Consider the following 72,089-nt stretch of genomic DNA (forward strand, 5'->3'; position numbering starts at 1 on the left):
TGAAATTCAAAAAACAAATGACCAAATATAACAAAACTGAAACAGAGTCATAGATGCAGAGAACAAGCAGGTTGCCAGAGGGGAAGGTGTCGGGGGAGGAGAGAAATAGGTGAGGGAGATTAAGTGCACACACTTCAAGTTACAAAATAGATGAATCACCCATATGAAATGTACAGTGTGGTGAGCCTAGTCAGTAATTAAGTGATATCTTTGTATGGTGACAGATGGTAAGCAGACTTACTGTAGTGATCATTTTCAAATTATAGAGATATAAAATCACTATGTTATGTATCAGGAACTAACATAGTTTTGTAGGTCAACTATAGTTCAAAACAAATGAACAAACAAGGTCAGAGGAAAAGAAATCAGATTTGTAGTTACCAGAGGCAGGGGTGGGGTCGGGTGTGTTCAGTTCAGTTGCTCAGTCATGTCCTACTCTTAGCGACACCATGGATTGCAGCACACCAGGCCTCCCTGTCCATCACCAATTCTTGGAGCTTACTCATACTCATGTCCATCGAGTCGGTGATGCCATCCAACCATCTCATCCTCTGTCGTCCCCTTCTCCTCCCGCCTTCAATCTTTCCTAGCCTAGCATCAGGGTCTTTTCCAATGAGTCATTTCTTCGCATCAGGTGGCCAAAGTATTGGAGTTTCAGCTTCAGTATCAGTCCTTCCAATGAATATCCAGGAAATATGATTTCCTTTAGGATGGACTGGTTGGATCTCCTTGCAGTCCAAGGGACTCTCAATACTCTTCTCCAACACCACAGTTCGAAAGCATCAATTCTTCGGCTCTCAGCTTTCTTTATGGTCCAACTCTCACATCCATACATGACTATTGGATAAACCATAGCTTTGACTAGACGGACCTTTGTTGACAAAGTAATGTCTCTGCTTTTTAATATGCTGTCTATATTAAAAAGGTTGGTCTTAACTTTTCTTCCAAGGAGCAAACGTCTTTTAATTTCATGGCTGCAGTCACCATCTGCAGTGATTTTGGAGCCCAAAATAAATAAAGTGGGTTGGGTAGAGGAGAGAAAATTAGATGAAGCCAGTCAAGAGGTACAGACTTCTAATTATAAGATAAACAAGTACTTTAGGGATGTGGTGTACAACATGATAAATATAATTAACACTTTGGTGTGTTATATATGAAAATTAACAGGGTAAATCCTAAGCCTTCTCATCACAAGAAAAAAAACGTTTTTTTAATTTCTTTTATTTTGTATCTATATGAGATAATGAATGCCCACTAAACCTATTGTGGTAATTATTTCATGATTTATATAAGTCAAAGCTTATTATTGACATAATATCAGATCTTTCTAAGTTAATACAATCATTGATGCATTTTCCATAATGAGTCTATAATTTTCCTATACAAATAGAATTGTATACTTTTGTAAGGAGAAAAACATTTAAATATTAGAATTATCGAAATACTTGAAAGTTTCAGTTCAGTTCAGTTCAGTCGCTCAGTCGTGTCTGACTCTTTGCAACCCCATGAATCACAGCACGCCAAGCTTCCCTGTCCATCACCAACTCCCAGAGTTTACCCAAACTCATGTCCATCGAGTCGGTGATGCCATCCAGCCATCTTATCCTCTGTCGTCCCCTTCTCCTCCTGCCCCCAATCCCTCCCAGCATCAGAGTCTTTTCCAATGAGTCAACTCTTCACAGGAGGTGGCCCAAGTACTGGAGTTTCAGCTTTAGCATCATTCCTTCCAAAGAACACCCAGGACTGATCTCCTTTAGGATGGACTGGTTGGATCTCCTTGCAGTCCAAGGGACTCTCAAGAGTCTTCTCCAACACCACAGTTCAAAACCATCAATTATTTGGTGCTCAGCTTTCTTCACAGTCCAACTCTCACATCCATACATGACCACTGGAAAAACCATAGCCTTGACTAGATGGACTTTTGTTGCCAAAGTAATGTCTCTGCTTTTGAATATGCTCTCTAGGTTGGTCATAACTTTCCTTCCAAGGAGTAAGTGTCTTTAAATTTCATGGCTGCAATCACCATCTGCAGTGATTTTGGAGCCCAAAAAAATAAAGTCTGACACTGTTTCCACTGTTTCTCCATCTATTTCCCATGAAGTGATGGGACCGGATGCCATGATGTTCATTTTCTGAATGTTGAGCTTTAAGCCAACTTATTCACTCTCCTCTTTTACTTTCATCAAGAGGCTTTTTAGTTCCTCTTCACTTTCTGCCATAAGAGTGGTGTCATCTGCATATCTGAGGTTATTGATATTTCTCCCGGCAATCTTGATTCCAGCTTGTGCTTCTTCCAGCCCAGCGTTTCTCATGGTGTACTCTGCATAGAAGTTAAATAAGCAGGGTGACAATATACAGCCTTGACATACTCCTTTTCCTATTTGGAACCAGTCTATTGTTCCATGTCCAGTTCTAACTGTTGCTTCCTGACCTGCATATAGGTTTCTCAAGAGGCAGGTCAGGTGGTCTGGTATTCCATCTCTTTCAGAATTTTCCACAGTTTATTGTGATCCACACAGTCAATGGCTTTGGCATAGTCAATAAAGCAGAAATAGATGTTTTTCTGGAACTCTCTTGCTTTTTTGATGATCCAGCGGATGTTGGCAATTTGATCTCTGGTTACTCTGCCTTTTCTAAAACCAGCTTGTCAATACTTAATCATATGTCCCATGCAAATGAATGGATAAAGAAGTTGTGGTGTATATATACAGTGGAACATTGCTCAGTCACAAAAAGGAACAAATTTGAGTCAATTCTAGTAAGGTGGATGAACCTAGAGCCTGCTACATAGACTGAAATAAGTCAAAAAAGAAATATCATATATTAACACATATATACGGAATCTAGAAAAGTCATGCTGATGAACCTATTGGCAGGGCAGGAGTAGACACTCAGACGTTGAGAACAGACTTAGGGACAGTGGGCAAAAGGAGAGGGTGGGACAAATTGAGAGTAGCATTGAAATATATACATTAGCATATGTAAAATATTAATAGATAGCTAGTGGGAATTTGCTTTATGACGCAGGGAGCTCAGCCTGCTGCTCTGTGACAGCCTAGAAGGGTAGAATGGGGTGGGATATAGGAAAGAATTTCAAGAGGGAGGGGACGGATGTATACCTATGGCTGATTCATGTTGATGTATGGCAGAAACTAACACAAAATTGTAAAGCAATTTTTCTCCAGTTAAAAATAAATAAACGTGTATATTGTCATATGTGAAATAGATCGCCAGTCCAGGTTTTGTGCATGAGGCAGGGCGCTCAGGGCTGGTGCACTGGGATGACTCTGAGGGATGGGATGGGGAGGGAGGTGGGAGAGGGGTACAGGATGGGGAACACATGTACACCCATGGCTGATTCATGTGAATGTATGGCAAAAACCATCAAAATATTGTAAAGTAATTAGCCTCCAATTAAATAAATAAATAAATAAATGGAAAAAAAATCTTTTAAAAATCCCAAGAAAACCATACATCCCATGACTTGACAGAATGGATGCTTATAGAAAAATAATATGGAGAAAATTTGCTTTATAGAAAATCAGGGGTAAATAAGGACTGAATTTTAGTAACTATATTTCAAACAAAGGATCTTCCTTAAATAATACATTTTGCTTTAGAAGCAGATCATCTGTGACCGCTGATGAATGAAACAGTTTCATCTCACATATGTATTAGTCATCTTTGCTAGAGCAATACGCAGCCCATAATCTCAGGGGCTTATAACAAGGAGCCTTCATTTCTCACTCGGATTACACGTCAGCAGCTGCAAGGTGACCGCTATTGCTCTTCTCTATTATCTTCTCACGTGAGGGGCCCAGGCTGGAAAAAAAAGTCCCTCTTCAGAGAACACCATTATCCTGGAAGCAGGAACCAAGAGTCTAACAGGGGATTGCACTACCTTCAGGTTGAATTAACAAAGGTCCCAGCCACTCACATCCATTGTCCAAAGCAGGCCACAAGCCCAACATCAGGGGGTCGCAGATAAATAGTCCTTCCACTGTGAGTGTGAACACTGGGAGTCACATGGCAACAAGAGCAGATGTGTAAAACTCTCCAAGGAAGGGGGGAGTGGAGGTGGGTAGGATAGCTAGGAGCAATAACAGAACCTCAGTAAATACTCACTGTCAGAGGGAAGTCAGTTTCTAGCCTGGTAAACAATCTTCTCTCATTCAGTCCTTCCTCTGCCTCTGTCCCTCACCTTTTCATTAAAGAACAATTTACCCTGAAAGAATCGCTTTACTGAGCTATGTGGGTTTTTTTTTTTTTTTTTTTTTTTTTTTTTTAACAACTTGAACGCTGCAGACATTTATTTATGTCAAAGATTTATCAGATTCAGTATATATGTACTGAGGGTAAAACACTCAAGGGGCATCATGGAAAATAGCAAATATTTTTTCATCTGCCCCCCCCTTTTTTTTTGAGGTGGACCATATTTAAAGTCTTTATGGAATTTTTTACAGTGTTGCTTCTATTGTCTTAATGTTTTGGTTTTTTGGCCTTGAAGCATGTGGGATCTTAACTACCAGACCAAGGATCGAACCCGCCACCCTGCATTAGAAGGTGAAATCTTAACCACTGGACCACCAGGGAAGTCCCCCATCTTCTGCTCATTTCAAGCCAACTGACTGGAATATAAAAGCAGTCATACATACACAAAGGATTACATAGATAATCACTGTGTTCCTTAGGGTCACGAAAACATTTTTTTTTCCCTAAAAACTGAATAGAGGAAAAGTAATATAGATTGAATAAAAAAAAAAAGACATAGGCAACAATACTAAGTAAGAGGAATGTTAAAAGATATTTTTCAGCTAAGGAAACATTATTGACCTTGGTTTTTTTCAAGTACCTATAGTTAAAGGAAATTGAGATGAACATTGATGAACCGGTGAGCTAGTCATTGAATCTTTAAGAAAATGGAATTGGCAAAGATATGTAATATGCTTTTAAAAAGACAAGACTCGGATGACTTCAGGGTTCATGGCTTGGGTAACTGCCCAAGTAATTCTTCTAGAAACTGGTTCTTTGACCTTGGCTATGTCTCTTTCCCTCTTTTGTCTCACTTTCCACATTTTTAAGATCAGCAAGTTGAATGTTCTTTAAGATTTCTCCCAGCTCTCTTTTCTTTACTTCTAAATCTTCTCTTTAGATAATTAAAGTTTTTTTCTGCCTCCAGTGGCTTCTGTCGTTCAACCTGCCTGTTCTGTTGGCCCTGAGCCCAGACACTTGCCACACTGCGGTCAATGTGACGTTGCTATCAGCTGAGCTCTGACCCCTTCCAGCTTGTTGGTGACACAGGAAATAATGAGCTGAGAGTGTTTCCATAATCAGACTCATTTGAAAGCAATTAAATCTAAGTTAAATGATAAGGCTTTGTATTACTTCTGTCAGGGTTGGAGGCAGTGGGTGAACATATCGTGTTCAGTTGACACAAAGAATAAAAAACTGTAAGGGAAATGTTAACTGGGAATAGACTATCTCAACTATGTGAGTTGGAATAAAAGTGGCAGTAAACACATAATCAAACTGAAGAGCGGAGTTTTCACAGGGATCACGCCCCCGTATGGAGGGCCAACTGTTTCATATAAGATACCTGAGCATTTATAGATCTTGGTGTCGTGGGGAGGTCCTGGAACCAATCCTCTGGGGTACAAAGGGAGGATTGTATTAGAGCAACAACTTGGAGAATTCTAGGGAATTGTGCAGAGTGTAAAAAAGCCGATCTCAAAGGTCACAAACTACATGACTCCATTTATATAACCTTCTTAAAATGAAAACGATATAAAAATGCATGGCGTATTAGTGTTCACCAGAGGTCAGGGATGAGGAGAGGCAGACAAAAAGGTGACAGAGGCCACAAACAGCAGCACAAAGGCCTTTTCAAAAGCCCCTCTCCCACTCCCAGTTGCCTGGTGAAAATAAAGCAGAACACAGAAGAGACATCTTTATGTACACTGGGGTGACAGACATTTCTGATAACATATGCAACCCTTCTCCCTTATTTCCATTTATATGATTTCCTGTAAAGTCACTGCAGATTGGAGACACTAACGAGAGAAAACACGAGTGCCTAAAACATGGGCTGTCCCCTAGAGGAGGTTACTCCATGGAAGATAAAGAAGGACTTTGTTGATTTATACACTTAGACCCAATAGCATGAATTGCCGTTCTGAAATTTCAACAATTGCCCAAAAGGGCATTGTTTGACAGAATAAGAGAGGTGAAGGAGTTTGCTCACAGTCACATAGCTGGAAAATACTGAAATTGTAATTTGAACCCAGAGATAAATAGAGAGACCAAGCCTTTACTCACTGAGGATTTTACTCTTGTTCTCTTATTAACTGAGCAATGTCACTCATCGCATCTCTATTTCATTATCCTTGGGATGGACATAAAACCCCTACCTCAGGACTTCCCTGGTGGTCCAGTGGTTAAGAATCTGCCTACCAGTGCAAAGAACACGGGTTTGATCCCTGGTCTGGGAAGATCCCACATGCTGTGGGGCAAGTAAGTCCACTAGCAGCCACCACTGAGCCCACTTGCTCCAGGGCCTGTGCTCCACAGCGAAAGAAGCCGCCACAAGGAGCAGCTTAAGCACCACAGCCAGAGAGCGGTCCCTGCTTGCCATCACTAGAGAAAGGCCTACATAAAAACGGAGACCCAGCACAGAATTAAAAGACAAAAGCAAAACCCTGCCTCTTAAGGACTTTGTGAGTTTTCAATGAGACAGTGTAGTTAGAGACTGCGTGCATTTTAACATTGTCTATAAACATTAGGAAGTGAGTCTCTTTTATCTAGAACAAAATGTATGACAGCAGTATTTAATAAAATCTGCAATAGACTGAAGTCAAGCTAACCAGTTCCCTTCGTTTAGCAAGATGGTATGCTTCTAATTTGCAGAGAAAGAGGAAAATCAAGAGAAAATGAGCTGACATCCAGCACTTTTTAAAAAAAGTCTAAGAAAAAATACACTTGGGCAATATTAATTCAATTGCATTCGAAGTATCTTTTTATTTCTTCCTGAACTTGATAATGAGGGTGGTCATTTACAATCTACGGGACCAAAATTTGTTTAAAAAAATGTGTGTTTGTATGCTGGTTGGGGGTAGTTTGTTGGATCAAATGGATCACGTCATGCCTGAGAACTTATTCAGGACATTTATTCAGATAATGCATTTCACATGCTGCTTGAGCTCTAGTTGAAGTTGGAATTTCTGTCATTTGAGAGAAAAGAAAAATATTCACATCTACAGAAGTCATTTGCAATTCTCTAGATCAGAAGAAATCATGAGATTTTTGAATTGGATACTATCTTGCCATCTCACTTTTCTCTGGATCTCAATTTCCTAATTGCAAAACAGATTTGGTTCTATCACTTTTGGGCTTCTCTGATAGATCGGTAAGTAAAGAATCCGTCTGCAATGCAGGAGACCCCGGTTCAAGTCCTGGGTTGGGAAGATGCCCTGGAGAAGGGAATGGCTACCCACTCCAGTATTCTGGCCTGGAGAATTCCATGGACTGTATAGTCCATAAGGTAAAGATTCCGATACGACTGAACGACTTTGACTTCACTTCTATCACGTTTAAGGTATCTCCATGTCTCATGCTGTATGCAGTGCTGAGTTGAATGCTAATGGACTTGTTAACTGTCACACAGATGGAAAATGCCTCCTCACCACCCACCTGGACTTTCCCAGAGTCTTCTTGGTTCATCCTTGAGAATTGAACTTTAAATTTAGCTGAGAACCAGTAGAGAGATTCATAGCGAAAGGGAAACTGCAAATGGCTCCCCAATTATCCTCTTTTCTGCAGAAGTTCATGAGAACCCTGCGTTGGCTATACATCCTCTTCCCTTCACAGTAAGGAAGATAGTTCCATGAAAAATTCATTGGTGCTTTGGAGTCTCAGTGCTCAGGTCTCCCGCCTCAGAGGGTTCATAACTTTCCTGAAAAAAGTGGATTTAATCTGCACAGAAGACTATATCTGAATACTCAGTCTTGCCAAGACAGGAGGTAATATATTCGTTTGCCTCTTTGTGACATACTGCATAGTATTACCTGTCACCTTCCCTGTGTTTGCAGCAGTAAGAACATGGAAGGGTTATTAACAGATGGAGCAAAATGTGTGTTGATTTGAATTATATGGCAACATCCGCAGAATGGAATTTAAAGTCTTGTGCTTATGTTTTCATGCACAGCAATAATTTGATGGCTTATAGCCCTAGTGCATTTAAAAGCAAGAAAAAAAAATTCCTCCTTTATGTAACAGGCTTGATGGAAACCCCCACTATACTTTCTTAATGAAGTCATGCCTCATACTTTTCAAAAAACACATTTCATTTGACTCAATTCCTCAAGCAGTATTGAGCCCCGTGTTAGATGCTGGGAATATAAACATTAAAAAGACATGATTCCTATTCTCATGAAGCTCAAAATTTGATAGTGGAAAGAGGCAAGGAAACACAGATTTAGAGCCTAGCATAGCAAGTGCAATGAAATGGCCATTTGAAAGTATACAGGGATTGTACAGAAGAAATTTTGGACTGTGTAGCAGGAGGTGTTGGAAGATGCAATATCTGGGAGGGATTTAGAAAAAGGAGGTAGAACAAATGAATCAAGCAAGGCTGTTGTTGTACTCCAGGGAGAAAGAACAACATATGCACAGGGACAGAGGCATGAAATAGGTTAGTATAACATTTTGCTGATGAGAACTGTAGCCACTATGGCCGCAGGGACTATGTCAAGACAGAGCCACGGCTGGAGAAGATGCTGAAAAGATTCAAGTTGGACAGGAGGAAAAATGGGAGTGCACCCTAACGCAGTAGTTCAGATAAAGACCAAAACTACAGCAGCGATCGTAGGTATGGAAACTGGGGGTCTGGGAAATTTTAGGAGGAAGGACAGGAAGGATAGGGTGGCTACAGTCTTTGGGAAGGTCGAGGTGATGGAGTAGGTGGAATCAAGGATGCCCGTAGGTCTGTCTCTGAGTGTGTTCAGGTACAGCCACACACGTACCTGTTTTTCTTGACCACACGTTTCCGTGGGCTTTTGGCTCCTCAGCAAACTTAGCACTGAGCTTCTTTCCTGAAAAAAGTGGCCCATGGTTTCATAGCTTCAGGAACAAAGTTTAACTTTTAGGGAAAGTATTTAGAAACCTTCTTAATGTCACATCTAAACCAAATTTTCTAATCTTATCACTATAGGTGAAACGTTCATCTGCCTGACTCCTGTATCTTTATGTCATTTTACTAAGAAGGAGAAGAGTATCATTCTAAGCACATTCAAACACCAAAATACAAGTTCAGTTTTTCTTTTTCAACCATACTCATCTTTCTCCTCCTTAATTTACTTGGAGAATGAGTACATTATTCATCTCTTTAGTGCTGCTGCGTTTTCCTCACATATACACACCTATTTCTATGGCAATTCATTCTCCAGGCTTCTGACTTGGCAGAGGGTGTAACTTCATACCGCATCCCTGAGTAGACCCTGCTCTCTAATGAGCCATTTGCCTGAGGTTTTCTACCGTTATGTCTTTTGATTGGAGTATTTAGTCTATTTACATTTAAAATAATTCTTGATGGGAATGTACTTACGGCCATTTTGTTACTGGCTTGGGGATTGCTTTTGTAGTTCCTTTTTGTTCCTTCTTTTGTTTGCTTCCCTTGTGATTTGATAACTGCAGTTTGCTTAGCTCTTTCCTGAGGCTTTTGTCTCAGTCCTTCATTTGGAATGTATTTCTCTGCTGCCTCATTTTACCTAATTCTGTGTTTTTATTTCTACATATTAGATGTGCACATGCATGCTCAGTCATTCAATCATGTCTGACTCTTTGCAACACTAGGGAATATAGCTGGCCAGGCTCCTCTGTCCATGGGATTCTCCAGGCAAGAATACTACAGTGGGCTGCCATTTCCTTCTCCAGAGGATCTTCCCAACCCAGGGATCAAACTCACATCTCTAGCATCTCTTGCATTGGCAGGCAGATTCGTCACCACTGAGCCACCTGGGAAGTACCACATATTACGTAAGAGGGGCTTCCCTTGTGGCTCAGCTGGTAAAGAATCCACCTGCAATGAGGGAGACCTGGGTTCGATCCTTGGGTTGGGAAGATCCCCTGGAGAAGGGAAAGGCTACCCACTCCGGTAGTCCATAATGTTGCAAAGAGCTGGACACGACTGAGCGACTTTCAGTATTCACGATTCTGTTTCCTCATCATGGAGAAGTGCCTTTATTAGGACACATCCAATGGGGCCCAGCAACACACTCCCCTCTGGTCACTAGAGCTGTATGCTCTAGGGGTGGCCCCATGTGGCTGCACAGCTCCTTCTCTTGTGGTGAGGCTGACCACTGTGGGGTCCGTCTCATACAAAGGCTGCTGGCCCACTGGTGTTTTGAGCCAGTGCCCAGGGCAGCTGGCAGCAGGCCTTTGTGGAGTGGGAGGGGTTCCTGCAGCTGGTGTTGGTGGGTTGGTGGGTGGGGTCAGGTCCTAGGCTCAGGGCTGGATACTGCTTGGTTCCTAAGTCTGCTTTCCCTGGTGCCAATCAGCAAATGGGGCAAGGTAAGCCCTTAGTGCCAGTAGGCTAGAAGGAGAACTCCAAAACGGAGCTTGCTAACACTGGTGTCCTTACGGTAGAATGAGTTCCGAAAAACTGCTGCTAGCATCCCTGTCCCAAAGGGAGTCCCGGTCGTCCTCTGCTTCTCCAGAAGGCTCTCCAAGATCAGAAAGAACTTCTGATCCAGGCTTTTTCCAGATTAGCCCTAGTGTGTCAGGTCTTGGAGCATGTGAGAGTTAAGAGTAAAGTACCTGTTCCCTACAGCCCTCTGGCTCTCTTGTGAGTAAGCCCTACTGGCTTTTGAAGCTAAATTGTCTAGGGGCTTGTGCAGGATTCCCAGGCTGGGAAACATGTAGGGCTCAGACCCCTTTGTTCCTAGGGCTTAACTTGTGCAATTGTGATTATCCTCGCACTTGTGGGTCACCTACCCAGGGTCTGGGTCTTGACTACACTGGGCCTCCGCCTTTCCATTCCATCTAGATGTGGTTCTTTCTCTCTCTCTCTCTCTTTTTAATTTACTCCACAACTCAGCACAAGTGATATTATTTCTTTCTTTCTTTTTGTTTTGTGTTTTGGCCTTGCCACGTGGCATGTGGGATCTTAGTTCCCCGACCAGGAATCGAACCCGAGCTCCCTGAATTGGAAATGCCAAGTCTTAACCATTGGACTGCTAGAGAAGTCCCCTGTGGGTCTTTCTACCCCTTTAATTGCAGGAAACCTTTTCTGCTAGTGTTCAGGTTGTTCTTAGTGATAGTGACTCTGTAGATAGTTGTCATTTTGATGACACTGTCTGAGGAGAGGAGCTTAGGTCATCCTATTGCACCATCTTGATCACTCCACTCAAAACAACTCTTAAAAAAATTTTTTTTAATTAAAAAAAATATGCAGCTCTAGGCTATTCTGGCAAATGGTCCAGAGATCCTTGCCAACAGAATTCTATCAATTTAGGTTTATTTTCCTATTTCTTACTCTGTGTACTTAAGTCATACAATTCAGAAATTTTATTATTACACATTGATTTTTACCCAGTGCCCAAGGCTGAGGGATTAAGTGAGTATTTATGAAGTTTATAATATGTACCTTATTCTTAAAGTACATTATTTAATTCAGTTTCTTCATACATCTTTTAAGGTAAGCAAACCAAGGTTCTCAGAGGTTGAGTTGCCTGATGTAACACAACTAAAAAGTCTTATAGCAGCAACTTGAAATCAGGACCCCAAAACTCATGTCCTTTAAAATCTTAAAATACTGACCCCAATACAATTTTTTCTAGTTTAAAATCTGGGGACTTCTATGGTGGTCCAGTGGTCCAGTGTTGTCTCCAAAGCAAGGGGCACCGATTTGATTCCTGATCGGTGAACTAAGATCCCTTGTGTCCTGCCATGCGGCCAAAACAAACAAACAAAAAAAATCAAAATCTGAAATGTGCAACAATAACATCGCTGTTGTCACTTGTGTGCTTTCTGAAATTAAAGGTGGATTTAATGGAAAGCTTTTTTACAGAAGAAATCTGCACACTGAAGAAATGTAAAAGGAGTCAAATCACATTTAGTTATAATTACAAGTTTTAAAAAGTGTCCATTTCATAGCTGAGAAAATGGCATATTTTTAGACAATTCAGGAAAAACACTTATTTTGTATCCAAAAAGAGGAATCATTCTCTTATAATGGATTGCTTTATGGACATTGAGGTACATCAGTGTACCTCAAAAATAATGTGCACAGTATTTTATGTACGTCTGCTCTGGGAAAGAGAATCTAATTGTTGTATTTTGGCCAATAATGATTATGAAATGCTGTAGCAGTGTTCTATTTCAATAGGATAAATGATCCCCTTGAACATGTATGCTGCTCTTCGTTTCACAAAATGCTTTCATTAATGGAAGTCTGTTTGATTTATTTGATCCTCACAACAATGCTAGCAGAATTAACAACCCAGTTTTAGCAAGAGCAAAACTGAGAGTCCCATGGTCAAACAGTTGAATGCAATGTCGGAGCCACACAGGAAGCTTATAAGTGGTGAAGCTGGGAACGGTGGCCAGGATTTGAACTCCCGGGTTCTCCTCATTATCACCCATTGCTTGCAGAAAATTAGCGTACCTAATACATTGGATTTTTAAAGAGCATTTGGATTCTACTAGATTATTTGTTTTTCAAATTCTTTGTCCATTTAAAAAATGGGGTCACGTGTCTATTATTGAGTTGTAAGTGATCCTCATATATTCTAGATACGGTATGTCCCCTATCTGCACATAAGACATATACCTTATCAGATATATAATTTGTCAATATTTTCTAACTCTAGGTTGTCTTTTTGCTTTTTTAAATTCATGTGTGTATGTATGCAAGTGCTCAGTTTTGTCCAACTCTGAAATCCCATGGACTGTAGCATGCCTGGCTCCTCTGTCCATGGGAATTCCCAAACAAGCATACTGGACTGGGTTGCCATTTCCTTCTGCAGGGGATCTTCCTGACCTAGGGATCAAACCCAGGTCTCCTGCTTGGCAGATGGATTCTTTACCACTAAACCACCTGGGAAGCCCATATCATACTTATACTTTTATCCAGTATTTAAAATAGTCAGGGGACTCGCTTGGTGGTCCAGTGTCTAAGACTCCACCCTTTCAAAGCAGGAGGGTTGGTCCGATCCCAGGGAACTAGATCCCACATGCAACAGCTAAGAAGTTTGCAAGATCCTGTGTGCCACAACTAAGACCTGGTTCAGCCAAATAAGTAAATAAATATTTTTTTAATAAAATAGTCAAAATCATAAAAGCAAAGACATTGGTTGATAAGGGGCTGGGAGGAGGAGGAAATGAAGAGTTGTTCAAAAGGCATGAGGTTTCAGTTATGCAAGATGAATGAGTTCCAGACATCTGCTGTACAGCACTGTGCTAGAGTTAACACTGCATTGTACACTGAATCATTTAAGAGGGTAGCGTTATCCAGTTTAGGACTAGAGATGAGGATGGTTAAGGGCAGGGAGGGAAGGGAGTGTCTCTCGTCCCTGACTTCCTTCCAGGGTATTAATTTTTTTTCTCATTTATTTCTCACATAAGTTTTGTAAAAATATTTTCTGTTTTCAAGATTTTATTTTGATGTGGATCATTTTTAAGTCTTTATTGAATTTTTTTTACAATACTGTTTCTGTTCTTTGTTTTGGTTTTTTGGCCGTAAGGCATGTGGGAATCTTAGCTCCCCCACCAGGGATCGAACCCACAGCTGCTGCATTGGAAGGTGAAGTTGTAACCACTGGACCACCAAGAAAGTCCCATAAAATAGCTTTCTAATTCCCATTTCAGAGTCAGTCACTAACATTAACAAAGTTCATCAGTGGCTGGTCTGGGGTTTAACTACTAAGGTCAGATTCCATAAAATAATCTTTTCAATATTGCCTCTTCTTCAGTAAACTGTTTTTGAATTATTTTATTTTACTGTATTTTGTCTCTCCAACTAGATGGTAAATATTTGAGGTAAAATCATTTCTTTTCCAGAAATTTCCCACAATATTTATCTTTATGGTGAATACATGTTAAGTAGACATGTAATTTTTATCATTGTGAATTTAAGGATAAGTTAAAATGTGATTATAGTAATTTCCACAGTTTAATCTGTCTAATTCTGGATTAGAAGGAGGTTTAAAAATAAACAAATATGATTCTTATTTCCAGAATATCATCCTTTGGTGGTAGGATCATTTCTCAAACATAAAATGCATTTATTTTCATTACCCTATTTGATTTTAAAAATTATGTAGATACTATTATTCCCATTTGACAGACAAAGAAACTGAGACTCAGAGAAGTTAACTGGCCTAATGAGACCCTACAGAATAATGGAAAACAATTTTCAGGCAGAAATAGTATTTGCTTTGTTACTGCTGTTCTCTAAAGTGTAGAATCATGCAGAATGGCATTTTTAAGGGAAAAAAGTCAACTGCAATAAAATAGAATTTAGAGTTTAGCTGTGATTTATATAACCCTGGAGCTTTACATCAAGCTTTTCTCAAAAGGAACTCAGTTATATGCTTTAACAAATCAGTTTCTAAAGTACAAGCAGATTTTGTTTACTAAGCACTTACTAACAAATCTACTGGTGATTGATTTTTTGCTTTTAAGACAATAAATTAGTAGAAAATAAAAATAACTTTTCATATAGTCCTAGTGCTTAGAAATCCCACATAGTGATATACTTCATCAAAATTTCAGCTCAGATTATCAAATAAAATGCAGAAATTATATGCATGACAGTAAAGAACAAATCTTATCACTTATCAGACATTTGTGTTTGCACTTCGGGAAAATGGACATAAATGTCATCAAGGAAAATAGAAAAGACAAATATAAATGAGTGTGGAAGAATTTATGTTTTCATTTCTACAGGTAAGGGGCTTGAAAATTGCCACTCTGTTCCAATAATTAAAAAGCTAAAGCATGATTCCTATTATATGAGATTCCAGAAAGGGAAATGCTATGAAAAGAGTGAAAAGATTGGTGGTTGCCAGGGGTTGGGAGGAGGGATGAATAGTCACAGAACAGAAAGATTTTACAGCAGTGAAAATATTTTATAATTCCATAGTGATGGAAACATGTCATTATATGTTTGTCCAAAACCACAGAATGTACAGCACCAAGGTTGAAACCTAGTTGTAAGTGATAGACTTGGGTTAATTGCGATGTGTCTGTGTAGGTTTATCAGTGGTAAAACATGCACCACTGCGGTGAGGAACATTGATAATGAGGAAAGCTATGTATATGTGGGGGGTGGGGGCAAAGGGTATATGGGAAATTTCCATACCTTTCCCTCAATGGTGCTATGAACATAAAAATGCTGCAAATTATAATATCTTTTAAAAGCAAGCAGAGAAGTGTTTAGAGAAGAGCTAAAAGATGACATTACAGAGATCTAAGTTAATGATGTCAAAACCCACCCTCCGAAGTGGATCAGAGTCTAAGAGAGAGGACCCTGGTAGCTGAGAGGGACCATGGAAAGTGCAAGTGAAAGTCACTCAGTGGTGTCTGACTCTTTGTAACCCCATGGACTGTACATTTCATGGAACTCTCCAGGCCAGAATACTGGAGTGGGTAGCCTTCCAACCAAGGGATGGAAGCCAGGTCTCCCACATTGCAGGAAGATTCTTTACCAGCTGAGCCAACAGGGAAGCCCAAATAGGAGAGGAGGGTGCCCCTGGGTGGGCAGAATCCCAGGCATGGAAAATGACCAGTCTCCAAGGACCCCAAAGCCCTCATGGTCATGCCCCTTTGCTCTGTGCAAGTCATGACTTTTCCCAGCTCTCTTTTGACCTTGCCCTAGCAAAGACATTTGTCATCAGAAATCAGGATGCTGTTATTGGCAGAATACCAGCACCATCCAGCTGGGGGAAATACGATTCCAAGCATCAGTAGCTCACACTTGACCAAGGAACTATTCCCTTGGTCATGGCCTTGGTCTTTCCCAGGGCTACCCCCTTACTGCCTAGTATCTTAGATCATGGTATCTTATACTTGAGAACAGTTCCTTGTAAGTAAATCCAAAGACACTCAACACTGCCACATACATGTCTCATCTTACCAAGTAAGAATCTCCTCCCAATTTCTCCTTGGAAGAAAAATCAAGGACTACCTACTCTGGGAACATGGGAGGTTTCCTCGGTTTAACTTCAGAGCAGATCTTGGTCTCTGTTGGTCTGTAACCACACCTATCTCATCCTCATGGGTACTCTGATACTATATCTGTGAAGGTTGGGATTAGTCTGATGTACTTGTGAAGAATTAATTTTGAGTCCCTAGAAGTGCATTACCTACCATTAATTGCTGGAAGAAAATCAGGTTCTTAAAAAGGGAAAGTTCAGTTCAGTTCAGTCGCTCAGTTGTGTCCGATTCTTTGTGACCCCACGGACTGCAGCATGCCAGGCTTCCCTGTCCATCACCAACTCCCAGAGCTTGCTCAAACTCATGTCCATCAAGTCAGTGATGCCATCCAATCATCTCATCCTCTGTTATCCCCTTCTCCTCCCACCTTCAATCTTCCAGTATCAGGGTCTTTTCCAATGAGTCAGTTCTTTGCATCAGGTGGCCAAAGTATTGGAGTTTCAGCTTCAGCATCAGTCCTTCCAGTGAATATTCAGGACTGATTTAACCAGAACTCAGAAGACAAATCTTAGCAATAGGGGAAATGGGACTTCCATTTTGGAAGTGTTTTCCTGGATAAAGATAACTGGTGTTTTTCCTCTGCCGGCAGTCTGGGAGCAAAGAAATAAAAGTATCCAAGAATATCCAAGCTTCACTTGGTTTCCTGTTTATTATCTTACTATTATCTGCCGTAACAGACATAATAAACATTTAGTCTGCTTGCTAGATTTTTGTCTCAGCCCAGCTTCAAAGCATAATATTGAAGGATAAAGCTAGTAATAAGCATTAAAATCACCCTTTCTCTCTCTCCCTACTCTTTAAATCCAGAGATTAAAATAGTTGTGACGGCAACCATCAGTAAGAGATTACCACAAGAGTTATAAAGTGAATAGGTACCTCTCCCCATTGAAAAATTTTCTTTTGGCACTAATCCTGAAAGATCTGACTTTTCTATTTCTTGAGATATATTCAATTTTCTGTTCACTTGATTAACTTAAACTTAATTAAATTACTAAATTACAAAAATACTTTGAAGCACTGAAGCTTCTTGATGGTTATTTACTGTTTCAGTATAGATCTAAAATGCTTATCAGTCTTTACAGAATAATAAAGACTTTAAAAACAAACAAAAAACTTAAAAACACAAATTTTTATTTAGACCTTAATCATAGTAATGCCGAATTTTAAAAGCTGTCCAGAGGAAGCAAGAATTTATATTGGCTCATGCTGAGGTTTTTTTGTATGCTTACATAAGTTTTTCATAATTGAAACTATTGCACAGATTCAATTTTGCATTCTTGCTTTCAACATTAAGAGTCTCTTTGTCAGCACATGGCTTCTACCATATTCCTTTTAAAGTCTGACTGTTAACCACCACCCTCCTTGCTCAGTTTACAATAAATAGACACACAGATTGGGCATCCATGGTGGCTTAGTGGTAAAGAATCCGCCTGTCAGTGTAGGAGACGCCCGTTTGATCCCTGGGTCTGGAAGATCCCCTGGAGAAGGAATTGGCAACCCAGTTCTGTATTCTTGTCTGGGAAATCCCATGAACAGAGGAGCCCAGTGGGCTACAGTCCATGGGGTCGCAAAAGAGTCGGACAAGACTGACGACTGAGCGCACAGCACACACACACACACGTGTCCATCCCAGCCTCCCAAACTAGCCCTTCCCCTCATCCTTCCCCTGGCAACCGCAAGTTCATTCTCTAAGCCGATGAGTCTTCTTCTGCCCTGTAAGTAAGTTCATCTATGTATCATTTCTTTCTAGATTCCATATATAAGGCATGTCATATGATATTTTTCCTTCTCTGAGGTGACTGATATTTTTAAAGTGCTAAAATAAAAATAAAATTATCATCCTAGAATTCTATAATCAGATACAACATCCCTCAAAACTAAAGGCTAAATAAAATATTTACAGTAAAAGGCTTAAAGAATTTATCACCAGCAGACCTTCACTGAAAGAAACATTAACAGAAGTTTTTCAAGCTGAAGGAAAATAAAATTAGATGAAAAATCAAATCTTCCACAGGAATTAAAAGCACTGGAAGTGGTAAATATGTGGGTAAAAATAAATGGAGAAGGGATTGATTGTTACTTATTTAGCAAAAAATTTGAAATTCCACATTCATTTTTAATGATGATAACATCAGATTTGGTTATTTTTTAGTGACAAAATTATGTCTCAAGAAGTTTACAACCTACTACTTGTCAACTATTTGTGGGTGTTATGTATTTGCAATATTGCCTGCAAATTCTTTCTTTAATCAGAAATATGGATTTCTGATGGAAACATTTTACTGAAGATACATCCAATTGTTGAGTTCTTTTCTTAGTTCTCATATAATTTTCTCTGCAATTAGGACAAATAAGCATCATAACTCCATGACAGAAATAAGAAATTAGGCTCAGGGAGTTTAAGCCACGTTTCCAAGTGACATAGCTGATAGGTTTGTCATTTGGTATTTGAATTACAGGTTCATAAAACTCTAAAGGCTTAGTCGGTTTTTATGCAAATGCTGTATTACAAGATGCTCTAAAAATCCAGGTGAGAAAGGATGCTCCAAGAGAAAATAGCATCTCCTAAGTGAGCAAGTGATTGCACTTCTCTGGTTTTCTGTTTTTTTTTGTGTGTGTGTGTGTATAATGTGGGAAGAAAGGACTGGGATAAAATCATATCTATTTTTCCCTCCCAGGCTTCCCTGGTGACTCAATGGTAAAGAATCCAGCTGCTAATACCGGAGACATGGGTTTAAGCGCTGGGTCAGGAAGATCCCCTGGAGAAGGAAATAGCAACCCACTCCAATATTCTTGCCAGGGCAATCCCATGGACAGTGGAGCCTGGCAGGCTACATACAGTCCATGGGGTCGCAAAAGAGTTGGACACGACTTAGCGACTAAACAAATTTTCCCTCGCATCTTCATCATCTGTCACTTTAAGCCCAAAAAACTTCCCAGCGGTACCACCATTCGTCCACTTGTCCCCACCAAAAATTGGGCTTCATTCCTGACTTCTATCTGAGCATCAACCCATAATCGGTCACTGAGTCTCATTGATTGCAGTCCCTATATTTCTCAGATTCATCCATTGCTTTCTAAGGTCATTGCTTTTGTCCTATGCCAGGGCACTAGCATCTCTTCCTAATTAGTTCCCCTATATTCAGTCCATGCACCAGATAATGTTGAAATTTTTTTAGTCCTTTCAGAGAACATGAAGTATTTCCAACATGTAGAAAAATCAGAAAGTAATACAAAATGTACATAGTTACATTGGGAATTAACAAATGTGAATTTTGTCATTTGCTTCAGATACTTTTAATGAAAAAATAAGATTATATATAAAGCCTCTAAGTAAAACATTAAATCTAAAGTTTCAGTTTGTATATATCACAGTTTTTATTTCTTTTCTTTCTCTCACAGAAGTTAACACTACCCGATAGATGCTGTGCAGCTATCGGAGGTACTATTTTCAATATTGGAACCATGAGAAAATTCACATTTTGTGGGACCTAAAGCTTATGCAATTAGGGCAAAGTCTATATAGAAAAAATTACAATATTAAAAATTCAAAATGAAGCACAAAAGTTTATATTTATTAAAAAAATAAAACATTGCAATTGAGAAAAACTAAGCTGACAAATGTGACATAAATCATAAAATCTAGAAGAATAACACATTTTATTAACTAAAGGCTTGACTCATCTCTGTATTACTTCTTGCTTATTGTTTTGGCTGCATATTCTTTGATTATCACTTCAAATTGGAATGCTTTTGTAATATCATTTTCTATAGAGAGACTAAAAAGATAATTCAATCTTTTCTCCCACACAGTGGATTATAACTTGGTTCTTTATTATTGATATGTAGAATAATTTGCTTAAGCTTTACTTCGTCTTGGTAATGCCTTGTAAACTTGGGGGATTGTTGTCTAATTTGGAGAAAATTTAAGTTTTCTTTGTATCTGAGCTGTAATATTTCAAGGTAAATCAGGTTTTCTTGTGCAGTGCTTAATCTTAATTGCCCTTTGAGTTGATGACATTGATTAACCCACCCATGTCCTCTGGTGTTGAATACCTTTCGGACACATTCATGTTCAGCTCTGATCTCTGGCCCTACGCCTGAATGTGCCAAGGTTAGGTGATTCAGCAGAGAGGAGCGCCACTGTCCATGGGGTCGCAGAGTCAGAACTTAGCAACTGAACACCAACAGAGGTAGGAGTGTTCCCAGAATCCATACCTACTTGGGGATATGTATGTAGGTAAGTGACTGAACTACAAAAGCATATTCCCCAGAAGAAATATACTTTCCCTCAGTAGCTTCTAAAACTTCTCATGACCATTCCAGTCACTAGTCCAGGGAAAATGTGAAGGGCAAAGTACAGTGGAAAGACTTGGTCTGAACTGATTACTGATAAAATTTCTGAATTTTGCAAAATTTGCAAAAACATATGACCATGGGACCAGCATGCTAGGATGCCTCCCGAGAAATGGCCCGTAAAGAAGAAGGCTGGTCAGAAGGGAGAAGTTAGAATTTATCCCCTGCTCATTCTTCCAGTGGGCTTCCCAGGTGGCGCAGTGGTAAAGAATCCACTTACCAGTGCAGGAGATGCAAGAGATGTGAGTTCAATCCCTGGGTAGGGAAGATCTCCTAGAGTAGGAAATGGCAACCCACCCCAGTATTCTTGCCTAGAAAACTCCATGGACAGAGGAACCTGGCAGGCTACAGTCCATGGGGTCACAAATAGTTGTACATAATTGAGCACCTATGCAACCAGGATGCATGTTAGATTTTAGAGAAATACTCATGATAATTTGAATAGGTACATGGATAGAAATAATTCTGTCATTTGGAATTGACAGCTTGGAATACTGTATTCTATTGTTTGAGTATTTCAAATTATATTTGTCATTTCCTCACACTACTTAACATTAAAGTTCTTTTTTTCTTTTATAAATAAGGCAGCAATACAAATCTTTGATGTGTTTCCTTGTGTTTATGAAAGTTTTCAGTCTATTTAATTGGAAGTGGGATAGCTGGGTTGTAGCGTTAGGTGCATATTTAATTTTACTAGATATTTCCAAATTCTTCTCCAATATATTTGGAACTATTTATATTTCTTCCAGTATCAAATGATTTCCTGACTCCATACTGTTTAAAAAATTATTTTTGTAGATTTATATTTTTACCAATTTAAGAGGCGCAAATTTTTATTTAATTTTGTCATAAAGTATGTTTTCTGTGAATACAAGAAAAATTGAAGAATTTAAAAAATATTCATCAATATTCTAATTTCTTTTGTTCTAAGTTGAATATTTGTATGTTTTTTTCATTTCTTCAATTGAGTTTCTTTAAAAAAACTAAATTGGCAGCATTAAAAAATATTATATGAACTCTAGTATTTCGAGGATATATGGGTTGCAAATAAATTCTCCCATTCTCTGATTGTCTTTCAATTCTGATATAGTGAATTTTTTGCACAGAGCATTTTTATTTTAATGTAGTTATATTTATTATTTTATTTATGATTTTCATTTTAAACATTTTTAAGGCATTCATTTCTTATCCCAGATTATTAACAATAATCTATTTTATCTAAATTATCTAGAATAGATTATTATACTTAAAAGTTTTTAACATTTTAATGGTAATCTTTGATCCATCAAATTTTTTTTTCCTGTGAGGTAGGAATCTATTCATGCTTATTTTTACATGGAAGTATCCAGTTTTTCTTCAATATCTTTTATTGAATTCCTTATCTTTCATCTCTGACCTGCAACACCAACTTTGCCACATGTCGAGTTTCCTTCCCTGAGTGGGATGTTTCTGAGTTGATCCACATGTCAGCTTGCACATTCCTATAATATACTGAATATTTTCATGTCAATTTCTTTAAAATATCTCTGATTAGTCCTTCACTCTCCTCCTTCTTGTTTTCCTTTTCCATCTGCAAAATTGCTTGACTCTTAATGGCTCCTAACTTTTCCAAATACATGATAGAATCAGCTATTTAAGTTACACCCAATAACACAACATATTGAATCTCTTGTGCTTTTGTTTAAGATTTCATTATGTTTATTGATTACCTTGGTATATAAAGACATCTTTATGATAGCTTATTCTTCCTATAAACACAGTCTATACCTCTATTAATTTGGTCCTTGGACCAAAGTCATACCAGAAGCATTTGGGGATAGATTAGCCTAGGAGTGGAGTCATTAGTCTATAAGTGGAAACATTCTGGAGGCAGAATGACTTTTAAGTGATGTCTGGGCATTGAATCAGCTTTCTTTGCCTAGAATTGGACTGTAGCCTGGAGAGTTTAATGTTTGTAAACATTTAGCACAGTGCAGAAATTGTTAGTAGAGGTTGTAATTCTAATACTCATAAGACGAAGAGTGCAGAAATGCAAACGGATACCATTTGACCCTCTTTCTCAAGTCCAGCTGGACTTTCCCCACATGGAGCGAGCCATCCACATTGTGTATGCTGTAGGTAAGCAAGAGCCAAGGGAAAAACTGAATTCAGAGCCACCTCAATTCCATCAAGCTCTGAATCTTAGCTAAATGTAGTTAGAACTAGAGATAATGGCATCCATGTCCACCATTGCATTGATGGCCTGCAGTTGCACAGAAATTCATTGTTTTAATCTTCTTCAGAACTCAGTGAACTCCTTACATGTAAGGACTCATGTGTGGAGATTCTCAGGCATTACATCTTTAAATATTGTCTCTTTCCTATTCTTTCATTTATTTGACCTAGAACTCCTTTTAGATATGTTTGGATCTCCTCAATCTATTCTTCACAGTATCTTTATATCTTTGTAATAACTTTCCCTTCTTTACTTCTCTGAGCTATTTTCTGCATGATATCTTGAGATTCCCACTTGAAGAATCCTGAGGACTCTGAGATTTAACATTTTTTTTCTTTTGCAATGAAGTTAATGTCACAATTTTATTCACACAGGAGTAAGAAAACAGAAGACCTAGGGGTCAGAGAAAGATGGCTTGCTATTTACAGCAAAAGCAACAACCAGAGTTACATTGTAGCTTTGGTGTCACAGTGAAGGCCAAGTATTAATAATACCTGCATACATAGCAGTGATATGTTATAGAAGAGAAACCCTGAGTTGGGTAGACTCATATTACCATAAAAAGTGCTGATCAACCTGCCTTACTTCTTCTCCAGAGAAAGACATGAGTTTTATCACGTTGGCAGGAAAGCAACCGTCTCTAGAGAAGAAGGGAAATATCTGTAGGTTTATTACCCTGAAATATCTCCAGGGAGAGATATCTCAAAATCTCTCCAGAAAGAGTCACTGTCTTTACCTTTACTTATCCAAAATATTAATACATTCTGTGTAGAAGGAGCTTCTCTATCTTTTTGGGGCTGCCTGCTCATATAAAACATTCCTGAAAAGATAGTCCTGGAACACATGGATTGCTCATTCCTGGATGTGCAAAAATGTGATCAATTCACAGACAGAATTATCACCTCTAATAGATTATCTTCCCTACATAAATTCTATCTTGAAACGTTCTAATCTATTTTTAAACTCATGGACTAAATATTTAATTTTTTATGTAATTCTCATTTTTAAAATGTCATTTGTTTTCAAAATTTTAAAATATCTTCTGTTCTTAAATTTAAATTATTTTTAAAAATTCTTGTTTAAATATCATTTTAAAATCCCTTTCAAATGGTCCTGTTATTCCTAATTCTTGCTTTGCTACTTTCCTTTTGCATTGGGTTAGGCGACTTAATCCTGCTATTTGTGATTTGATTTTATCGTGTGTTTTATTGTTTTTGTTTATTTGTTTGTTTTGGTGAAAGAAACATGTGCTTCGAGTTATAGAGGTTCCTCAGTTGTCTCACATTGGCATCTGTCAGAACTGTAGGGCTTTTCTAATTTTAGATCAATTATTCCCCAGAATGTTTTGGTTTGGGATATTCACATCAAAAGACAAGGAGTAATTTAAACCATCCATTTGTATCTACAGTTCCAGCTACATAGTCTAAGTTCTGCTGGCTTTTTAGTACCTACCACAGAGCAACTGAAATACATTGAGCATTCATTATATGCAAGGTACTGTCGAAGTGCTTTATATGTATTACCTTACTTTACTCTTGCTGCAACCTTGAAATGTATACAATTATGAATCCTATCTGATGGATGGCAAAGTGAGGCTTGTCAAGATTAAATTGTTTTCCCATAATTACAAAGCTATTAGTGTTAGAACTAAGATTCAAACACAAAGCCATGTGGACCTGATGCTCCTACTCATTAAAAAAAAAAAAAATATATATATATATATATATACATACCACAATTTATTTATCCACTCCACGTAGCTCACCTAACCACATAACAACAATAGCTTATCATTTTTATATAGCTCAACACACATTTGTTGAGCATTTGTTTTGATAAACATTTGTGGTTGTTAGAAACAAAGCTGCTAGGCATGTTCTAATACAAGGCTTCCAATACATAGATGTAGCATTTTCTCTTAAGAGTAGAATTAGAGTTGCTAAAGTTCATGCATGTGTAGAGCCCCTACTCTTAACTGCTATATTAAGCATTCTTCAAAGAGAACAATAGAATACGTGCTAACTGAATGAACGATCTAGTAAAAATTCTTGAATAAAAACTGCTAGTGTGCCTTCTCCCCATAACCTCCCAAGTCCTTCTTCCAAGGTCAGCATCAGGATGTCACAGTTCCATCAACTCAATCATAGCAACTGTGATGATAAAAATAAAACAACCCCCTTCCCCCTAAAAAAAACCCCAAACCTTAGAGAATAGTCAGAACTATAGCTCTCCTCTCCGAAGAGACTTGAGGGCTTTTCCGCGTCTTCCCACGGGCGTGTCGAATGCTACTAAAAGGCTGTGCTGAGGAGCTCTGCAGAGGCGGGTGTGCTCAGTCTTAAGAGCTGCCATCACTCCGAGATCTGCAGCCTTTATTTGTCTGGTGACGTGCGGCACTTTTGAACAGGTCTGGGCGTTCAGGAAATGACACGCCTTGAATGAGGAGAAACATGAAATAGGCCATAGTTTGAGAGCCATTATCGAGTGGGTAAAAGGCGGCAGAATGACAGTTCATAAAAGGCAGCCAAGTGCCCCAGCTCTGCAAATGCCATGCAGCAGCATCTTAGCTGTGAAATCAAATTCAGCCCTTTGTGGATTTATAGAGACCATCTTCTAAATTAGGAACCCGTCAGGATGGAAGACTAATTCTCACATTTGCAGTACAGGACGTGGGCAAGGGTATATGCAATTGGTTCTTTTTCAGAGTGGCAAGGGACTACACAAGTGAACTAGGCATTGTCAGGATAGATGAAAACATTTCTGATGGTCTTATACCTATGAATAAATAATCAATAAAAAAATTTTTTTGGCCATGCCATGGGGCCCACCAGGGACTGAACCTGTGCCCCCTGCAGTAGAAACCCAGAGCCCTAACCATTGGGACACCAGGGAAGTCCCTAAATAATCATTTTTAAATGTACTTTATTAGATTTTTTTAAAGTTCAAGGGTAGTACATGATTGTGGTAATGTACCAAAGCCCTCAGATCTATTTACCTGAAAGAATTTTACTTTGATTTGTCTTCTTCCATACTTTTCTTTCTGCTTCTAAAGCATTGAACATGGATTACAGAAAACAAGATGCTTTAAGGAAGAAACTTTACCTCATTTGTTCTCTGTTCTACCTTGAATGGCTGGTATACGTGGCCTATAATAGGCATTTAAAGTTTATTTGTTCACAGAATATGTCATATTCCATTGATTCTAAGATGCACTGTTTAAACATTTGAACATCACTGCGATTGGAATGCATCTGATGCTTTGAGTTAGCTCACTATTTTAGGAAGCAGTACACGCTGTTCTTTCTTGGTGGTGTAAGTTAATAGCGTGTCACAATGGATTGATGGATTGTGCACTGCGTTTGCTGAAATACTATATCCAATAGCCACAGAGACTTCTTCCTTCTCTTTTCCCTTTTAAAGATAGAGGTGTGGTTGCTAAGTTGCTTCAGTCTTGTCTGATTCTTTGAGACCCTATGGACTGCAGCCCTCCAGACTTCTCAGTCCATGGGATTCTCCAGGCAAGGATACTGGAGTGGATTGCCATTTTCTTCTCCAGGGGATCTTCCTGATCGAGGGGCCGAACCTGTGTCTCTTATGTCTCCTGCATTGGTAGGTGGGTTCTTTACCACTAGTGCCACCTGGGAAGCCCCCAAATAGAGGCATTACAGAGGAGCCCAGTGGGCTGCCGTCTATCAGGTTGCACAGAGTTGGACACGACTGAAGCAACTTAACAGCGGCAGCAGCAGCATACATAAATTACTCTGAGACTTGTTTATTTGCTTAACAGTGTTTCCTGGACATCCTCCCATGTGAATGTGTATAAATACAACTCACTTAAAAAAATAGATATACTATTTGATAGAGTATGTATATACTCTATATATGCATGTATATGACAGTATATGCATATATATATATGCATATACTATTTGATAGATGCAACATAACTTGTTTATGCATTCTCTGAGTGAACATTCAAATTTTTCTAGTTGGGTTTTTCATTTTAAACAATATTGTAGTAATTGTCTATGTATTTATTTTTTGTATTGTAGTTTTATATCTATAAGAAAGGTCATTCAATGTCTCTGATGAATTATTTTGCTTTGAGGTAATTAATTGTTTTCTTAGCTTCATTAACTTGTATATTCATTTCCATTCCAGGTTTGGGAAGTTCTCAGCTATTATTCTTTAAATAAACTTGCTGCTCCCTTTTCTGTCTTATCGTTCTGGAACACCCATCACCACAGTGTTACCGTTTCTAAGAGTCAGATAGCTTTCATAAAATTTCCTACTTTTAAGAAATATCTTATTTATCTTTCTTCTGCTGCTTGTACCATTCCTAAATTTCTATCTTCAAGCTTTCTAATTCTCTCTTCCACATGGTCTGCTGTTTCCAATGCATTCATTGTCGCATCAGCTGAGTTATTCAGCTCCAGATTTTTTCTGTTTGGTTCTTTTGTAGAGTTTCAATCTGTTTGGTAAAGTGTTTCTTTCTGTTCATTAATTGTATTCCTGAGCTCATTGAACTGAGTTTTCATGTATCTCATTGAGTTTATGCATGAGTTCTTTATCAGATAGAGGGCAACGTTCTTTCATTTTCGGTTTGGTTTGTAGAGAATTGCTGTTTTGTTTTTGTGTTCCAGTGTTACTGAGCTTCTTCCGGCTCTGCCCGGGCATTTGAAGTAGTGACAGGTTAGAGCTAGAGGTTTTTCTTATTTTCCAACAGGTGGCGCTATAGCACACCTTTCTTTTTCTTTTCTTTCGTTTGTCTTACTTGAACTGACTCCAGTTACGTGAGTCTGCATTTTTCAGCCTCTGCTACCTCTGAGGTGTGGCTCTGTGCCTTTTATCGCTTTCTATGCCTCCAGAGTCGCTGGTGCCTTGCTTCTGCAAGTGTTGCACCTGGTGAATCAGAATGAGTCACAGGCTCTACCATTGCCGGGGGAGGGGAGGTTGAAGAGAAGTGTGCGAGTCCTGCCGGGGACAGCCATGCGCGCTGTCGTAAGGCCTGTGGGCTTTGCTGCCGTTGTGAGGGCATGGGGACTGCAGTCGGGGCGCCCCAGTGACTGGAGGAATGAGGCCTCAGGCTCCACTGATTCCGTTGCCCAGCTGAGTGTGGCTGTGGGCTCCATCACTGCGGTCAGAAGACTGGCATGGCAAGCCCTGTCTGTTTCCCTTTGGTTCTACGCCTCCTCTGTGTGTTCAAGTACACCTGCCTTTAAATGCACAAATGTGTGGAATTGTCCAGCAGCCTAGTGTACTGGGCAGAGGCAGCTTTGTTGCCCTGTGGATGTTTTACTGATTGTGGGTTGAAGGGGAGAGACAAAGGTAGCTTTTCACTCTGCTGTGTTGCTGACGTCACCCCTTTCTTATAATCTGATCTTTTTATTGGCTCATAGTTTTCTCTTTTCCAGACATAGTGTTGAAATCATGCAGCATTTAGTCTTTTCAAGCTGGCTTTTTTTCACTAGCAATATGCATTTGAGATTTCTTCATGTCATTACATGACTTGATAGCTCATTTTTTTTTAGTGCTGAAAGCTATCCTAGTGTCTGGATATACCATAATTTATCCATCCATTTACCTGCTTCTGAAGGTCATCGAAGGTGATTGCAGCCATGAAATTAAAAGATGCTTACTCCTTGGAAGGAAAGTTATGACCAACCTAGATAGCATATTCAAAAGCAGAGACATTACTTTGCCAACAAAGGTCCGTCTAGTCAAGGCTATGGTTTTTCCAGTAGTCATGTATGGATGTGAGAGTTGGACTGTGAAGAAAGCTGAGTGCCAAAGAATTGATGCTTTTGAACTGTGGTGTTGGAGAAGACCCTTTGAGCATCTCTTGGACTGCAAGGAGATCCAAACAGTCCATTCTAAAGGAGATCAGTCCTGGGTGTGCTTTGGAAGGAATGATGCTAAAGCTGAAACTACAGTACTTTGGCCACCTAATGCGAAGAGTTAACTCATTGGAAAAGACTGATGCTGGGAGGGATTGGGGGGAGGAGGAGAAGGGGATGACAGAGGATGAGATGGCTGGATGGCATCCCCGACTCGATGGATGTGAGTTTGAGTGAATTGCGGGAGTTGGTGATGGACAGGGAGGCCTGGCGTGCTGCAATTCATGGGGTTGCAAAGAGTCGGACACGACTGAGCGACTGAACTGAGCTCAAGGTCATCTTGCTTGTTTCCAAGTTTTGATAATTAAGAACAAATCTGCTATAAATATCTATGTGCAAAATTTGTGTAGACATGAGTTTTCACTCTTTTTAGTAAGTACCAAGAAAGGTGATTGCTGACTCAAATGGTCACAGGGTGCTCAGTTTTGTATGAGACAGACAAACTTTTCCAAAGTGGCTGTACCATTTTGTTCTCCTACTAGCAGTGGGAACTGGGAGCCTACTGGTGGGTGGGGCTCTGTGCCCTGAAGCTGGCTGCTTGGCCTTGGGGGTCACAGGATTGGTGTAGACTGGTTGGTGGGTGGGGCCAAGTCCTGGCCAGTAATAAACTAAAAGAACTCCTAAATGGTGCTTGCTAGCCCCAGAGTCCTTAGGCTAGAATGAGCTCCTTGAAATTGATGTTACCAGTATCTATGTCCCTGTTGAGAAATCGAGTCCCCATGGCCTCTTGTCTGTTCAGGAGATTCTCCAAGATTAGCAAGTGGGTCTGACCCAGGCTCCTTGCAAGTTGCTGCTTCTGCTTTGGGTCTCAGAGCGTGTGAAATTTTGTATCCACCCTTTAAGAGAGGGGTCTCTTTCCTATAGCTCTCCAGCTATCCTGAAAGCAAGCCCCCTCTACTAGCTTTGAAAACCAGGCACTTTGGGGGTTGTCTTCCCAGTATGGGATCCCAGGACTGGGGAACCCAATACAGGGCTCAGACCCCTTGCTCCTTGAGATGAACCTCTGCGATTGTGATTATCCTCCTGTTTGGGAGTCGCTTGTCGGGGGTCTTGACTGTACCATGTCTCCTCTCTTCCTGGTGGTGATGGTGGTTTAGTCACTAAGTTGTGTCCGACTCTTATGATCCCATGGACTGTAACACCCCAGGTTCTTCTGTCCATTGTATTTTCCAGGCAAGAATACTGGAGTGGGTTGCCATTTCCTTTTCCAGGGGATCTTTCCGACCCAGGAATCGAACCAATGTCTCCTGCATTGAAGGCAGATTCTTTACCATCTGAGCCACTAGGGAAGCCTGATCCTCCCTTCCTATCCCTCCCATTATTGTTCCTTCTTTTTATATCTTTAGTTTTGGAAAATATTTTCTGCTAATTGTCATCTTGTCCTCAAAGATAATTGCCCTGTAAAATAGTTGTAATTTTGGCATGCCTTTGGCAGTAAGTGAGCTCAAGATCTTCCTACTCTGCCTTCTTGGACACTCCTCCTTGACTATATTCCTACTTTTGGAAAGATTAAATGATGCATACATTTTGTAGGATAAAGTTGATGTAGTTATTTAACAAGTTCTTTTGCCCTCCTCTCTCTTCTGCTTCTTAGAGTCTCTCTCTCCATACACATTTAAATAGGGAGTTAATAGAATAGATATTTACAAATAATGTAAATAAATATTTTGGGGGAAATAGTGATTGTTATGGTTAACTGCATCAACTTTTCATCAGACTCATTTCCACCTTGGGGTCCAATGCTTTCTTGACTTTACACTCTGCATTATCCAAGCAGCAGGACCAGATGAGTTAGGAGGGATAGTCCTACCAGAAGCACATTTATCTGACGAAGGAAGATAACAAAAAGATGCCCAGAGCAGATAAAGGCTCAGCATCCCTAAGCAGGTTGCTGTTTGTGCAGATATAAGCAGGTTGGGCTGTGGTAGACATGATAACGCTTTTTAATAACGCCTGCAAGTAATCTGCTAGGGGAAGAAGTGTCCATGTGTAGGGAAGAACACCAGAATGAATTAAATCCGGGGAAACATGTCAAGATGAAGCCTTGGGTGTGAGACAAAAAATCTACAACAACATATGCCTAATGTGTCATGCTTTTTATGTATAACTGGCATTTGTTAAACCATGCAATGTTTATAGAGCACTTTCACACAGCATCTGTTTATTTATTCAGTAAACACGTTTTATCAAATAGCTCCTGGAGTTCGGGAAGTGGGGAGAAAGAACGTGAATCACAAGGGTCCTGACATTTAAAAAACAGTCTCCCACCCTCACCGGAGAGGGCTCGGTGAAAGTTCTGGCTCTGATTGGCAACTCTACGTCTCTTGGGAAAGAGTCAGTAAAAGGAATGATTTAAGGGTCAGAAGCATGGGCTGAAGTGTTTCTTTCCCAATGAACTGAGGCAAAGCGTGGACTGTCTGTCCCTTGGTGTTTGTAAGGAACTGATGGGAAAGGCAGACAAAAAAAAAAAAAAAATTTTATTTCAAAACTGCATGATAAATCCTACCAAAGAGAAGCAACAGATGCTGTGAGAACCTAAGAGAGACACACATCCAGCCTGGAGTGAAATCTGCCTGGTTGGAAAACAGTGGTATCTTCCTGCACAGTAACCAAGATTCATTGGGTCCATCGTGGACGGTGATGAAACTCAGGAGCCTAAGAGCCACATGTCCTGCCAGAGATCAGGACTCCTATGCACTTCCTTTCATTTGAAATCCTGATCCTTTTGCCTTATAGTAATCAACAGTGAATATTTGCCCTTTATTTAAGAATCATTCTGCCCCAATCCTTCAAAACTAATACTGGACATTAGACTTGTACCAGAAACTGTTCTAAGCACTTTCCATGTGTAATATATTTAATTCCCCAAAATACTCTATGGGTCAGGTATTGCTAATGTCCTCATTTCACAAATGAAGAGACTGAGGCATAGGGGAGTTAGGCACAAATTCAGTGACTGGCAAAGCTGGGCTTTAAATTCAGTTTTCTTCTGGCATCTGGAGCCTTAGTAAGTGGCGCCATGTCAGTCTACCACCAATAGAACCTCACTTAATGAAGTTACTCTAAAAGATACATTTGAAATAGAAAGAAATTGATCCAGAGGAAAGGACCAAGTTTTGACAAGAATGATATGTAAAGAAACAAGCAGGAAGGTCAACCAAAACAAGCAACTTCTGTATAAAACAATGATAGAACTATGAATGATTAATTCTGTGGCAGACAATGAAGAGGAATTAAAAACAGACCAAAATAACATGTAGAAAAGGAAAGGTGTGCCAAGAGTTTAAGTGTTTCAGGTCCTTACAATGTTTAAGAGACAGGTTAAAAATATATTTAGATTAGAATCTCTTTAATGTGAATGTTAATATTTTAAGTATAACATAAGAGAAGGTATATAGTTTATGCTGCTGCTGCTAAGTCGCTTCAGTTGTGTCCGACTCTGTGCGACCCCATAGATGGCAGCCCACCAGGCTCCCCCGTCCCTGGGATTCTCCAGGCAAGAACACTGGAGTGGGTTGCCATTTCCTTCTCCAATGCAAGAAAGTGAAAAGTGAAAGTGAAGTCACTCAGTCGTGTCCAACTCTTCGCGACCCCATGGACTGCAGCCTACCAGGCTCCTCCATCCATGGGATTTTCCAGGCACGAGTACTGGAGTGGGGTGCCATCACCTTCTCCGGTATATAGTCTATACTTTTGAACAAATAGAGGGATAATAAATGAAAAAAAACCTGGTTACTACGAAGAAGGCAGGAAGGGAGAAAAAACTTCAAAAAAGCAGAATGTATAGAAAGCACAAAATAAAATGGTAAAGTAAATCAAAATTTATCTGCAATTACCAATATACATGGTAAGAATGAAAATAGATTCACCAGTAAAGAAAGAAAATGAACTAGTTAATTACATACTATCTATAAAGAAGGCTAAAAGAGATTAAAAGGATGGAGACATATATGTTAGGCAAAACTTAGGCAATAAAAAAATTGATGCAGCAATATTAAAATCATGCAAATATATATTAAGTAAAAATTTATTATTGGGTTTAAAACTTCAGTGTATGAAGATCATAAGTGGTACTTCATTAGAGAGCTGTAACACTGGCTAAAATCAATAGAATTTGAAGTGGAAATTGACAAATCCACCAATACAGAGACAGTCTGAATATATTTCTCTTGGGAACTGATAGAAGAAGAAGTGCAAAATTAATAAGTATGTAGCTGCTCTGAGCAATGTATCAACAAACTCAAGCTAATGGACAAGGACAGAGCCCAAATTATGCTCCATAATTAGAAAACATACATTTCTCTGAAGCGCAAATCAAACATTTATAATAATGGACCAGATATCAGGTCATAAAATAAGTCTGAGTAAGTGGCAAAGAATTATATCATTAAAAAAGAAGTCTTCTTATAAGCTGTAATAGGCGGGTTTAGATGGAAGTAGTTTGTGTATAGCCATTCATTCTTTCAAAGGATCACAACCCGAATTCTTAGAAGGGGGTTTAAAGTCACGAACCCAGAGGTGAAGCCAAGTCAAGAACTGGAAGAGGTAAATGCACTCTTAAAGATATCATTACATGTAGGATCCAAAGCTTAAAGCAGAGAAACAAAGTCCAGGGGTGGTTTTCTAGGGGCCGGGGGCAGGTGGGTGGGGAGCAGGAGAAATGGGTAGATTTTGGTCAAAATGTACACACTTCCAGATTAACAAGTTTTGGGAATCATAAGTACAGCATGATTATAGCTAATGATACCTTATTATATGCTTGAAAGTTAATAAGAGAGTAGATAAAAAAAGAAGATGGAGATACTAGCTAACGCTATAGTGGTAATCCTTTTGCTATACATATGTAGCAAGTTAACAGCTGTGCACCTAAAAGGTACACAATCAGTTCAGTTCAGTTCAGATCAGTCGCTCAGTCGTGTCCGACTCTGTGCGACCCCATGAATCGCAGCACGCCAGGTCTCCCTGTCCATCACCAACTCCCAGAGTTCACTCAAACTCACATCCATTGAGTCGATGATGTCATCCAGCCATCTCATTCTCTGTCGTCCCCTTCTCCTCTTGCCCCCAATTCCTCCCAGCATCAAAGTCTTTTCCAATGAGTCAACTCATCACATGAGGTGGCCAAAGTACTGGAGTTTCAGCTTTAGCATCATTCCTTCCAAAGCACACTCAGGACCAATCTCCTTTAGAATGGACTGGTTGGATCTCCTTGCAGTCCATTGGACTCTAGAGTCTTCTTCAACACCACAGTTCAAAAGCGTCATTTCTTCGGTGCTCAGCTTTCTTCACAGTCCAACTCTCAAATCCATACATGACCACTGGAAAAACCATAGCCTTGACTACACGGACATTTGTTGGCAAAGTAATGTCTCTGCTTTTGAATATGCTATTGAGGTTGGTCATAACTTTCCTTCCAAGGAGTAAGCGTCTTTTAATTTCATGGCTGCAATCACCATCTGCAGTGATTTTGGAGCCCCCCAAAATAAAGTCTGACACTGTTTCCACTGTTTCCCCAACTATTTCCCATGAAGTGATGGGACCGGATGCCATGATTTTAGTTTTCTGAATGATGAGCCTTAAGCCAACTTTTTCACTCTCCTCTTTCACTTTCATCAAAAGGCTTTTTAGTTCCTCTTCACTTTCTGCCATAAGGGTGGTGTCATCTGCATATCTGAAGTTATTGATATTGCTCCCGGCAATCCTGATTCCAGCTTGTGCATCTTCCAGCCCAGCATTTCTCATGATGTATTCTGCATATAAGTTAAATAAGCAAGGTGACAATATATAGCCTTGACGTACTCCTTTTCCTATTTGGAACCAGTCTGTTGTTCCATGTCCAGTTCTAACTGTTGCTTCCTGACCTGCATATAGGTTTCTCAAGAGGCAGGTCAGGTGCTCTGGTATTCCCATCTCTTTCAGAATTTTTCCAGTTTATTGTGATCCACACAGTCAAAGGCTTTGGCATAGTCAATAAAGCAGAAATAGATGTTTTTCTGGAACTCTCTTGCTTTTTCCATGATCCAGCAGATGTTGGCAATTTGATCCCTGGTTCCTCTGCTTTTTCTAAAACCAGCTTGAACATCTAGAATTTCATGGTTCACATACTGCTGAAGCCTGGCTTGGAGAATTTTGAGCATTACTTTACTAGCGTGTGAGTGCATTTGTGTGGTAGTTTGAGCATTCTTTGGCATTGCCTTTCTTTGGGATTGGAATGAAAACTGACTTTTACAAGTCCTATGGCCACTGCTGAGTTTTCCAAATTTGCTGGCATACTGAGTGCAGCACTTTCACAGCATCATCTTTCAGGATTTAAAATAGCTCAACTGGAATTCCATGACCTCCACTAGCTTTGTTCGTAGTGATGCTTTCTAAGGCCTACTTGACTTCACATTCCAGGATGTCTGGCTCTAGGTGAGTGATCACCCCATCATGATTATCAGGATCGTGAAGATCTTTTTTGGTCTGTTTTCTTGCCACCTCTTCTTAATATCTTCTGCTTCTGTTAGGTCCATACCATTTCTGTCCTTTATCGAGCCCATCTTTGCATGAAATGTTCCCTTCGTATCTCTAATTTCCTTGAAGAGATCTCAAGTCTTTCCCATTCTGTTGTTTTCCTCTATTTCTTTGCATTGGTCACTGAGGAAGGCTTTCTTATCTCTTCTTGCTCTTCTTTGGAACTCTGCATTCAGATGCTTGTATCTTTCCTTTTCTCGTTTGCTTTTCACTTCTCTTCTTTTCACAGCTATTTGCAAGGCCTCCCCAGATAGCCATTTTGCTTTTTTGCATTTCTTTTCCATGGGGATGGTCTTGATCCCTGTCTCCTGTACAATGTCACGAACCTCCATCCATAGTTCATTAGGCACGCTATCTATCAGATCTAGTCCCTTAAATCTATCTCTCACTTCCACTGTCTAATCATAAGGGATTTGATTTAGGTCATACCTGAATGGTCTAGTGGTTTTCCCTACTTTCTTCAATTTAAGTCTGAATTTGGCAATAAGGAGTTCATGATCTGAGCCACAGTCAGCTCCTGGTCTTGTTTTTGCTGACTGTATAGAGCTTTTCCATCTTTGGCTGCAAAGGATGTAATCAATCTGATTTTGGTGTTGACCATCTGGTGATGTCCATGTGTAGAGTCTTCTCTTGTGTTGTTGGAAGAGTGTGTTTGCTATGACCAGTGCATTCTCTTGGCAAAACTCTATTAGCCTTTGCCCTGTTTCATTCTGTATTCCAAGGCCAAATTTGCTTGTTACTCCAGGTGTTTCTTGATTTCCTACTTTTGCATTCCAGTCCCTATAATGAAAAGGACATCTTTTGGGGTGTTAGTTCTAAAAGGTCTTGTAGGTCTTCATAGAACCGTTCAACTTCAGCTTCTTCAGTGTTACTGGTTGGGGCATAGACTTGGATTACTGTGATATTGAATGGTTTGCCTTGGAAACGAACAGAGATCATTCTGTCGTTTTTGAGATTGCATCCAAGTACTGTATTTTGGACTCTTTTGTTGACCATGATGGCTACTCCGTTTCTTCTAAGGGATTCCTTCCCAGCAGTAGTATATATAATGGTCATCTGAGTTAAATTCACCCATTCCAGTCCATTTGAGTTCGCTGATTCCTAGAATGTCAACGTTCACTCTTGCCATCTCCTGTTTGACCACTTCCAATTTGCCTTGATTCATGGACTTAATATTCCAGGTTCCTATGCAATATTGCTCTTTACAGCATCAGACCTTGCCTCTGTCACTAGTCACACCCACAACTGGGTATTGTTTTTGCTTTGGCTCCATCCCTTTATTCTTTCTGGAGTTATTTCTCCACTGATCTCCAGGAGTAGCATATTGGGCACCTACCGGCCTGGGGAGTTCCTCTTTCAGTATCCTATCATTTTGCCTTTTCATACTGTTCATGGGGTTCTCAAGGCAAGAATACTGAAGTGGTTTGCCATTCCCTTCTCCAGTGGACCACATTCTGTTAGACCTTTCCACCATGACCTGCCTATCTTGGGTGGCCCCACATGGCCTGGCTTAGTTTCATTGAGTTAGGCAAGGCTGTGGTCCATGTGATCAGACTGGCTAGTTTTCTGTGTTTATGGTTTCAGTGTGTTTGCCCTCTGATGCCCTCTCGCAACACCTACCGTCTTACTTGGGTTTCTCTTACCTTGGGCGTGGGGTATCTCTTCACGGCTGCTCCAGCAAAGTGCAGCCGCTGCTCCTTACCTTGGACGAGGGGTATCTCCTCACTGCCGCCCTTCCTGACCTTGAACGTGGAGTAGCTCCTCTCGGCCCTCCTGTGCCCACGCAGCTACCGCTTCTTGTACGTGGGGTTTTATCATGGGTTCAAAGACTTTAAAAAATCAACCATAACGCAATGGATGTTCATGCCATTCCACCTTTCACTCACTGGAGGTGACAGCCTGAGGCCACACAACTCTGAAGCTCTCTGGATCTTGCTGTTCAAGGGTTTTTACAGATCTCAACCTCCAGTGTTTCCTTCCCAGGTCCCAGCAGGCACTTCTCAAGGTACACAATAGTAAATGTCAAATATGTATTAGCAAAGCTGGGAAAAAAAGAATATGATGATCTCAGTCTTTTCACTACTCAGATATACTTTGTAGAAGACATACAATGGGTCTCACTGAAAAGGCATCTTTTTGTTTTCTTAAAAGGTAATATGGGGGGGGGGCATGCCATACAACATTTGAGGATTTGGGATCTTAGTTCTTCAACCAAGGATCGAACCCACACCCCCTACAGTGAAAGGGTGGAGTCTTAACCACTGGACCACCAGGGAAGTCCTCACCCAGAAGGTATTTTAAAGCACCTATTAATGTGGGGCTTTGGAGACAAATTCATCCAGGTAAAACAGGGAGTCATGTATGGGATTCTGTTCCTTACTGACACCTTGCTATAGAGCTGGCATCTCTCAGTCTTGCTTTAAAATTGTAATCACACTCACCAATCTAATGAAAATGGGAAAGCACTCTTTTATTCCCCAGCTCTGTCAAAGGACACTCTCTATTTGTGAGAGTATTCGTGGAGAATTTCTTTCCTTTGGTTGATTTCAAAATAGGTGAAAATATTTCCATCTCTGTTTGAATTGAGTTGGTTATTACCTTCCTTTCTAAGCCACATGTTTTAAAAGAAAATCAATATAGATTGTATTGGGGGCTAGTAAGAATCTAGTCCTACAGTAATTTCAAGTATATTGCTTTTTATTCATTCATTGTTTTTCCAACCTATGGAGCACCATTCTATTATAATCGAATCACCATAAAACATCAAAAGAATCTTCTGGGAGTAAATGCAGTCGTTTGTAGAGTATTCCATTCTGCGAAATTTCCACTATTTGAATCACATCACTCAAAAGACTTTTATGTCTCTCACAGTCTACCAAATCCATAATTTGCTTTTATAATGTAAGATGGGTGGATTTTAGGTAGAATGGAAAAAGACTGGATGAATCAGAGCCCAAAACGGAAAGGTGGGAGGGGGGGAGGTCAATTCAAAGAGAAAGCACAGTTAGGATGACCCAGAATTATGCAGTGACCTAGGTTTTACAAATCTAGGACCACTTTAAAATATATTCTTCATTTCAAAGAGGTTTAATTCTAGTCCTAAAATGTCATGATTAGTAGGGTATAATTACAAGTCTTCAAGGGAGACTAATTTACCCCCCTTCCCCTCACCATCAAGAGACAAGGTAAAAACAATTAAGTTTTCTTATTAGCTCTTTTATATGGGTGTGTCCTTTTGTTAGTCAATCTTTTTCTCTGGGGCTGTCATATTTCAGAGATTCTGGTTTTATGTGGGGGAGTGGGAACCCAAATCCATGCCTTCCATTCAACTGGTCTAAGTTTTATCTGCTGTCTCTACACATTTATTTGAACCCAAGACTTTGGGGGCCACCAGCAATCAGCTGTTACCCCGGGATAACCTCTGACCTGACTGCCTTTTTCTCTCTCTTAATATGTCTTTTCTCCATGTTTTGCCCTGTGAATATTTCTTTACTTTATATCATGTCACATGTCCATTTCATAGGACTACAAAATCTTGTTTCTCTCCTTTGCTTGAATTCTTATAAAAATAGAACCAGAGACTGGGGCCTGTGTAGAGATCTTTTGAGCAGTGACCTCAAGGGATGAGAGAGGAAGGACTAGGGAGAGTTAACAGCAAAGGTGAGAAAGCCAGTTCCACCCTGCACTGTGGAATGAGGCTCTGCTCCAGTCAGAGAACCCAGAGGGTTCAGTCTCACTGAGGACCTCCGAGGAGCCATGTAGAACACACCCCAGACTTGTCCCACAGAGCATGAGAAAGGGAGTATTTATTCAGCAGTTTTAGTCCCATCACCTTGGGAGGGGTTAACCTCATAGAAATTTTAGGTATGAGTGGGTGAGATAGCAGAACAGGTAGTACGTCTCAAGCATCCCATGTAGGTGAAGGCAAGTGATGTTAGGATGCATCCTTACAGAAATGGTTGCCATAGCAATGGCCAGAGCAATCAAGTGTTGAGTTAAAGTTGTGAGCACAGGGTACATAAAAGATGTCTACTATGAGTGCTTTGTTCAGTTCAGTTCAGTCGCTTGGTCGTGTCCAACCCTGTGACTCCATGGACTGCAGCACGCTAGGCTTCCCTGTCCATCACCAACTCCCGGGGCATACTCAAACTCATGTTTTGTAGAGTAGAGCAAACAGGAGACTGTAGATCCTCCCCACTCCTCCCCAAGCTTCACTTATTACATCTCTGGCTGGCTTCACCACAGTCCTTTGTCTTGTCCCCCTCTATCTTATCCGAGGGGGGAAGTAGTAACAGACAAAGAGGAGAACCTCATAGTTTTTCTTATTACTATTGCTGAAACTCAGGGAAAGCTAACATCCAAGGGCACCAGAATTCAGAGAAAGGGCAGTTACTAGGAGTTATGAGAAAAGATAACTGATTAGCATGTGTCATGGTCTGAATGTTTGTGTCCCCGCCTCCCCCAAATTCGAATGCTGGAATCCTAATGCCAATGTGATGGTATTAGAAGGCAGGCTTTGGGGAGGTGATTAGGTCACAAAGGTGGAGCCCCATGAATGGGATTAGTGCCCATATAAAAGAGACCCCCCAGAGCTCCCATCCCTTCTGTCACAAGAGGATGCTCTGAGAAGTCTACGACCTGCAAGAGAGCCTTTGCCTAAGCATGCCAGTTCCCTGCTCTCAGACTTCCCATCAACATAACTGTGAGAAGTACATTTCTGTTGTTTATAAGCCACCCAGCCTGTAGTATTTTGTTATACCAGCCCCAAAGGACTAAGACAGCAAGACTGAGCAAAGTCAGCGGGAGAATTGTGAAGAAATTAAAAGCTATAGGAGGGTCTCTAGGATAGGTGGGCAAGCTCCTCCGAGCAGCACTAACTATCCTCTGAAGAGTGCTGAGGTTGTGACCTTGGAAGGCACATTCTTAGCCGGTATGGAAGCACTTGAGAAGAGAGCCGTGTGTCCCTTGTCATGGTCTGTGCGCAGGTTTGAAAAGAACTTCCAGACATGAGGCAGAATGAGAGGAGAATAAAGTTTATTAGAGGGGGAGACACTGTTAGAACAGCGGTCCAGCTCAAGGGAGAACCGACCTCTTTCATGGACGAGTAGCCAATTCTTATAGCCTCTGCTGCTGCTGCTAAGCCGCTTCAGTTGTGTCCGACTCTGTGTGACCTCCCCCATAGATGGCAGCCCACCAGGCTCCTCTGCCTCAAGACAGGACAAATTCCTCCTGGAAGGGTGGCATCAGGTGATTGGTTAGGATGCTATAGGATAGGTAATAGGTTGGTTAAGATGCTTAAGGATGGGTAATAGGGTGGGTATTTTACCTCATATGGGGTCAGGGAAATGGCCAGGTTAGATCTGGAGGCTCATGGCAGCCATTGCTATCAGGCTTGGTTAACTCCAGAGATTTTTGTCCTGTGACTTTGGTACAGGGCTCTAGACCTGTGACCTTGGTGTAGTGCTTCACACTTTCTGCTGTATCTTAAAACAGTTAACACCTATAAAATACCTAATAAATATCTAGTAAGTAAAAAGATGACTATCACTATCGTATTAATCATGGACTGAATGTATGAAAAATGTCATGTGCTGACTTGAGTGGTATGGTATCAGAAATGGTACAGAGTAGACACGCCATGTCTGTCATTCATTTCTCCCTTCCTTTTATATTGCATGATCTTGGGCAATTTGATTAAGGTTCCTGAGCTCCTTACAGATGTTGCCTTGGCAAAAAGTCTGTGGTGACGAACCATATGTGTATAGAGAAAGTGCATGTCAGTTCAACCTGCTTGCTCCTTGATCTTTGAACAAACTCCTTGTTGTGTGAGCCAGCCAATTATAAATACAAGCAGGCAAAAACTGATATGTCTGTAGATTCTCAACATATGCTTGTGGAATTAATAAAAGAAAGAATGAATGATTTTTCGCTTCCCTGAAGGCAGAAGCAATCATTTAGATTCCCAGCCTTTAAACTAGAAGCAGGTACCTCCTGTGTTTCAGTCGCCGCTCTGCGCCCTGCCCAATGCTAAGTGCCTGCACACAAGAAGCTCAACAGACATTTTTTGGTTGGATGTGTTGAATGAATGAATAGATGTTTATTGGTTTGTCAAATGGATAACTGAATAATGAATGAATATGTAAAACGTGTTGTTTTGGTCACTAAGTTCTGTCCGACTCTTTCACGACTCCATGAACTGTAGCCCATCAGGCTTCTCTGTCCATGGGATTTTCCAGAAAAGAATACTGGAGTGGCTAGCCATTTCCTACTCCAGGAGACCGTCCGACACAGGGATCGAACATACATCTTCCCAAAGACCTGACTCCTTACCAAAAAGAAAATGGTCACTAAACTCAATTATATTTTCTTAGTGGCAATGCCATTGCATGTGTAAGCCCCAAACTATACTTGAAATATATACTGCAAGGAGATCCAACCAGTCAGTCCTAAAGGAAATCCGTCCTGAATACTCAGCTTCGCTGATGCTGAAGCTGAAACTCCAGTACTTTGGCCACCTGATGTGAAGAACCGACTCATTGGAAAAGACCCTGATGCTGGGAAAGATTGAAGGTGGGAGGAAAAGGGGACAACAGAGGATGAAATGATTGGATGGCATCACCAACTTAATGGACATGAGTCTGAGCAAGTTCTGGGAGTTGGTGATGGACAGGGAGGCCTGGCGTGCTGCAATCCATGGGGGTCGCAGAGAGTCGGACATGACTGAGCAGCTGAACTGACTGACTGATACTTGAAATGTGCATTTTATATCCTGTATTGTATGCCACAGATAATGGCCTCACCAATTCAGAAGCACTAGAAAAAGGAAACACTTGCCCTTTAGTAATTTAGTTCCCCAAAATTGGTTTTGAATGGAAGTAAAACAAAACCAGTCCATCCTAAAGGAGATCAGTCCTGGATGTTCATTGGAAGGATTGATTCTGAAGCTGAAACTCCAATACTTTGGCCACCTGATGCGAAGAGCTGACTCATTTGAAAAGACCCTGGTGCTGGGAAAGATTGAGGGCAGGAGGAGAAGGGGACGACGGAGGATAAGATGGTTGGATGGCATCACCGACTCAATGGACATGGGTCTGGGTAGACTCCGGGAGTTGGTGATGGACAGGGAGGCCTGGTGTGCTGAGGTTCATGGGGTCACAAAGAGTCGGATACAACTGAGCGACTGAACTGAACTGAAAACAAAACTCACAGGGCCTGTTCACAAGAAATTGAGCACCAGCTTTTCTGAGCATCTTCTGGTACAGTTCCTCCTAATCATTCCACTTGAATAAGGTTTGGAAGCTTCTAGAATATGCTATCAAGTGGCATTTCTCTCATGTACTCCTCTATGGCTTCTCTAGAATTGTAGGATTCCCATTAATGATATGTGGATTAGTATCCTCTTTTTCTGTCAGTATGAATTTTTAAATTGTTTGCATGGTAGACAGATCTGTGTTTGTATGAAATGCAGGGGAACAATCAGTGGTTCATGAGTTTAAGCCCTGGATCCACCTCCTAACTCACTTGGTGATACAAGCCTCTGTTTTCCCATCTGTAAATTGCACAAAAGTATTTTTTGAGCAACTAGTAAATGCTGAGCTTTAGGAAGAGAGAGGTAAAGTGCATGGATCTGACTCACACTATCAAAGTGCTCCTAGATCATTGGGCAGATACATATGCAAGCAGAAAGATGTGTAAATACTAGAAAATAAAAATGAAGCATTTGGAAAAAATAATTGCATTTTGTTAAGATAATAAAACATATTATTCAAGTGTGATTGATACTGAGCAGGGACCTGTGAACTGCTTTTGAACTGTGGTGTTGGAGAGGACTCTTGAGAGTCCTTTGGATGGCAAGGAGATCAAACCAGTCAATCCTGAAGGAAATCAATCCTGAATATTCATTGGAAGGACTGATGCTGAAGCTGAAACTCCAATACTTTGGTCACCTGTAGTGAAGAACTGACTCATTGGAAAAGATCCTGATGCTGGGAAAGATTGAAGGCGGAGGAGAAGGGGACAACAGAGGGTGAGATGGATGGATGGCATCACTGACCAGACAGACATGAGTTTGAGCAAGTTCTGGGAGAAGGTGAAGGACTGGGAAGCCTGATGTGCTGCAGTTCACGGGGTTGCAAAGAGGTGGACATGACTGAGTGATTGAACAACAACAATGACTCTGTGGGATGCCCCCTTCCCCCACCAGACACGAAAGCCTTTCTGTGTTGCCTTCCCTGAGATCCAAAGGGCAGATTCAAACAGTTTCTAATTAGGGAAAGGAAGAGCTATAGAGATAAGGGAAGAGAAGTCAGGAAACAGCAGTGTAGCTTTGCGGGCTGGGGACTTGTTCCCCCTCAAGGGTTAAACATAGCAATATCTTTGAGCTGTTCTGCAGATTCTGAAACCCCCACCAGACGGGAGAAGTTAATAGTATGTTGCCCACCAGCATGCAGACCTCAGATCTGTTGGAACCAGAAGGTTGATGATGCTGACTCCCACTTATCTCTTGCCAACAGTCAGAAAACATCCACCAGCTGATCACACCATCTTTGAACCATCACTAAAAAAGTCCTCACTATCCCCTGACCCCAGGTTGGAACACACGATTTTGAGGGCATTAGTCCTCTGTGGCCCACTTTGCCTGGCAAACCAATAAAGCTGCTCTCTTCTATGTTACCCAAAACTTCGTCTCCAAGATTTGATTCAGAGTTGCAGTGCAGAGGCTGGATTTGGATTCATGAAGACTTTAAACTGGGGCTTAGTTGAGGCATTGTTAAGGTAGTCCCAAATGAGAAAATATTCAGAGACTTACATGAAGTTTCATTAGAGCAAAAAAGAGAAGCATTTTCACCAACCTGAGGGTTATAAGAGGATGCTCTGGAAATTCCACTTGAACAGAGAGTTGAGGTAAGAGTAGGGTTTTGACAGGTAGGGCAAAGGTTAAGGGAGAGAGGACTAGGTTTATAACTCATGGTTTATGGAGCAATGTCAAGGAAGACCTTTGCAATAGGAATTTGAACTTTATTTTCAGGATGTGGGGGCTCCAAATTTGACTCAAACTGTAAAGGAACTGTGAAGCAGGAGGCCCAGGTTCAATCCCTGGTTTGAGAAGATCCCCCGGAGAAAGGAATGGCAACCCACTCCCATATTCTTACGTGGAGAATCCCATGGACAGAGGAGCCTGGTGGGCTTCACTCCTTGGGGTCGCAGAGTAGGACACGACTGAGTGACTAACACTTACATATTCACACTTTCAGGGTGTGGATGGTACGAGTGTGGACTTCGGGCTCAGATCTTTCAGAGTGCCAACCTTGGGCAGGCTGGTTAGCAATAGCAACTAATAATGGTATTTATTCCAGTGTCATTGCAAAAAGTGAACAAAATCACATGGTACAATGACTGAAACAATGCATTGCGCATTGAAAGTACTTAATAAATCATCATCATTACAAACTCCATGGTGTCCTTCTTTCAGTCTGAGATCAAGGGAGATTATGAAAGGCAACTGAGATGAATACAAGAAGCACATAGAGAGATCCAGATATCTTCCTTGCTGTTAAGACATCAGAACTTCCCTTGCTAGTTAGAAAATTGTCTTCTGTTCACGAGGAGACACAGCTTTCCTGAATAATGATGAAATCAATGTGTGAGGACAATTACCTCTAATTAGGAACAAAGTTTAAGTCACAGACGTGTTCAGGTTATTTTGTCTCACAATGACAAAATATTTATTTATTTTGTATTTATTGTCTAGTGGCAATTGTTATGGTGATAGGAAGATGGCTGAGCTGGGAAAGCATGGTGAGAGCGTTTGCAATGGGGATACAGTCTTAACTTCTGTTAGCCTTTGTCATCTTTGATTCCTGGATGTGGGTTTAAAGTATAGCGCAGCATATTTCCATGACTCTGGTCAGCATCCTTCAGATAACAAAATAACTCTCCCAAAGGTCTGTGTGGGGGTTGGTTCTCTGCATTCTCTCCATCCTCCAGCCTTGGAGGGAAGTCCATGGACCAGCAACATCAACATCACATGCAAAGCCCCAGGAAACATCCCCAACTATCTGAATTAGAATCTGAATCTCTACCAACTCCTCAGGTGATTGGATTGCCTCTTCCAGTTTAAAAAGCATGGTTCTACGTCAAGTTTGAATTCCACATATGGCCAGCCAGTGAGGAAATAACCCACACATAGTAACTGATTAAGACTTTAACTTTAAGCAATTTCAGATCAAATGTACCAAAAAGGAACTGGAATGCTTTTCTATACTTTTAAGGATAAGGCTTGAATGGAACCTAGAGAGAACAACCTTTTACTGAGGTCAGACTCTTAAAAGTAGCAAAGTTTAGATTCAAGTCAAGGTCATTTGAATTTGGGCTTATTCATTTGTTTATTTTGGTGACACACTGAGGAAGCATGAATTCTAGGCCTGAATTCTAGGTTTCACTTCCCACTAGCTGGGTTATTTACAACATATCACTTCTCTGATCTTCCGTTTCCCTCCTGCACCCTGATTGATTTTATGTCCTCTTCTCTGATGATCTTCCAACAGCATTTACTCTCTGTATCTCATCATGCTTTTGATATTCCCATATTAGAAGGTGGTGATCATGGTATACACACAAGTGAAGTTTGCCCTGATACCAGTTTCCAAGACTAGCATATCTGCTTGATTATTTCAGTCATTTTTCCCCATTCATGGGGAAAAAGGCTCCTCAGAGAATGACTTCCCATTAATTCATGGCTTTGCTTGGCTGTCAAATTAATTGCAGCACTTTTCATTGCTGATCAGAAGGACAAAACATGCTCTGGATACAGTCTGATGCTGATAAAAGTTATTATCCATTTGGAAATCTGCCTGCCTTTCCCATCCTCCGTGCTGTCGAATTTTAATAGCATTGAATCAGACCCCTAATAAGCATTATAATGACAACCTGCATTTGGTAGTGCTTTATACTTTTCCAAGCACTTTCAAGGGAATTATACACATGCATTATCTCATTGATCTTCCATGGCAGGTAGGGAAGGAGGGAACACAGTGGATGGTTTGAATGAAAACCTGGGCTAGCTCCTCTGATTGAAAAACTGAAGCCCATTTTCACCCTGTAGAGAGCAGGAATTTGCAGTCAAATATGGCTATTATGTATTGCAGGCCTTTGGTACTTTTGTTCAGACATTATCTCATTGACTCATCACCACTGTGCTTACAGGTACTTATCTTGTTCCCTGTTTTTCAGGTGAAGTAAACAAACACACACACAAAGGTGAAGTGCCCTGTGCAAGGTCGCCTGCTCCAAATCAGAGGATTCAGAATGCAGATCCCACACTCTCGACTCCAGCCAGTCTCTTGCCTCATTCCTGTGGAAATGAAAATACAGAGCGTTGTTCTTGTCTGAGGTTCAGGCACAGGGAGAGGTGTTGAAGGACAGACTTTATAGCACCTGACTGGCTGAAACTGGGATAATCATATATTAATGAGTATCTTTGGAGTAAAGCTTTCAGGAACACCTGTATTGGCATTAATTTGGTTTGTCAAAATAACATTGTAAGCTTGATATCATTCACCCCACTTTACAGATGGGGAAACGGGAAAATTCTGGTTTCACTCTGGTCTGCCGAGTTATTGACTGAGCCAGAAATTTAACCCCCAAATCTGTGCTTTAACAAGGCACCATTACCCTGAAGTTACATTGATATTATCAACCTTCCTGCTGCGTCTTTGCTACCTAAAACCCCAATAGATCCTGTATGTTTTTTCATTTATGTGCAAGTGTTTATAATGCCACACCCTTCAGGATGGCCATTATAAGAAAAAAAAAAAAAGGAACTAAGTGCCGAAGTGTTGGTGAGGGTAAGGAGAAATTGAAACCCTTCTGCATTTCCGGTGGGAGTGTTAAATGGTGCAGCCATTGTGGAAAGTGATATGGAATTTACTCAAAAATTTAAACACAGAATCACCATACAATCTAGCAGTTCCATTTGTGGTTATGTACTCAAGTGAATTGAAAGCAGAGACTCAAACAAGTGTTTGTACCCCAGTGATCATAGCAACATTTTTCACAATAACCAGAAGGTGGAGATGACCTTTGGCTGTCCATCAATAGTTGAATGAAGAACAAATAACGAATAAACAAAATATGGTAGATACACACAATGGAATATTACTCTGTCTTAAAAAGGAATGGGATTCAGATATATGCTATCATATGGATGAAATTTAAAGACAGTATGCTAAATGAAATAGGCCAGTCACCAGAGGATGAGTACAAGTATTGTAAGGTTCCACCTGTATGAGGGACCTGCTGCTGCTGCTGCTAAGTCACTTCAGTCGTGTCCAACTCTGTGCGACCCCATAGACGGCAGCCCACCAGGCTCCCCCGCCCCTGGGATTCTCCAGGCAAGAACACTGGAGTGGGTTGCCATTTCCTTCTCCAATGCATGAAAGTGAAAAGTGAAAGTGAAGTCACTCAGTTGAGTCTGACTCTTGGTGACCCCATGGACTGCAGCCTACCAGGCTCCTCCATCCATGGGATTTTCCAGGCAAGAGTACTGGAGTGGGGTGCCATCGCCTTCTCCATGAGGTACCTAGAAGAGTCAAAATCATAGAAACACAAAGTAGAAGAGTGACCACCGTTCTACTTAACAGGTTAGCAGAGGCTGGGGAAAGGAGGTAGAGAGGAGTTACTGGTTACTGGGGACAGAGTTTAAGTTTATAATGACAAAAATATTTTTGAGAAGGATGGTGGCAAGGGTTGCGCAACAACATGAATGTATTTAATGTCACTCCACTGTACCCTTAAAATGTTTAAAACCATCAGAGAGAAGTGGGAGGGGAGTTATGTACACCCATGATTGATTCATGTCAATGTATGGCAAAAATCACTACAATATTGTAAAGTAATTAGCTTCCAATTAAAATAAATAAATTAATTTTAAAAATGATTAAAACCATCAATTTTATGCTATGTATATTTTTCTACATTCTAAAAGCAATATTTAAAAACATTATTTATAAAATATATTTATTTTTACTGAGGGTGAGTGATACTGTGGTGGAGAAAGCATGGCCCATTATTTCAAGAAATCAATCATCTATCTATTTGGAGCCATAGCTATGTAAACAACCAAACATAATACAGAATCCTAACAGCTCTATTTAGAGATATTCCGAATCAATGAATCCTCCCAAATATTGACAATTTTCTGTTGAAACACCCAAAATATTTTAAACATGCTTGTAACAACTTGTGATAGAAACCTTTCTAAACCATTACCCATTTACCTGTTTAATTGTATTGAGGAAACTGAGCATTTATTTGTTATTCATCTATTTATACTTATTTTCATTCATGGATGCAAATTTATTGGACAAATAATATACAGCAGGCATTTTTCAAAGTTTAGGGTCATAGAGATGAATGGGACCTGGCCCTGGTCAACATGTGGGACTGCAGAGAATAGACATGTCAGAAATGGAAAAAAAGACACATACATACATAGATAGCTATCAACATATTCATACAGTAACTCTGGTGAAATCTGCAGATTCCAGGGGTGAAGGGAGACCCAGAGCTTAAGTGGTCAATGTGTTTGGGCAAAGGATAGCCTGAGAAGGCAAAATAAGGTAACAACGGCATTGGAATCTTGTAAGGTCACTAGGATTTTGCCAGACATAAGATGGAAAGAAGGGTCTGAGGCAGTGGGAAGAGTGACTTAAGGCCTACAGGTCTAAACCACAGGTTGATCCATGGCACAAAGAAATGAATAGTGCTTTTTCGGTGATGAGACTGAACAGGGCTTCAGGGGGCAAATCATGAAGGACTTTGTACGCCGGTTTGAAACACAGATGATTCATTAGGGCATTCATTAGGCAGTAGGGTACAGCTAAAGAGTTTTAGGTTCAGAAGGTGTGGTATGCATATATACAATGGACTATTACTCGGCCATTAAAAAGAATGGAATAATGCCATTTGCAACAAACATGGATGGACCTAGATATTGTTGTGCTGAATGAAGTTAAGTCAGACAGAGGAGAAATATTGCTTGACATCTCTTATATGTGGAATCTAAGAAGAAATGATAGAATGAACTTTTTTACAAAATAAAACTCACAGACTTAGAGAATGAACTTGGTAGTTGCCAGGGGGGAGGAGATAGTTAGGAAGTTTGGGATGGTCATGTACACACTGCTATATTTAAAATGGATAACCAACAAAGACCTACTGTAGCACAGGAACTCTGCTCAATGTTACGTGGCAGCCTGGATGGGAAGGGAGTCTGGGGGAGAATGGATACATGTATGTATGGCTGAGACCCTTTGCTGTCCACCTGAAACCATCACACATTGTTAATTGGCTATACTCCAATACAAAATAAAGAGTTAAAAAAGAAAAGTCTCTGCCTCTATCTAGCTATAAAGCACAAGGTTGCTATTGCTGCTGGCAACAGCTTTTGTTAAAAAAAATAAAATAAAAAAGAATTTTAGGTTTAAAAATAGGGTGCTCAGCGATAGTTCTATCTTGGAGAGATTAGCTCGGCAGCTTTGAGGAGGATAGACTGGATTCGAGAGCTGTTGGGAAAAGATATAGGGCAGGTAGGAAGTTAGTACAATAATCCAGGCAAAAGATGATATGGGTGTGATCAAGATGGTAGCAGGGCAAATGGAGAGGAAAGTAATTCACACAGAAAATGATATGGAGGTGTCATTGATAGAACTTGGTCATAAATTAAATGAGGAAAGGAGGGAATGAGAAACATGAGCCTTTTGCCAAACCATCAATCGTCTTTCTGCATATCAGTAAATTCCATGACCTGTACTATGGATATATCTTGACATTGTAGGTTGGGTCATCTGTACTTTTCTGGTTGAACATTTGTCTGTCTTTTCCCTGCTGTCAGTTGTTATTCAATTTTAACCTCAGGAGGTGGTCCCTTTCTAATCGGTGGTCTGCTATATCCTAGAGAAAAACAAGACGGGTGAGGGTGTTGACTATTTGACAATATTGTGTAGGTAGCCTTAGTATGTGATGCCAGAAGGAAGCCATTATTAAGGAAAACGACTTGTTCACTTCTGTATCTCCCTGAAATGTGCTTGCGTATAATAGCTCCTCAAAAACTGGCACATAAATAAATTAACGAATGAATGAAGTACAGGAAACAGTGTTTTGTAAATGGGATGTTCTGAGGGCTGGTGAGAGGTTTGACATTGCTTGCATATAGAGTGCTCAGGAGTGATTTCCCTCTCTGTCCAGTCGTTAAGATCTTGCCTTTCATTGCAGAGGGTACAGGGCTGTATCCCTGGTTGGAGAGCCAAGATCCCATGCCTCACAGCCAAAAAACCAAAACAGAAAGAATATTGTAACAAATTCAAAAAAGACTTTAAAAATGGTCCACATCAAAAAAAAGAAAAAGAAAAAAAAGAATACTCGGGTATAAGAGGAAGGGAGAAAGCTAGAATGATACCCAGGGCCTGATAGAAGGAGAGTAGAGAATGTTTATGAAAATAGGTGATGATTATATATTGCAATACATTCTTAGCAATGCCTTATATCTAGTGCACATGTGTGAGCAGGCTGTGTGGATTATTAACCTAGACCGAGAGGTATCGATTTTAGTTTGGCTGAAGGCACTGATCCACCGGTACCCCTGCTGCGGTTCCTCATAGTCTCTGGCAGCTCCAGCATCAGTCCCTCCCAGGCAGCATGAGTTGGCAGCTCTAACAAAGCACTAGGCCAGTCCATTCTTCCCAACCTGCTCTTGTCCTCTAGAGGCAAACAACAACCTAAGGATCCGAGGGTGGTGAGAGGATGGTGGAGGGTGGGGGGAATGGATGAAGTTGCAAAAGAAGCTGAGGACTCTTACTGCAAAGTTTTGAAAAGGGTCCAACACACCCTCCCATTCTTTTCAGAAAAAGAAACATAAAAGAGAATATTGTAAGCAGTGTTCAAAAGGGACCTTAGAACTGAATCCCATCTCATGCACCAGCATAAAACGAAGCAGGCGGTAAAACTGGCAGGTAGACTGGATTGAGTTTTGATTTGGCAAAGGCCCTCTGGGGAATTTTTCACACCTTCTTGAAACCTGAACTCACAGGCAGACCCTCAGTAGCTGGGTCTCTGGATCCAGTTATTTCTCCTCTGGGATTTCTTGTGGGCTGCTCTCCAGATTCAGACTCTGTGAAAGCTGCTCAGTCCTCATAGGCTGAAGTTTAAACTCTGCCAGGAGCCAGCCTGAGGAACTCCGCCCGTGGGAAAGGTCATGAGGAATGAAGCTCGGCATACGCAAAGGCGGAATCAAGCCTCAGGAGTCCCCCTGGAAATTCTCGAGCATCTACCCCCAAAACCAGAGTCTGCCTACTTTACTACTTTGTGCTCTCACCTACACCTCTGACTTTATGGGGGGCTGTCCCCCACCACCTCTCTCTGAAAAAGAGTTAATTTACAGCTCCAGTTAATAAAGTTCCTGGGCGTGACAAGTGTTTCAACCTACAAGCTCCTTTGGAAGTCCTCTAGCCTGCCTGAACAGGTTCTTCCGGCCACATGTGATTGTTCAGAGCCTCCCAACCGTGAGAGGCATGAGATGTTCTAAACTGTCTAAATACAGATTCCTTTGAGCAGTTAAAAGATTGATTAGAAATTGTATTGGTGAAGGGTTTTTCACTTGTTGGGCCAATGTTTGCTGCTAAGTTTCCATATCCCTTACCTACTGTGTCCCTGGGACTGTATTGATTAATATAATTGGTGTATAGGAATGTAAGTAGTAGCTTTAATGTTTGTAACCTTGGACCCTTGAGTTAATTCTTTTCTTGTTATAGCCCACCACACCTTTGCCCTATAGGAATGCAACTTTATCTAATGCTTTCGGAGGGTGGCACCTGACTTTAGAATAATCACCTTTAGAGAAAAATAAGTTTTCTGAAGAAAGGATCATAAAATGTTAACAGGCCTCCGGGCCAGAAGATGATGTAAATAACCTAAACTTTTGCATATGATAAGTTTGCAGGAAGAAAGCCTGGCTTACTGCTGACTCTACCCCTTCCCCCATTATCCTCTATGCACAACTTAAGGTATAAAAACTACTTTGGAAAATAAAGTGCGGGCCTTGTTCACTGAAGCTTGGTCTCCCCGTGTTGTTCTTTCTCTCACCTTCTGGCTGAATTCCCATCTGGAGCGTGGAGGCTCATCAAGCCTACTAATTATGCCTGGGCTTCTAAGATCTGACTGGGGAGGCCTTAGCGTCTCCTCTTCTTTGGGAGAACGGGAGGATGCCTGCGGCCTACGTAGGTGACGCAAATTCCTTGTATTAGAATTTTATTGGCTTTCCACGTAAACCAAGTTATTCAGCCTCTTTTCTCTGCTGAATTTTCCTACTGAGCTATCCTTATTCTATTACTCTTTATATCTCTAATTAATATTTAATTAAAGCTATTGTATCCAGTTCGCTGATGCCGTCCCCGCTTCGAATTCCCTGGATCCACTGGGGCTGGACCCCAGTAAAACTCCTTTGTTGCCACTTGAGGTCTGTGTGGGGCTGTTTTCTCTCCCACCCTTGACTCTGTACACTTTAGATTCCAACCAAGCTAGCATGGTGGGGTTCCTCAAAGGAGTTGGGTTCAATATTTTCTCAAAGACTATTCTCTTTCTAAAGTAGTATGCCCTTCTCTCCCAAACCTGTACATCTGATCAGGATTATCAGTCACTCTTGTACCATTTGTCACAGTTAAGTAAATCAATCCATCATGTTGTGTACCTTAAACATATACAATGATGGAAGTCAATTATTTCTCAAGAAAACTGGAAAAAATTAGATAAAACACCTCTGAAGATTGCATTTTAATTGATAAATTGATAATGGAACAGGGATTGAATATTCACCATATCATCAGCAATATATTTGTAGTTACAAGAAGGAATTGTAACTTTCAGAACAACGTCAAGCATAGCAGGCTTCATGTGCGTGCACACACACACACGACAAACTTTCCCTCTGGGGCTCCTGGTACTGGCCCTTCTGTATGCTCCAAAGTAGTCTATACAGGTTGATCTGCTTTCATGGTCATCTACTTGGTTTCCTCCAGCTGCAAAGCCGTAGACAGTGATGACTTTATTTTTTGTATTATGCATATTCTGAGTTGAAACTGATGCAGGCTGCTGTCCAGATTCTCACAAAAATCGCTTTGACCAGCTCTGAGGATGGATAATTCATTTTTCTCTCGAACCTCAATTCAGAAGAATTAGTTGGGAGAAGGAGGAAGGAAGAGGATTATTGGACAGGGAAGGGAGAAGAGGAAAGTAACCTATAGCCAGGTCAACTGTGTGGCAGTTTTGCATACAATAGTAATTGCATCATACACACCAAAGGCCTACTTGTTTAGTGACATTTCAGATTCAGGCGCCATGTCATGCTGTTTCTGGTTTCTATATCTTTATCTTTGCTGGATCTTTTGTTTTAAAAAAGGCTCCAAAATCATCTGTCTCCTCGGAGACCTCTCATGTAAACCCTCCTTGATTGCCTTCATTTTCAGGCCAGTTAAATTTTAGGTAAAAACACATATCTTAATGGAGAAGGAAATGGCAAGCCACTCCAGTATTCTTGCCTGGAAAATCCCATGCACAGAGGAGCCTGGCAGGCTGCAATCCATGGGGTCACAGAGTCAGACAACAACTTAGTGATTAAACAATGACAGATCTTAAATACAAAAAAGCTTAAGATCCTAACCCAACTTTACTAATTATTAGCTTTCTGGATGAATTGGCAAAAGCTACCAGAACTTTCTGAGCTTCAGTACCCTTCCTGTTGAAAGGAGCATTGCAAGATAAGCTGTCTTATGACTTATTATGAAGGTTAACACAAGAAGATGATGTAAGAAGATAAGACAAGTGATAAAGCAGTGCCTGGTACTAACCTGGTACTGGTTCCCAGCAAATATTAAATGAGTGAATAAAAGAAAGAGATTGGCTCAGAGTCTGCACAGAGCAAGTGTTTATAGAAAGGTTGCCCATTATTAGTGCATTATCCATTCATTCCTTTCACTACGATGAACATCCATAAGGCAGGAGCTTCTTATTGCCAACTTTGTATCTGTAGAGATTAACATGACACCTGGTATATGGAAGACTTCCCACCTCACTCATCATATTTTAAATATTTGTCTTGATTATCACATACATTTGAAGCGGTAAGCATGATTATCATTCCTTTACATGTGGAAGCTTCCCAGGTAGCTCAGTGGTAAAGAATTCATCTGCCAATGCAGGAGACGTGGGTTTGATCCCTGGGTTGGAAAGATCCCCTGGAGAAGGAAATGGCAAGCCACGCCAGTATTCTTGTCTGGGAAATCCCACAGATGAGGAACCTGGCAGGCTACAGTCTATGGGGACACAGAGAGTCAGATATGACATAGGGACTGAGCAACAACACATGAAAGAAACTGAAGCGAAGGGAATAAAAATAGTTCCTTTAATTCAAAGTTAATTAAAAAAAAAAAGAAAAAAACAGAGTAGATCTTGAATCCAAGCCTCTGACTCTACACTGGGTACTGTCTGCTTTTCTATGGTAAGAAGTAACCCAGCCTGGTGTGGTAGAGGTCTACACATCACCCCATCTAATAACTATCCTCATTTTATGTATGATGCCCAGGAAGAAGGGACCTGCCCAAGTTCACCTGGCCACTTTGCAGGTAATGGCCTTTTGTGAATGCTCCAATAGCTCCACCATGAAAGGCACGTTTGTTTTGATAAATAAATCAAATAGTTGTTACTCACCAGTCCAAATGGGATGTATTCAGAAATGCTAAATATTTATGGTTGACAAGGAGAAACTGAATTCATTTATGTCTCTTTTGCCAAATTAGTTACCTCATGTAGAATAATTGCTGCTTTTGCTCTTAGTGCTTGAGTTCTACTCTGTACATTTCTGAGTCATCGCCTAGTTAATGCTTGATTTCAGTTGGCAACGTGCTATTTATGGAAGAAAGGATCATAATGTTTTGGATTTGAACCAGTCGTTTTGTCTCTGAACTTTGCATGCATATCATTGGAGATGTTAACACCTCTCTCCTAATTTCAAGTAACAGAAAATTGATTCATTGAAAAGAGCAGAGTAGCTGGCTGCAAGTTTCTGTAGAATGGCATCCCCATTCAGTGACATGTTTCAGAAAGGCCTGCCTTGTCGGTGTCTGGATGGGAAATCTCTGTGTTTTTTTCAAAAACTCTTGCTCACCACTCAGAGTCACTGGGTTGGGATCATTTGTTACCTTGTGTGTAACATCACCCATTTTGACTGATATACCCCCTTCATTCTACCAATTTCTAGCCCAGTCACTGCCGTGTGGTAGTTTAGTACCTTTCTGTTCTTCCTCTTTTAGCAGGTGAGAGTCTAAGGGCTGGGCAAGTAGATTGCAGAGGTGGAAGATTGGCAGATTTAGGTCAGAATCCTGACCTGATAACTCTGCAGCCAGTCTGGAAGAATTCCTTTATTTATAAAATCCACTTAGTTTATATGGAGCTTGCCAGGTGGCACTAGTGGTAAGGAACCTGCCTGCCAATGCAGGAGAAGTAAGAGATGCGGGTTCTATCCCTGGGTGGGGAAGATCCCCTGGAGGAGGGCATGGCAACCCACTCCAGTATTCTTGCCTGGAGAATCCCATGGACACAGGAGCCTGGAGGGCTACAGCCCATAGAGTCACAAAGAGCTGGACACGACTGAAGCGACATAGCGCGTTGTAGCATGTAGCACTTAGTTTATATACTTTGGGGAATCTAATATTAGTTCATACACAAAATTACTTAGCATAAAATCTAGGATGGAGGCAGTAAATTCTCAATGCCAGGCATTAAATAAATAAATAATTAAAACAAGGTGTTCTATTTATTTAACTTTATAATCACAATAATAATAACTATTATGATGATGATGTTTCAGCCCCACTTTTTAAATGAGGGTTGAATTAGCTACAACAATTCCTACTAGCCAATGGCCTTAAAGTTTTGGTGTCTTACCACTATCGTATTTTATTTCTCTCTCATGTCTTGGTCCTATAAAAGCCTGGTGGTTTTCCTGGTGGCAATCCCCTAGCAGAAGAGCAAGGGCTGATAAGTCCAGATTCCTTCCTTCATGTGGCTCTGCCCACTTGAAAGCCTTTTCTTCCAGTTGCAGGGAAAGAGCAGAAGGAAAGCAAAATCTTTTATCTGCATTTGCTGCTGTTCAGTCACTCAGCTGTGTCCAACCCTTTGCGACCCCATGGGCTGCAGCATGCCAGGCTTCACTACCTCCTGGGGTTTGCTCAAACTCATGTCAATTACTCTGACCGTGACTTAGTCTCCAAGCCCAACCCAATTGTATCGTGATGGAGATAAAAAAATGCAGTGTTTTCTCATGTGTCTGGCACATTCAGCTGCCACACAACTTAACACACAACTTAAAATTTTAGTACAAAGCCTTACTTCACATTATAGGCCAAAGTCACTGTCATCATTTACTAGGTTATCATTCTGTTTGGTGAATATGTGCTGGAAACAAAGAAGGATGCAATGAGAATCTTCAGGCAAGGCGTATTTCATATTTCAAAACACATACACACACCCAAAACAATGAATCAAGCGAGTAATGGATTACTAAGACAGAAGCAGCCCCAAAAGAGGCAGAGCTTGTATTCAGCCTTACAGGATGGATAAGACAATAAAACGGGGGTAGTAATGATGCCAAGATCATGGGCTTCTAAAAAGAGGCTTAGTTTAGTCTTTCTTTCTAGAGGCAAGTAGGCCATTATGCTTGTTTTATTTAGGGCACAAGTTTCCCTGATAGCTCAGTTGGTAACGAATCCCCCTGCAATGCAGGAGATCCCAGTTCAATTCCTGGGTTGGGAAGATCCCCTGGAGCAGGGAAAGGCTACCCACTCCAGTATTCTGGCCTGGAGAATTCCATGATAGTCCATGGAATAACAGAGTCGGACACAACTGAGAGACTTTCACTTCACTTCAGCTTTCAAAGTTTTAATTCTACCTATTTAATAAAACCATACATTTCTTAATCATTTGGCTCCAAATATTACCGCTTATTTATGTTGTATGATTTATCATAGAGACATTTCAAATGGAACAGAATAACCTGTATAACAATTCACATCTTAAAATGTGAGGAAATAAAACTTTGCATGTAAATGAGTATTATATGAAACTGAAGCTTACTATTTCTTATTTTGAAGTTGCCTTTTATTATTATCTAATTTTATTTATCTAATGTTAATTTTTGGAGAAGGCAATGGCACCCCACTCTAGTACTCTTGCCTGGAGAATCCCAGGGACAGCGGAGCCTGGTGGACTGCCGTCTATGGGGTTGCACAGAGTCGGCCACGACTGAAGCGACTTAGCAGCAGCAGCAGCAATGTTAATTTTGGTTTCCTAGGTGGCTCAGTGGTTAAGAATCAGCCTGCCAAGCAGGAGATGCCAATTCAGTTCCTGAGTTGGTAAGATACCTTGGAGGAGGAAATGACAATCCACTCCAGTATTCTTGCCTGGGAAATCCCTATGGACTGTAGCCCACCAGGCTCCTCTGTCCATGGGATTTTCTGGGCAAGAATATTGGACTTGGTTGCCATTTCCTTCTGCAAGGGATCTTCCCAACCCAGGGATCAAACCCCCGACCCTTATGTCTCCTGCACTGGCAGGCAAATTCTTCACTATTGTGCCACCTAGGAAAATTAAAATATTTGTAAAGGAAGATTGGATTAAATAATCACCATTATCCATTTGAGGGCAGGCAGTTTGTGGAGTTACTTTTCCTCACCGGTTTACCCATCTGTGAGTCTAAAGAGTCAGGCCACATGACACGGAACATTGCAACCCATGTGAAAAGACTTCTTGAAAATGGTCTTTAAGGAGGAACCACACAAGGGAGTGATGAATGGCACAATGACCTTGCCTAGCAGGCATTATCCTAGGAAAATCGAAACTAAGTGAAGCTACACAAATCACACAGTCACACACACACACACACTCACCTCAGTGGCAGAGTGGGATTGGAGCTCAGGGCTCCTGTCTCCAAAAACTGTGCTCTTTTTAGAACATCTAGCCAAACACATTTATCAAGCAATGATTAAGTTCGTTATTAATGTAATGCTCATGTTACAGATAATCGAACAGAGCATCAGTTAGTGAGCAGAACATTTGCACGCATTAATCAAGAAAGTTATGAAGATGAGGCCTCTTTTATAGCACCAATTTTTATTTCCAGGAAAACAATCACCACAAACAACCTTGTTTCTTCTGTTTCATAGCCCCAAATTACCCAGCCTATATCAAGCCATAACTGTATGTCACAACTAAGTGGATCTTCCAGTCAAAATTTATGGACCTTAGCAGCAAGAGTTTGAAGGTTGTAAAAGTTTAGTGATAAAAGCCCTGAAACTTGTAGCCTGAATGGAAATTGCTGAAATTAACACTGTTAAGGTTATTACTCACCTTCCAATTTTCCCATATACTTTATGGTCCCTACATAGAGTTTTTATGTTGTTGTGTTTTATACGAAATGGTAAAGATGGATATCTTTGTCATTGTGAATGAGTTCTGTATATGTCTTGGTGTTGCACATGAAGAAATACAATCCTGAGATTTCATATTTTCCTCTGATGTGACATTCAACTTCTTATTAGAGATTGCTATTTCCATTTATTGCATTGTCATGTTTGAACTAATTTATTCATTAATTCAACAAACTTTTATTGGGTGTATAATATATGCCAGATATTCTGCTAGGCACTGGGAATATAAACATGAAAGAGGAACACTCCCTTAATTAAAAGAGCACAGACTCTAGGGGAAGGAACTCTAGTGTCAAAAGTTTTCTACATTATTACATAAAAATTTTGCTCCTTAGCATCTAAGACTATATTCCCTCCTGTGTGGCATTTATGCTGAAAGTACACAGTGTAACCTTTAATTCTACTGATATTTTATGGGTTCACTTAAAAAATTTAGGGCTTGATTTTTTTCCCCCAAGGTAGGAAGAGAGATTTATTATGAGGGGATTGAAACATTTTGAATTTATACAGGTATGACTCTGATTTTAAAACCGAGTCCGCTAAAATGCAAACTCTGTAAGTGCAGACATTTTATGAAGTCTGTTTGTTCATGATTCTTAAAATTGATTGCCCAGCTCATCATGGATGGGCAATAAATATTCACTGAATGAGAGAACTTACTGCATGATACTGGCTTAGTCATTTAACTTTGCTGAACAGACAAAGAGTTGGTTCTTACTCTGTCCATCTGGGCTATCAGATGACACCAAAGAAAATGACACAGCTCACAGGCTTGTGCCTCCAGACATGCATGGTGGGTGGTGTCCCCTGTGCTCTCAGCCAGACTGCTTCCCTTGTTCAGTGTTTCTTGCACCAGCTTCGTGACACCTTACCTTCACTCTCCTGTGGTTGCAAGCTCTTTCCTCACCCCGCATCTGCATACATGGAAAGCAAATCCCTTCTCTCATCTAAGGATGATCGTTCCACCTGTGAGTCATGGCGCATGCCCCCCACCTCCACTTGCTGGAGATGCACCCCATTGTCCCATCTTACCATAAACTGGCAACTTCCAACAGCATTCAAACCTCTTACAATCCTCTCTCTGTTAAACAAATAAGCGGGGAGAAGGGAGGGTGGAAATAGAGCCTTCAGCTCATTTCCCTTCAGTTAATTCTTTTCCCATCCCTTTCCTTATATGATCAAACTTGAAAAATTATCTGCATTTATGGGTTCCTCTTCGACCTCATGAACCCACTTTAGTCTGGCTTCCTGCTTCCTACCCCTGTGGAATGCCTTCGCTAGGTCACCTGCAATCTCGGATGGTTAGGGATGATAAAGGCCTTTCAGTCCTTGGTTTACTTGACATTCAGATTGTCTCCTTTTTTCCCACTTGAAAAAACATCTCTCTTTGCTGGGAAGAACAACTTTTCCCCTTCTTTGTACATCACCAGTTGGTTCTGTCCAGATGGCTTCACTGACCCGTATTCCAATGTCAATCCCTTGTACGTAGAGTGTCCTTGGGCTTCTGTTCCAGGCTCTCTCTCTTTTTCACTACATATTTCACATGCAATCTCATCCACGGGAAAGATTTTGTTGTATCCTTTATTCTTTTAGCCCAAAGCTCTCTTGTGAGTTTCAGGCCAATGTAACAACCCCATAGTACCCTAAAAGAAAAACACAAAATTTGTTATTGTTATTGTGACCTGTTCCTTCAGTAATTGGAGCCCTTTTGGCCACTTATTATCTTAGAAGAATTCGGAGACTGACCAGCAGAATCTTAACAGAAATTTCTAGTACATAAAGGGAGTTAAGCAACATTTGGTTCAAGCACAATTTATACAAAGGTGTTTGTGTGAAGATTTTATGAGCCAAATTTCCATAATGGACACAATTTAATTTCTGTCACAAAGCAACTCAATAACCATATGGAGGAGACATGTCAATAAATAGTGATCTAAAATTTTATTTACAGCTACAAAGAATACCCTTGCAAATACCTTAATATGTTTAGCTAGTCTCAATTTTTTCAATGTGTATAGTTTCCCAAAGCTCAAAATCATAAAGCATGTTATAGCAGCAGCATTTTTTGCTGCCTTTAGGCAGCTTTCTTCTCGGAATATTAATAGATTTTGTGGAGAGTGAACTCTATACCACAGGCTTCCAAGGTGGCCCTAACGGTAAAGAATCTGTCTGCCAATGCAGGAGACGCAAGAGACGCGGTTTTGATCTGCAGGAAATGGCACTCCATTCCAGTATTCTTGCCTGGAAAATTCCATGGACAGAGGAGCCTGACGGGCTACAGTCCATGGAGATGCAAAGAGTGGGACTCAACTGAGCAACTAAACAACAGGGTTGTGTCACAGGACGTGTCTGGCTCTTCAGTCCCTTGTGTGTGTTAACAAGATGCTCTTCAGAAACACAGCGGCAGTCCACATTGGGTCCAACAGACCCCAAGAGGGGCTGTTCCCCCACAAACATGTGTGCACTAGATGAGATCTTTTTTAAGGAATTAATTTTTAAAATTTTATTGTCTTTTAACATTTATTTACTATTAATTATTTGACCTCATCACACAGCATTCAGGATCCTGCTTCCCCAACCGAGGATTGAACCACTGGACTGCCAGGGAATTTGCTCCTTGTATCTTTGGAAACAATTCATAGTCGCCTTCTCCTCGTTCTGGGGAACTGTTCCAATTTGCCAGTGCTTGTCACAATCTGGGCTGTTAGCAACTAATTGTGGTATTTTACGTCTGCTGTGACCACTGTGGAATAAAGCAGAATTAAACTTTCCTTGCTCTAAATCCAACTTCCCTTTAAAAATATAGTATTATAAAGGTGGGTTTTGGCATGACCAATGAGCAGTTTATCATGTGGGAATTGAGGTCACTAAAATCATCCATGTTCTCCCTTTTTTTTTTCTATCCTATGCCTTCTGATGTCAATATTATCAATCCAAAGCAAAGTTAAACAAGTCAACTTCAAAAGTCAGAATGAAAGGAAACTTCCTTCCTAAGTTGTTAAAATGAGTATCTGCAAGGGAATTCAAATAACTTGAAAAATTAGCTGGGATGAAACCACCTAAAGGGAACTTCAGATGGAAAACAATTAGCTTTGCTCCTCCAAAAGACAAGAGAATATTGTGGCTTCAAATTTTCTTTTGATTCTATTTAATTCCCTTTCATGGGCAATTATCCTATTACTGGCTCTTTTGTTTTGGCAGAAGTAATTAAACCCTCAGAGCTCAAGATTGCCTCCTTCAACAGCAAAATTTAGCTCTGAACATTTTTTTTTTTCCTAGAAGGCTGCAGAGGTTTTGTAAAAGTGCCTGTGCTCCAGGCTTTTCCTGAGACTAGGCTTCCAGGAATCCTGCAAAGCAAATTCTGAGGTTTCTGCTAGGAGAGCAAAGACCTGTACACATGCTACCATTGCCAGCTGTGGGATTTTACCAGCAACCCAGATAAGAAACTGGTATCCTCGGTGCAAGTTTAATGCACAAAGCAGGGCACTCAAAGTGGGTGCTCTGGGACAACCCGGAGGGATGGGGTAGGGAGGGAGGTGGGAGGGAGGTTCAGGATGGGGGGGACGCATGTTCAACCGTGGCTGATTCATGTCGATGCATGGCAAAAACCACAATATTGTAAAGTAACAAGCCTCCAATTAAAATACACAAATTAATTTTTTAAAAAAAGAAACTGGTATCCTCATTTGGCAACTCAAATTCAGTTCCACCAGTGTTTACTGGGCACTTACTACATGAGCTAGACTGGGGACTCAGAGACAGAATTATTCCTTATCCTAACAAAAACCATAGTAGGCGTAATGAGCATAATAGGTAAAGAGAAAAGCTTGGTGGTCTTTGGAAACAAGAGAGATCTGGATTCAGATCATAGGTCTGGTACTGCGTGCCGGTGTGGCCTTGGAAGAGCCACTTGACCTTCAGTGTCAGCTTCTTAATCGAAATTCTAGACCAAGAATGAGGATCATTAGGCGTGAGATAAACAGATGAACTAATTAAGAGCCTGGTACACGGTACTTGGGCTTCCCTGGTGGCTCAGTGGTAAAGTGCCAATGCAGGAGATGTGGGTTCGATCCCTGGGTTGGGAAGATCCCCTGGAGAAGGAAATAACAACCCACTCCAGTATCCTTGCCTGGGAAATCCCATGGACAGAGGAGTCTGGTGGGCCACAGTCTATGGAGTCCTGAAAGAGTCGGACATGACTTAGCAACTAAACAACAGCAACATACTACCTGGTTATGATGTTCAATGAGATATCTATTATTAGTAATAATATAGAACAACCTCGTCACAATACAAAATATGGATTTAAATTTAAATTTGATGCATCATTTTATTTCGAAGAAGTTAAAGAAAGGAGCAAGACTGGCCCATGCAACTAGGTGTTCGGGAGTTCTGCACGGTCTTGCGAGATCTCCAAATTCTTTCTTTTCATTGTAAATTTCATTGTAATTGCATCTTACATTGTAAGATGTAATTATCTACGTTAGCTTAACTGTTGGTAAGGATGACTGTGGTTACAAGGTCAGTGGAGCTTCTAGGACAGTCGCAGCTACTCCAGGGGTCTCCTGGAGGTCTGCGACCCTTTTCATGGGCCCAATCCAAAGAGACACGACTCTAGGGACAAGTAGGAATGTGAAGAGCTTCCTTATCCTTTCCCACTGTTCACCTTGCATTTTCTTGCCTGGCCTTATTGTCATTTCCATTACCTCCCTCCCCTGTGAAGCTGAATATTTATCTCACCTTCTTGAGTGAAGCCTGGCAAGATGGTAACCATTCCCATTGTAGCTGAATAAATTGGGTTGAGAATATTACTAAGGGGATCAAGAGTTTATATTACAGTATTTATGGTGGAAAGAATTCTCTAGGATATCTGGCACAGATCTCTATCTCTATCTATCTCTCTCCAGTAGTCATGTATGGATGTGAGAGTTGGACTGTGAAGAAAGCTGAGTGCCGAAGAATTGATGCTTTTGAACTGTGGTGTTGGAGAAGACTCTTGAGAGTCCATTGGACTGCAAGGAGATCCAACCAGTCCATCCTAAAGGAAATCAGTCCTGAATATGCATTGGAAGGACTGATGCTAAAGCAGAAACTCCAATACTTTGGCCACCTGATGCGAAGAACTGACTCATTTGAAAAGACTCTGATGCTGGGAAAGATTGAAGGCGGGAGGAGAAGGGGACGACAGAGGATGAGATGGTTGGATGGCATCACTGACTCAGTGGACATGAGTCTGAGAGAACTCTGGGAGTTGGTGATGGACAGGGAGGTCTGGTGTGCTGCAGTCCATGGGGTCACAAAGAGTTGGACATGACTGAGCAACTGAACTGATCTCTGTATCTGTCTCTCTATCTATCTTTCAGAATACATGTGAGCTATTTAGTTGAGCAGGGTAACCTCAAGTGTTCCAGGAATCAGAGTACTGGAGCAGGACCTCAAATTCCAACAGGAGTGATAAATTTGGGGAAGGCACCTGGCCAGGGCTAGCTACTCATCTGGGGAAACCCCAGGTATCAATGAAAAGAACTTTTTTGGTATGGAGCTTAATGGTTGATGTGAAGATTACAGGATTTTTTCAAGTAAGGGTACTAAATCTGAATCCACAGGTACTAAACCTTTCATGGTTAGGCTTCAGATATCTGTAAATCCATATTAATATATAGCAACACAAAAAGCAGTTCTGTCAAAAGAGTTTGTTATTTGTATGAGAGATGATGCCCTCAAAAGAGCTCATTGTTCCCAACAAGTAAAACTAAATACTTGAACTAAGGATATACTTTATGCATTAAAATGGAACCTGATTGACACAGTCAGATTCAAAGGGAAATTGTGAAATTTCCCGCTATATGTAGTGACTGTGTAAGATATTACAGGCAAACCAGCAGAAAGAATTTAAGGAACTTCTGAAAGGCACTCAGAATCCTTTAAGAGGGACAATTAGTTGGTCTAATTACCGGCATGAGCCCTCTGTGATGCTCAAAGCATTTGCAACTGCCCATCTCATTGGATGCGTCACCTTGAACACTCAAATCACTCGGAACATAATTGCTATTAAATGAATGAAAGGCCATGTGAGTACTGGCAGGGCATAATTAATAGGATGTTAGAATGAAGAGGCAGCTTTTAAAAGCTAAAATATACAGCCTATTGCCGGCTGCCTCTTCATTTCCATTGATGAGCATTACTCGGTCTATCAACTCTTACTTTGCTCATTTTCCATATTTTACAAATAGGTCACAATAGATTAAAGATGATGAAATAAGTGAACAAGTCACCCCAGAGAAGGACACTAGAATCAGGAAATGTGGAAATTCCCGGCAAGAAAAGAAATGCACAGTACTAGTTTAAATAAGAAGAGTGGTATTCTGAAATCATTGAATGTAGAAGGAGAGACTGCTACATGCTTAAGTAGGTCTCTGGGCACTAATTATAAAATTATACTGTAATTTTAAAATGATTCGCTTCTATTTCAAAATAAGGGTATTGGCTATTCTGTGACTTTGGAAATTTGTATATCCTTTCAATCTCTCTGGATGTAATTGCCTTTTTCATGTTTAAATTTCAAATATACAGATTCTATCTTGAAGTGCAGAAGTTTTTTTTTTTTTTCCTGTGGTTGCTTAAGAAGAGTTAGGATGTGAGTTACAGAAAAACAAATTTTGTTTGAATATGAAAAAGTAGCTCTCGCTAATTAGTGCTGACTTGTGGAAAACAAGTTATTTTTCAAAGCAGTGTTTGTAAAAGTATTCAAACAAGGCATGAAAATCCATGAAGGATGTTGTCAAAGTGACTTGTGTATTGAATTTGAATTTAAAGCAGTAGATCCAGATTCTGTGATCAAAGAGGCTTGTTCAAACAAATATAAGAGAATTTCCATATCAAGCCCCAGTAAAATTCCATGCTTGGCTTTAATACCTATGCAATTCTTCTGGTGGGTGACTTGTTGGCTGAGATGGGTTGGTGGGAGAAGGAATGCTGTTGAAGGTCATGCATAGGATGTCCAGTTCATATTGAAAAATTCAATGGCAAGGAGTTTTCTAATTCTGTACAGCCCCCTGGTAATTATTGCAAATCCAGTGGTGATGGAGTGGCATGTAATCTAGTAAGACTCTACTCAAAATCTCATAGAAATAAGTAGTGTTGTTGTTTTTCAGTCTCTAAATTATGTCTGACTCTTTTTCAACCCCATGGACTCTAACCCAACCAGGATCTTCCATCCATGGGATTTCCCAGCCAAGGATTCTGGAGAAGGTTGCCATTTTCTCTTTCTGGGAATCTTCCCCACCCAGGGATCAAACCCATGTCTCCTGTGTTGGCAGGAGATTCTTTACCACTGAGCCACCAGGGAAGCCCAAAGTACTGAGGACTATTTAGATTCCAGATTCTAGCACGTGAGAAAGACAAAGCTCATTACCAAAAAGACAATTACTCGTGACTTAGAATTTACCAGGAACAAAAGGGAATGATGCAGAACCCCAAACATCTCCACCATAGTTACATCAGAGCCTGGGCTAAGTGGAGCCTTCCACTCGGGTTGAATCAGCCTCTTAAATCCTCAGAGTTGGTGGAATGCGTCCACCAGGGTGGGCGGTTCTGACAGCGCACAAAGGGAGAGCTCACTATTTTTTTTTATTCTTTTGTATTTTATTGACACAGTTATCAAATTGGCAAATTTTATTCTTTTTAAATATTTGTAGATGGACTAAGTCCTTTTTTTTTCATTTTTTTATTAAGTATTTTTTTTTAATTTTATTTTATTTTAAGTATTTTTTTTTTATTTTATTTTTTAACTTTACAATATTGTATTGGTTTAGCCATATATCAAAATGGTAGAAGTTTCTGTAGCAGAAAGTATAACTTTTCAGGAAATTCACTTGTCCTTCCCCTAAACCACACCAGGCTAACAACTCATGAAAATTGCCATCTCTTCCTTTTGGATCTCTGTCTGCCTAGACTAACTTCTGACTTCCCCTACATGAATGGCAATCCTGCTGTCTGGCTGCAGTGCTTGATATTCTCGGAATACTCCATGCATGCTTGAACATCAACAACTTTACACATAATCTTCCCTCTCCTGGTGCACTACCTCCATTCCACCGTCACCACCACAGGCAAAAATGTAGTGTGGATTATATACTCCCTTGGGCTTCCCTTGTGGCTCAGCTGGTAAAGAATCCGCCTGCAGTGTGGGAGACCTGGGTTTGATCCCTGGGTTGGGAAGATTCCCTGGAGAAGGGAAAGGCCACACCAGTATTCTGGCCTGGAGAATTCCATGGACTGTATAGTATAGTCCATGGGGTCACAAAGAGTCGGACGTGATTGAGCGACTTTCACTTTCACATATATTCCCTAAGTTAATTTCCTTTCTGATATGATAACTTCTCACTCTGCTTTGTAATTATAGATAAATTGGTGCTCTCACTGAGTAGCTAGAAGCTCCAGAAAGGCAGGAGTCTGATTCATCATTGTATCTGTTCCAGTGCCTGGAATGATGCCTGCCACACAGTAATTGCCAAGTAAATAATGATGACTAAACAAATGAGGGCAAGAGCAAATTGACTTTCTGAAAGGTGTATGGCATTCTTTTCCTGTTGACTCCTGGTTCCACCTTCCTGTCCACTCAGATGTCACTCTCTGAGAAAGGAGAGGCAGAGAAGACCATTTTCCTTACTGATGGCCTGGAGAACCCTGGCTCAAACCAGGCATCAGAAATGTCACTTTTACATTTTCCTTTAGGCAATGATGTTAACTGACTGGCAGAGAAAATGAGGCAATGAGCTTTTAAAAGTACAATATTGGGGGACCTCCCTGGTAGTCCAGTGGTAAAGACTCTGCTTCCAATGCAGGTGGTGTGGATTCGATACCTACTCGGGAACTAAGATCCCACATGCTGCATGGTGGAGCCAAAAAATTTAAAAAAAAAAAAATTTTTTTAAGTATGAGGTTTATTAACTTTCGGAGAAGGCAATGGCACCCCACTCCAGTACTCTTGCCTGGAAAATCCCATGGATGGAGGAGCCTGGTAAGCTGCAGTCCGTGGGGTCGCGAAGAGTCGGACAGGACTGAGCGACTTCCCTTTCACTTTTCACTTTCATGCATTGGAGAAGGAAACGGCAACCCACTCCAGTGTTCTTGCCTGGAGAGTCGCAGGGACGGGGAAGCCTGGTGGGCTGCCGTCTATGGGGTCACACAGAGTTGGACACGACTGAAGTGACTTAGCAGTTATTAACTTTACAAATCTTAACTGAAATTGGTGCCAGAGGCCACAGATTGGAACTTCCCCAGAAGTTTTCAAACACACTTGGATTTATATATTTCTGCAAAAACAAAAACACCCCCAAACTCTTTCCCTTCCATTGTTACTGATTTCACTCCTTGGAGGTTTTGGCCCAAATTAGATGTATGGGCACCTCTTTGTATTACAAGATCTTACTGGAAGAGTGGGGCTGAACATCCTAGACAAGTTGCTTCTCTTAGTATCTGCAAGCTCTTTCCTTCCTGGTGGATTTTCTCCCAAAATATTCCTAAACTATAATTTTATGTAATTAACATTGTGCATGTGTGCTCAGTCTTGCCTGATTCTTTGTGACCCTATGGACTAAAGCCAGACTCCTCTGTCCATGGGGTTCCCCAGGCAAGAATACTGGAGTGAGTTATCATTTCCTTCTCCAGGGAATCTTCCCAACCCAAGGACTGAACCCATGTCTCTTGTGTCTCCTGCATTGGCAGGCAGGTTCTTTACCACTGTGCCTGGGAAGCCCATATATGTACACACACACACACACACACACACACACACACATCTTGATTTCACTTTGTGCTTTATCATTTCCCATGTATTTTGATTGTTTTGTGGTATATATGTACAAGGGTAATTGGTTGTCAACGTTTTTCTAAAATATTGAACACTGTTTGAATTTAATTGTTCTAACATATTTTGTCAGTTTTACATCTACTCAGTTTACTCTCCAAAGGCTCACAGATTTTAGAGCACGATAAAATTGTCACTGGACCATGCTGAGTGAGAAAAATGTGGACAGTTCTGTGTGTGGCTGTGTGTGTGCACCAAGTTGCCGCAAATTTGTGAACGGTCTTTTCTTTACTGGACAGTAACTTTTCTGCTTTTTACATTTGGATCCTAAATTGTCCTTTTTTTTATGTAATGAAACTATGGTTTTTGAAAATTGGAGCATTTTTTAAAAAGCTCCAATCACTACTGGGAAAAAATGAAATCTGGTGGTTGTCTATCAGCATTTCTGTTAGTTCATTTAAATCTTATTGGCTTCAGTTCAGTTCAGTTCAGTCGCTCAGTCGTGTCCGACTCTTTGCCACCCCATGAATCACAGCACACCAGGCCTCCCTGTCCATCACCAACTCCCAGAGTTCACCCAGACTCACGTCCATCGAGTCAGTGATGCCATCCAGCCATCTCATCCTCTGTCGTCCCCTTCTCCTCCTGCCCCCAATCCCTCCCAGCATCAGTCTTTTCCAATGAGTCAACTCTGCATGAGGTGGCCAAAGTACTGGAGTTTCAGCTTTAGCTTCATTCCTTCCAAAGAAATCCCAGGGCTGATCTCCTTCAGAATGGACTGGTTGGATCTCCTTGCAGTCCAAGGGACTCTCAAGAGTCTTCTCCAGCACCACAGTTCAAAAGCATCAATTCTTCAGCGCTCAGCCTTCTTCACAGTCCAACTCTCACATCCATACATGACCACGGGAAAAACCATAGCCTTGACTAGACGGACCTTTTTTGGCAAAGTAATGTCTCTGCTTTTGAATATGCTATCTAGGTTGGTCATAACTTTCCTTCCAAGGAGTAAGCGTCTTTTAATTTCATGGCTGCAGTCACCATCTGCAGTGATTTTGGAGCCCCCAAAAATAAAGTCTGACACTGTTTCCACTGTTTCCCCATCTATTTCCCATAAAGTGATGGGACCGGATGCCATAATCTTCATTTTCTGAATGTTGAGCTTTAAGCCAACTTTTTCACTCTCCTCTTTCACTTTCTTTTTTTTTTTTTTAATTTTATTTTATTTTTAAACTTTACATAACTGTATTAGTTTTAGTTCCTCTTCACTTTCTGCCATAAGGGTGGTGTCATCTGCATATCTGAGGTTATTGCTATTTCTCCCGGCAATCTTGATTCCAGCTTGTGTTTCTTCCAGCCCAGCGTTTCTCATGATGTACTCTGCATATAAGCTAAATAAACAGGGTGACAATATACAGCCTTGATGTACTCCTTTTCCTATTTGGAACCAGTCTGTTGTTCCATGTCCAGTTCTAACTGTTGCTTCCTGACCTGCATACAAATTTCTCAAGAGGCAGGTCAGGTGGTCTGGTATTCCCATCTCTTTCAGAATTTTCCACAGTTTATTGTGATGCACACAGTCAAAGGCTTTGGCATAGTCAATAAAGCAGAAATAGATGTTTTTCCGGAACTCTCTTGCTTTTTCCATGATCCAGCGGATGTTGGCGATTTGATCTCTGGTTCCTCTGCCTTTTCTAAAACCAGCTTGAACATCAGGAATTTCATGGTTCACATATTGCTGAAGCCTGGCTTGGAGAATTTTGAGCATTACTTTACTAGCATGTGAGATAGGCTTAGAAATTCCCAAATGAGAAATGCTTGCTAATAATGATACTAGGTTTAGTCCAAGAACCACAGAACTGTTAAATCACAGAGCTGAGAGGGTATGTTCATTACTCAGCAGGGTTATCACACCGTTAACAGAAAGGGAGCTGGACCCATGCTCAAAGCTAGGTGGTAAGAAAAGAAACCCTGGGTGAGGACCTGAACCCAGACATCCTGGGTCAGTCACCCTTGCTCCCTCTTCACCTCCTCACACTTCCAAAATGACAAAAATTTACCTTGGCAAAGAACCCATAGTGGAGTCATTGCATCTTGATTATTCATGTTTTGAGCTGTATTTTCCAGGAACCTCAGAGGGTTATAGTCAATATTTCCAGGGTGAGAAAAATTACAAGTATCTGGCAATGAGGCACCTCTTTTCCTAGAACTGAATGCATAATTGAGGATTTCACACTTCAGTGTTATTCAGTCTTAATCTTCAGTGAACTTAGTAAAATATCGTTTTGATCAGGACAGATTCCCATATTGTTACATGGTTTTCCAACCATAATTGGATTCCTGGGGCACCACAGGAGTTCCGATTGCAAGTGCAGAGCAATTTCAAACTAGTCACTCATGTTGTCCATGTTGAAAGACTTAACGGTGAAAGAAAGGAGCCATTTTATTTCTGGGTGAATTTGAAAAGCTAATATAATGCCATCACTTTTTCCTCTCAAAATTTCCAGAAATTCTGTTACTCATGCAATGTTCAATCATTCCCCTTTGAGAGGTTTCAGGAATAACAGATTATAGACACATTTAATACAACTGCCACAGAGCCAAAAAAAAAAAAGAAGATTGAATTTCCAAAGAAAAGATTGTATGGTGTTGTCTATAGATCCTGATATTGGAGAAGGAAATGGCAACCCACTCCAGTGTTCTTGCCTGGAGAATCCCAGGGACGGGGGAGCCTGGTGGGCTGCCGTCTGTGGGATCGCAAGACTCAGACACGACTGAAGCGACTTAGCAGTAGCATAGATCCTGATACTGTCATGGAATCTCTCAACTCAGGGTGTGACTGGACTTAAGTGGTCAATTCATGTGGTCAATTGAGAGATTTTTCATGGAATCTTTTTTTTTTTAAATTTTTATTTGAGTATAGTTGATTTGCAATGTTGTGTTAGTTTCAAGTATGTAGCAAAGTCAATCAGTTATACATATACATATATATACTCTTTTTAAAGATTCTTTTCCCATATAGGCCATTACAGAATACTGAGTGGAGTTTCCTGTGCTATACAGTAGGCTTTTAATAGTTTTCTATTTTATATATAGCAGTGTGTATGCCAGTCCCAATCTCCTAATTTATTCCTTCCCCATAACCCCTTGTTAAGTTTGTTTTCTACATCTGTGACTCTGCCTTTGTTTTGCAAATAAGTTCATTTGTACCCTGTTTTTAAGATTTCATATATAAATGACATCATATGACCTTTGTATTAATAATTAAGTTAAATCTGCTAACCATGCAGACTGGTGTCAATTAAAGTTGCTAGCAATCCCATCACCTGGGGTCTAGTACCGTGTTGTCATTGGCTGCTTGGCCTTCTGGAACTAGGCACTTTGTTTTCCAGCACCTCTGAACCATCATGCATTTGGAAATGAGGTTTAAAAATCTTGGTCACACTCATAGGATTCTGTGTTTGTAAAATGATATTAGATACAGAAACATAAATTAAAACCCCACCCAAAGACAATGTTGTAGATTTACAGTAATAAGAGAAAACTTATCTAGAAAGCTA

The sequence above is a fragment of the Bubalus bubalis genome, chromosome 15 (assembly GCF_019923935.1).
Source record: "Bubalus bubalis isolate 160015118507 breed Murrah chromosome 15, NDDB_SH_1, whole genome shotgun sequence".
Classification (NCBI taxonomy): domain Eukaryota; kingdom Metazoa; phylum Chordata; class Mammalia; order Artiodactyla; family Bovidae; genus Bubalus; species Bubalus bubalis.